Source organism: Chionomys nivalis, chromosome 8 (genome assembly GCF_950005125.1).
Source record: "Chionomys nivalis chromosome 8, mChiNiv1.1, whole genome shotgun sequence".
Classification (NCBI taxonomy): domain Eukaryota; kingdom Metazoa; phylum Chordata; class Mammalia; order Rodentia; family Cricetidae; genus Chionomys; species Chionomys nivalis.
The window spans coordinates 45,432,614-45,504,374 of NC_080093.1; the positions used below are offsets into that span (position 1 = coordinate 45,432,614).

General features: G+C 43.7%; 3 protein-coding genes and 1 long non-coding RNA gene across 4 annotated transcripts in view; all 4 read left to right on the forward strand.

Annotated features, from left to right (window-relative positions):
- Nucleotides 1-545: 545 nt before the first annotated feature.
- Nucleotides 546-12,341, forward strand: Ms4a8 (membrane spanning 4-domains A8). Its single transcript, XM_057780071.1, is given in 9 exon segments — nucleotides 546-642; nucleotides 645-657; nucleotides 2,205-2,406; nucleotides 4,579-4,701; nucleotides 9,281-9,340; nucleotides 10,123-10,255; nucleotides 10,867-10,869; nucleotides 11,555-11,661; nucleotides 12,237-12,341. Coding segments are annotated over 9 exon segments (843 nt in total).
- Nucleotides 12,342-20,312: 7,971 nt separating this feature from the next.
- On the forward strand, nucleotides 20,313-20,754 carry LOC130879852 (centromere protein W-like). The gene has a single exon (XM_057778689.1). It carries the CDS (start codon nucleotides 20,313-20,315, stop codon nucleotides 20,745-20,747), a length of 435 nt encoding a protein of 144 aa, XP_057634672.1. The 3' UTR covers nucleotides 20,748-20,754.
- A 7,676-nt stretch (nucleotides 20,755-28,430) lies between these two features.
- On the forward strand, nucleotides 28,431-33,598 carry LOC130880680 (uncharacterized). The gene is made up of 4 exons (XR_009057619.1): nucleotides 28,431-28,650; nucleotides 31,641-31,756; nucleotides 33,118-33,212; nucleotides 33,349-33,598. It is a non-coding gene; the product is annotated as an uncharacterized LOC130880680 (long non-coding RNA).
- A 26,038-nt stretch (nucleotides 33,599-59,636) lies between these two features.
- Nucleotides 59,637-71,761, forward strand: part of Ms4a18 (membrane spanning 4-domains A18) — a 12,912-nt gene continuing 787 nt past the window's right edge. Inside the window, exons 1-5 of the mRNA XM_057778690.1 lie at nucleotides 59,637-60,095; nucleotides 61,822-61,935; nucleotides 64,976-65,032; nucleotides 67,623-67,733; nucleotides 68,930-69,043. Of these exons, the coding sequence (XP_057634673.1) occupies nucleotides 59,637-60,095; nucleotides 61,822-61,935; nucleotides 64,976-65,032; nucleotides 67,623-67,733; nucleotides 68,930-69,043 (855 nt within the window). The remainder of the gene's footprint in view (nucleotides 60,096-61,821; nucleotides 61,936-64,975; nucleotides 65,033-67,622; nucleotides 67,734-68,929; nucleotides 69,044-71,761) is intronic.

Genomic DNA, 71,761 nt, shown 5'->3' on the forward strand with positions numbered 1-71,761 from the left:
ATGGTGGCTCACAACCATCTGTACCAACTCCAGGGGATCCAGTGTCCCTCTTCTTGCCTCTATAGTCACTTCACACATAGTAGACAGCATACATAAATGCAAAAAAAAAAAACCATACACATAAAATAAATAAATCTTTGATAACAAATATGGGAGTTGAGTATAGGTCTCATTTTACCTATTGGTTCCAACTTTTCTCATTGCAGTTCAATGATTTCAAATATAGAAGCACTCCAATGTCAATCAGTCATTCCTCTCTGTGCTCTCCTGGGATCACTTTATCTCTTTAATGTGAAATCGATGTCATCCTGTCTTGTATTTCAGCTCAGTACATCAAGCCCTGAGTGCCCAGGTCATTCTTTTGTCTCCCAGAGCACCCAGCACAGTCTATCCATTCAGGCATCATGAAACCCTTGACAAATGGAACTGTATTTAATTGGTTCCATGACTAAAGCAGGAAGCAAATATGGGTGTGGACGCTCTGAACAGCTGCTGACCCAGCCCTTGCCCGGGAAAGAAGTGGAGAGGACTTTGGATCATTCTAAATGAATCCTCCAACCTGGCAGGGTGCAGTCACTCTCTAGAGGAGTAAGTTTTCCACAGCAGAGAGTTGGGAACAGGAGCAAGAGAGGCTTACTTGGCAACAGGCACAGTAAGGTGAGTGTACATAATCAAGTATTTGTACGGATCGCTGAGGGATGGGGAAAGGGGGTTATGTCAAATGAGATACGGGGAATGGATGAAAGATGTTGAAAGGGTGTATTGCACTCAGTTTGCTGTGTCTGCTCCAAAAGTGGAATGGGAAAAGGAAAGAAAATTTTAAAGGCACGCAAACTCAGTGGGTAAGGGTTACTGTTGCCAAGACTGATGACCTGAGCTTGAGATCTAGGACCCACATGGTGGCAGGAGAAACTCAACTTCCACCAGTTACTCTCTGACCTCCAAATGTGTGACATGGAACACACCCACACATTACACTGATAATGGACTTTTCTTGAGCACAATGACCTCCAATTTTTTAATATGTCCCTGATACTGGAGAAGTGCCACTCTCTGTTTCCTTTTCCGAAATCTAAGAGAACTGAACTCAGTGTTCCCAAGAGTCTTTCCACTGTGGCACTCCAGAGCCAGATAATGTCAATGTATGCAAACTAAGATGGAAACGCTAGGAGCCATGCAAATGGGGAAAAGGCTCAGCCTGTCTTCCGGGATCACCTAACCTCTCTGGGCCATACTTTATTAATCTGTGGGACTAAGGTTAAGATTGAAAGAGATGCCTTTGTAAAGCATTGGCTACCTGGTATTCTCAATAAGTCCTGTAAAGAAGGCTTAATACTGTCTCTAAAATGGGATTAGTTAAGGATATGGGGTTGAATGGCTCAAGAAAAAACCATTCTCAGTTGGGATTTTTATTCGCTTGGTTGGTTGTTTGGCTGCTTGGTGTTTGTTTGTTTGTTTGTTTGTTTGTTTGTTTTGCTTTGTTTTTTCAAGAGAGGGTTTCTGTGTAACCCTAGCAGTCTTAGAACTCACTCTATAGACCAAGTTGGCCTCGAACTCACAGAGATCTGCCTGCCTCTGCCTCCTGAGGGCTGAGAGTAAAGGTGAAGCCATGACACCTGGCTTCATTCTCAGTTATTTTAAAGTGTTTAAAGCATGTGTGTGTGTGTGTGTGTGCGTGTGCAAACATATGTGTGCACATATGTATGGAGGTCACAGGTCTATGTTGCGTGTCTTCTTCATTCACTCTTCATCTTGTCTTTTCGACTGGTAACCAGCTAGCTCTAGAGATTCCCTGTCTCTCCTGCCCGGCAGGTATGCTTGGCAATAAGGACAATAACAATAAAGCTGTTTTATTATTATTGTTATTACATTTTATTTGCTTACTGTGGATGACCACAGATGTGCCAGTAAATGTTCTCAGAGATCAATGCACAACTTTGGGGAGTCAGTTCCATGATATGAGTTCAAGGGTCCGAACTCAGGTCATCAGGCAGTAAGTGCCTTCACCTGCTAAGACATCTCAAGGTCAAGATCCTAGGCTTGACTTTTTACTAAGGTGCTGGAGATCCAAATTCATATCCACATGCTTGTGTGGCAAGTAGATACTATTTGAGCTATCTCCCCAGCCTCTTGAAGTCTTTTGAAAACTGTCAACACAAGTATACAAATGACGAGTGACTCTATTGACTTATTTCTTTCATCAGCATGAACCCAACAACTCCACCAGGCCCCACGGCCAATTCTGTATATATGGTGCCACCCTACAACGGTTACCCTGTAATCACAGGAACGGTGGCTCAGGTGCCTCTGTATCCAGGCAACCAGACTCAAATCCACGTAATTCATGGGAATCCACCTGGTTTGGTGCCAGTCCAGAAAGTCTTGAAAGATGGCAAAGTCCTAGGGGTAAGTGGAAGTTCACTTTGTAACCCTGAGGCCACACTACAGAGAGAGGAAAGCAGAGGCTTAAGATAAATGACTAGAAATTCCAAAGAGGGAACAGCACACTGGGATAGCTCAGTTGGTAAAGTGCTTAATGAAGCACTTGCAAGCTGAAAGCCATCTCCAGTGGTCTATTTGTGAGACTTTAGACTCCAAATATGCCACTATGCACAAGAAATGTGGTACCTATAAGTTTATTTGTTGCAGTGTGGCTTGTAGGGACAGAAAGATGGACACAACCAAACTATTCTGGTTCTGTTTCTGTTGTTGTGATAAAAATACTCTGATGAAAAGCAACAGATGGGAGGAAGACATTTGTTTGGCTTACAGTTCCAGGTTACCAGGGAAGTCAAAGAGGAATTTGAAGCAGGTTACATCACATTCACAGCTAGAGCAGAGGGGAAGTAACACATCTGTGCTCCTTCTAGCTCTCGTATATCTTTCTCTATCCTCTACAATTCAGGAGCTCTGTCTAGGGAATAGTGCTGCCCACAATGGCTGGATCTTCCCACATGAATGAATGAGCAATGGAGACAATCCCCCACAGAAATTCCCACAGTCTAACCTACCTAGACAGTTCCTCATTAATACTGTCTTCCTAAGTGACTGCATATTGTATCAAATTGACAGTTAAAAATAACCAGTATACTATCCATCAATTTAACAGTAGTAAGCCACTGTGTTGTACTTATAACAAAAAGAATGTTATAATACCATGAAGAGAACAAGGAAGCTCTTTGTGCAATGATTGGGTCTTATTCCAAGATACGTTATTAATGTACCATTAGTATGAACCTAAGGAAACAATATATATGCTTTATACAGCATATCTGCAGGAAACACACACGCACAGCAGTATCTATATTAGCTTCTTATGGATGCTATAATATAGCCCATGGGCTGATAGCCAAGAACAACAGAAATGCATTGCTTCACATTTCTGGAAAACATTTATCTAAAATCAAAGTCTGTCAGGATCGAAGAACTGCCATAGGTTGGGTAGCTCCCTCTGCAGGCATAAAGGAAAGATCTCTTACAGATCTTTCTCCCAGATTCTAGTAGCTCCTTGGCTGCTGCAGTATCACTCAGTTTCCCATGTGGCCGTTTCACTTTATTTTGGTTTTTGAAGTAGGCTTTGGATTCAGAATCCTAGATTTTCACAACTAATTTTTTTAAGCAATGACACTGGTGATACTGAATTGGAACTTACCCTGTTCCAGCATGATCTCATCTTGATTCGTGGCGTTAGCAACATTCCTATATTCATATCAGGCCATATTCAGAGAAACTAGGACCTCAACACATAAATTCAGTAAAGAGTAAGGAAGGACAAAGAATCTACAAGACAAGAAAAAAAATTAAAGGCAAAAAATTACACTCAAGGATGCTGAACATAAGACTGTGTGTAACATAAAAAATTAAAGTTCATCTTACCTGTCCAACATCAGTCTTACGGCTGCCCTCAGAGACTCTAGGAAGCCCTTAGAGAATATTTTGAAAAACAGCTAGTGAATAGGGAAGTGATTCAGAGAGCAAAGTGCTTGCTAGTGTAGAGACCGGAATACAGATCCAAAGTAATCACGTAAAAGCTAGGAACAGTAGCGTGAGCCTATAATACCAGCACTGGGGAGAAGGAGACAAGAGGATCCCTGGAGATTGCTGGCCAGCCATGTTAACCAATTGGTGAGCTCCAGGTTTGGTGAGAGACTCTGTCTCAGAAAAATAAGATGGAGAGTGACTGATAAAGGCACCAGATGCCAATCTCCAGCTTCCACACTCACATACATCCATGCGCATATACGTATGAACATGTACGACCCACTCATACATACCAAGAAAATTTAACAACCCAAGGATATTCCCAGGATGAAGCATTAAGTTAATAAAGTACAGAGACACTGTTTCTATGTTACCAAGATATGTGTTTGAAAAAGAACAATAGAAGATTATAATGAAATGTAAATGTTTGCTTTCTCCAGGGAGGGTTTGATTATAGATAGTTTTGATTTTATTAATATGTTTCTCACATTATCTTCTAGACCAGGGACACTAAATGGGTATTGCATAAAGGAAGTAAAAGGAAAGGCAAGATCAGGGCTTAGAGGCAAAGGCTTCAGCTTGTGGCTCTCCTGACAGGCCATCCAGATCCTGATTGGCTTGGTGCACATTGGCCTGGGCTCCATCATGCTCACCAACCTCTTCGGGTACTATGTACCCGTGTCCCTCTACGGAGGCTTCCCCTTCTGGGGAGGCATCTGGGTGAGTAGCTCCAGTCTGGTGCTCAGGGCAGCCTCATCAAGCTGCTGGGGAATACGGAGGTTCTTATTCAAAAGTCTTAGTTGGAGAAGGGGTTGGGATGGACTATAACAAAGTGCCATCAGTTGGGTAGCTCCAGACCATAGAAATGTGTGATCTCCCTGTTCTGAAGGCCAGAAATCCAAGACAGAATATCAGCTGGTAATCGCTACTGCAGCCTCTCCTAACCTTATAGCTAGCCATCTTCCCCTGGTACCTGTCTTGTGTCCCAACTTCTTTGTTGTTGTTGCTGCTGCTGCTGCTGCTGCTGCTGCTGCTGCTGCTGCTGCTGCTGCTGCTGCTGCTGCTGCTGCTGCTGCTGCTGATGATGATGATGATGATGATGATGATGATGATGATGATGGTAGTGATGGTGCTGGTGGTGCTATTGCTGCTGGTGGTGCTGCTGGCGGTGCTGGTGGGAGTGGTGGTACTGGTCGTGGTGCTGTTGCTGGTGGTTCTGATGATGGTGTTGATGGTGGTGATGCTGATGGTGGTGCTACTGCTGCTGGTTCTGATGATGGTGTTGATGGTGGTGATGCTGATGGTGGTGCTGTTGCTGGTGGTTCTGATGATGGTGTTGATGGTGGTGATGCTAATGGTGGTGCTGCTGCTGGTGGTTCTGATGATGGTGTTGATGGTGGTTGTGGTGCTGATGGTGGTAACAGTAGTGGTGATACTGCTGGTCGTGGTACTGCTGGTGATGTTGGGAGTGGTGACACTGATGGTAGTAGTGGTGCTGGTGGTGGTGGTGATGGTACTGGTGGTGGTAGTGGTGGTACAGGTGGTGGTGAGGGTGGTGGAACTGGTGGTGGTGGTACTGGTGGTGGTGTTTTAAATTAGCATGCAAAGTAATGGGTTTATTATGGCACTTTCACTCCTACTTTGTTCTTGTCTTCTCCCTGGCACTCCCCTCCCTTACTCCCCTGCTCCCCTCCCACATGACCCCTCCTTCCCCTAATACCTCCCTGTTTTAGTTTCCTTTTTATTGCTGTGATAAAATACCCTGATGAAACAACACAGGGGGAGAAAGGATTTGCTTCAGCTTATGATTCCAGACTACAGGCTACATTTCTTTACTGAAAAGAAGTCAAGGTGTTGAGAACTTGAAACAGCTAGTCATATCAGATACAATCAAGACCAAAGAGAAATGAATGCATGCACGCTCACTTTACATGCTTGCTGGGATCAACTCAAGCTCTCAACTCCAACATAATCAGGAACCCCCATCTGAGGAATGGTGCTTCCCACAGTGACTTTTGTCTCCCCATGTCAATTAAATTAATTAAGATAATCCTTCCCAGACATGATCACAAGCCAAACGAATATAGGCAATCCCTCATTGAGATGATATTACCTAGATGATCTATGTAATATTAGGTTGACAATTCATCACACTCCCCTTCTGCTTTCATATCCAGTTTCTGTTGCCACTCTCATTTGCCATCAATCTTATGATCTCTTTGCCCAATTTCATGACTTATAACACCATGCATGCACATACACACACACACACACACACACACACACAAAACATATGTTCTATGAGAGAAATTATGTGGTATTCACCTTTTAGATTCTGACTTCTTTCCCTTAACACGACAATTTATAGTCCATCCATGTTAACCTCCACTTATAAGAATGCTAATGGATATGAATGATAGAATACGCCTTTAATCCCCACACTCTGGAGGTAGAAGCAGAAGGATCTCTGTGAGTTCAGGGGCAGTCCAGTCTACAGAGTGAGTTCCAGGCCAGCTGGGGATACATAATAAAACCCTATTTAAAATCACATGAGGTTCTAGGGTTAGGTCTTTGAAAATATGAAACTGGGGGGTCAGAAATCAAGCTATAGCCCCCTACAAAGCTGTACTCACCAAAACCAAGGTGTTTCTTCTAGATCATCAACCCAGAAATAGCATCATTTAACTCACAAAGAAAACAATACTGGAGCTAGGCTTTCAGCGTTGTTCAACAGACATCCAGAAGACTAAGCTCAAAAAACACTACTTTGTTGTTGTTGTTGTCCAATAGTAAATGGCCCAGCAGAGGAGATGTCTAACTTATTGTCCATTGATGGGCTCAGAGGCCATTTCAGGGAAATATCCAGCACAATAGCTATGCATTCTTCTTCTAAAAAGGTCCATGGCTTTTATTAGATCATCAAGGTTATCTGTGACTCCACAAAAAAAAAAAAAAAAAAAAAAATACAAGCCTTTCTCAATGCCAGTTTATTGCCTTTGGACTCTCATTCTTTTCCTGGTTCCTCCCCAACATACACGCATGCACACACACATGCACACACACGCTGCTCTTCTCCAACTCCTTTTCCTTGTTGCTTTCCCCTCATCTACCTGTGACTCAAATATGAGTTTTCCCATAAATACCCAAACTCCAGAATGACCTTAGAAGGCAACCAATGTCATCCTTTCCTGTACAATGTTAATAAAATAGGTTGGCACTCTGCCATCCCCACAGCCTCACAAACCTGCAAAACCATAAGGATGTATCCTTCAGAGATACATCCTCTTCCCTCTGACTCATATCAATGACTCCTCCTGTTCATGACTCTTCTTCCCAGGCTGCAAGTTCCTTGGACTCTGAACTGACCAGGACTTAGAGCTCAGCCCCCTCCCTTGCCCCAACCCTCTACAGATGCCTGTACTTGTAGATAGACCTGTACTGAAATATCTCATAATGTCACAGCTACTCACTGACTTGCTGTAACATGTTAGAGCCCCTGGATGTCTGCGAACACCAGGACATGCCCTGCTGGCCCTTCAGGGCACAACTTTCTTCCCCCTTTCCTAGTGTTTTGTTGTTGTTCTTGTTGTTCTTTGTCACTTCCTTAAGTCCAGATCTATTTCTGTCCCCATCTATTACTAATGCCCTCCTTCCTCCCGAGCAGAGGAGCATCTCCTCTGGCACCTCCAGAGGACTAACAAGAAATGAAATTCCAACTTCCTTCCCTTATTTCCTAACACATTTCTATAAGGGAAACATTGTAAAATTGGATTTGTTTTCCCAATGAGAGAAAGAAAAACAGGACATTTTCCTTGGAAAGGAAGCATCTCAGACACATTTTCGCTGTAGGTGACTACAAATCTGCCCTGAGCGGGTATACGGGATGAAGACTGAGACATTGAGTCTGATGTCGGGCTATCTGGGTTTGAGCTCAAGCTTCGCTACTTGCTCGGTGATCTTGGGTGAATTGTTTAAAACCCATAAGTCTCTTCTGCCCATTTTTCAAATTTACTTTATTCATTTTTAAAATTTTATGCATATGTTTATATATTGTGATCACGTTCATACCCTCTCCTCACTCCTTCTGACTCCTGTCTTTCCCCAGCTCGTCCACCTCCTACTTTCATGGTGCCTTTTTCTTTTGACCCACTGAGTTTAGTTAGGGTTGCTTGTATTAGCATGGGTGAGTGGGTATTTACTGGAGCATGGCAACTTCTTAGGGGCTACACTGCTGAAGAAAATGATTTCTCTCCTAGACCCAGCTTTTGCCCATCTTTAAAAAGGAAATAACAGTAGTGTTAGGTAGACTGTTACTCAAGGTTTAAGTATGGGATGATGAGAATGTTCTCGACTCAGACTGTACAACTCTGTAAATATATTTTAAATGCTGGGATTGTGTGCTTTAAATCGATGAATGGTAAGGTATGTGAGCTTCCCCTCAGCAGAGCCATTTCTTAGAACACACCTCAAGTAGAACCCAGCAGATAGTAGCTTTTATGCAATCTTAGCTACTCCCTCCCAGACTACCACTGTTATCACTCTGGGCAAGCAATGGCAAGCGATCCCTGAGCCACATTGCCTATGGAGCACCAGTCCTGGGGGGAAAAAAATCTCCCCTTGTGTGATGTTCAGCATCAGAGACTTGCATTCATTATCTAAGTGATTGACAGAACCCATTCAGGCATGCAACTGGAAGGACTGGTGCTGAACTCCTGTCTGGACACCCAGAGGAGTCAGTACCCTTCCCCTCTACCCTCCAGGGGTCCACATCTCATGAACCCTGATCTAAACCCTGGAAAGTAACAGATGGTGGACATATGTAAACCAACATCAGGAAATGGGGTACTTCAGTTGTAAACTATGAACAAGACATAGTAAATATGAGTCATAAGTTATAACAATGATGCCTAAATAGATATGAATGGCCACATTTTTTTCAGATGAGGAAATAAAGACTTGGAGTGGCTAGTAACCCGCCAAAGATGATTTAAATTTCAAACTAGACTTTAAAACCTGCTCTGGTTCTTTGACTATGTGCATGGTTTATGATTTATGTGTTTCCAGGGTGTACTCTGCTCTTTTAAATAAATAGCAGCCATGGGCGGGGGAGGGGAAACCTAAAATCCTGATTATCCCATCGCTGTCCTTTAGCAAGGCAGCAAATACATTTTCTACCACTGTAGAGCTGGGATTGTCATAAGTAACTCCGTTTGTGAGAGACATCCCTCTCGGAATCAGCTTCCTAAGAAAGGGTGCACTGCTGCCTAACACCTGGTAAATTCCCAACCTCGCGCACAAGTTTATCATTTCAGGATCTCTCTCGGTGGCGGCAGAAAAACAACCCAATTCACCATGCCTGGTAAGTCACATTCTGAGGCAGTGCATCCAGCGGGGACCTGTAGTGTCGCAATAAGGAATAAGACTGACAAGCAATCCTTCCCTGACTCTTGCTCCACCAAGACCAAACCTAAGGCACTTGCTTTCACGCTAACCCTTATATACAGGCCACAGACCTCACACACACAACTCAGAGAGGGAAGAGCAATGCTGTCACCACTGTCAAGGTGTCAGGATGGAAAGACAGAGGAAGAAAGCACTGGCTTGCATAGGAGACCTTCATAGGAGGAGACACAAAGCTGGGAGGTACTCGGGACACACTACATAGAGTATGTTCATAGCACATAGAACAGGCTTCCAGTCACTTCTGCAGGGGCCAGTAAAGATCCCAGCACCTGCTTCACTAAGAAATCCAGAAACTGAACTCTGAAGAACCATGTGGAAAGAGCTTTTTCTGCTTCCCTAGTAATGGACCAGTATAATAATAGCTCTGATTCCTTGATGAGCAGGTTGCCCAGGGTAACTGTCTCCTAGTGATCAGGACCCTACACTCAGACAAGCACTAATGGAAAACATGCAGAAAGGGAAGTTTAACATATCTAGACATACCTTTCTGTACATGATCCAGATGCATATAGTGTTTCCTACCATTGAACCCTGACTTTTACAAATGGTTTTGATGGTAAAGATTACGCACAGTCTAACTGAGCACAGTGAAATGGAGGACGGGAGCTTGCTGAATCTGTGCGTCTCAGCTTTTTACACAGCTTCCTCTCCCACCTCGACCCTGTGTGTCCTCTCCAGATGAATGCCAGTGTGGGCTTGAACATCTTCAGCGCCATCTCTTCTGCAGTGGGCGTCATGCTCCTCATCACGGATATGTGCGTCGCAGGAATCAGTAACTACTATTACTACGGCAGCAGGGTGAGGGTCCGCAGTCAAATATCTCTGCCACCACTCAGCTATGTTCAGACCATGCGAGAAAGAGCCCAGCAGCTAAGCCTTCCCTCTGATCCTTGTTAATGTGGGACTTGAATGTGGGAGAAATGGGAGGGCAGGGTCACATTTAGTTAAGGTGCAGTAAGGGTCGGGAACATTTTCGTTTTGAGGAGTGACACTTTGAAATCCAGGTTGTGTTTTACACTGACAACACATCTCCGTTATGGCCTCAGCATTCCAACCTAGTACTCAGCGGCCACAGGGGATTGCGATACGGAACCTAATGGCCGGCTTTGGGCGTGTTCTCTCAGCCTTTCAGTAGACCACAGCCTCACCCAGCAGACAAGTTCTCCCCTCCCCCACCCCTTCTCTCTTCTACACTATCTAGGCCCTCCATTTTCTTAGAGGTTTTCTAACGGCACACAGGCTTGCTTTCAGCTTTTCCTTCTCACAAGGCAGCTCCACCCTTCAGTTGCTAGAGACAAAACCATTAACCCCTCTCTCTCACTCCTCAGCTGGGTCCTTAAGGAATCCAGCTGGGTTTTTTGGGGGGAGTGGGGGATGCATACAGAATTCAGACATGTTTCCCACTTTGTTCCCATTGTAGAGCGGGTCCTAACTACTGTGTCTCTCATCTCAGTCACCAAAATAGCCTCCCCTGACCCTGCTTCTGACCCTGTTCCTTACCCTCTCCCTACCCCTACCCCTCCCCTGCTCCTACCCCTGCTCCTGACCCTCTCCCTACCCCTACCCCTCCCCTGCTCCTGACCCTCTCCCTACCCCTACCCCTGATCCTGACCCTCTACCTACTCCTACCCCTCCCCTGATCCTACCCCTGATCTTGACCCTCTCCCAATCCCTACCCCTCCCCTGCTTCTACCCCTGATCCTGACCCTCTCCCAACCCCTACCCTTCCCCTGGCCCAATCCTGCCCCCACCCCCTGCCACCTTGTTCTCCTCAAATCTCTTCAGCATGGCATCCAGCTGATCCCTCTGACACACAAGACCATGTGTATTCCCTATTCGACCCATTTTATTAATAAATTACCACTGATGCAACCTTTTATAGCATTTCCTTAACCAACGACTCTCTTCCCATAAAGGCCACTGCAGTGGATGATAAAATAATCATTTTTCACCCACGCTTTAGCCTCACAAAGACCTGGGAGACAATTGACCCCATAAGGAGGGAGACTTTGCCAAGGCCACACAGAGGGCCCATTGCAGAGTCTTGTCAAACTCCTGGCCCAGTACTGATGCCCTCAAATTTTTTTTTTTTTCTGATTCCAGAACATAGGCATGGCTATTTCTGGTGTGCTTCTCATCTTCTGCCTCCTGGAGCTCTGCATTGCGAGTGTGTCTTCCCACTTTGGCTGCCAAGTGACCTGCTGTCAGCACAACAATGTGAGTCCTGGGGTGCCTTGGTGGGTAGAAATACACCCCAAGAGGATGGAAGACTAACAGGGTCTCTGTGGATTTTGTTCCTGCGAAAGAGGAGGAAGTGGGAAAATATCGACAGGTCTCAGTGTTTACATTTAACTTGTCTTCATTGCTGGGGCGCCTTAGTCTACTCTCTGTTGTTATCACTCAGCTGGGTAATTTATAAAACAAAGAGGTGTTCTTGCCTCTCAGTTCTAGTGGCTGGAGTAGCTACACAGCTTTGTCCTTGAGTACTTCTGAGCAGAAGCCTTCTCTGCCTGGGTTAAAACACAGCAGAGAAGGAAAACGAAGAGTGGCCTCGTTGAGAAAGGTTGAAGCATGTGGGGTGGCCTTGCTTTATTACAGCAGCCTCTTGAGAAAAGTAGCCCTCGCCCTGAGTCAAGAATAAACCCATTCATAAAAGTGGTACCCACAGCCTAATCACCGTCCCCCAGACCTCAGCCACACCATGCTAGAGTGTAGGCTTCCAGCAATGAACCTCCGGAGGACTACTCTAGGGCTCTTGAAGTGTGCACCTGCTGTGAGCCTTTGTTTTTCAGGTGGATGTGGTCATTCCAAATGTCTACACAACAAATCCAGTGGTCATCCCAGAACCACCAAACCCAATACCAAGTTACTCCAGTGTAGTTCAAGACTCCAGATAAGTGAAGTTGAAGATTCTAGAAGACTTTTTCACTGAGACCAAGTGATGTCCTCCCCTGCATAGGCTCCTGTAAGCTAGGTTCTTCTTTTCCTGACAAACTGGGGGAAATGTCTCTCTTACTGCTTATTCTGTGGACTTGTGCTTCAGTTCACCCTGGCAAGTGCTGCTGGCTCTCTGCTAGAACAAGGCGGGAGACTGAAATGAATTTACATGAAGATGTCCTCCCGAGACACATGCATCTGTATGGTGGTAGGCATCTGTCTCTCTGCCAGCCTTGGTGTATGTACAACCAGGTACTCACTGCCTACGGGAGCTTTCAAGAATAGAGAAATAGTTATCTCATCACCCACATTCCCTTTGTCTGTCATTCAGTCTTCTAATAAATACGTATCAAGCATCAGAAATGCCCAAGGTTTTATTCGTGGCAGACATGAACATGATATACTTCTTGACCTTGTGGATAAGCAAACTACTGGCCTCAAAAGGAAAAAAAAATCTTTTTTGCTAATCCAGAGCAGTATGGCAGGGGGGAGGGAGGACACAGAAGAAGCTCAGGTGGATATGGTTTTTTCCAACAGTGATACAACAAGGAGCGAGGAATCATAGAGCTGGAAGACCTCCAGAGAAGGCCAGCCTCTGAAATGGCCGGTACCTTTGTATGCTGGCACCACTGGGTTCCATGTGTTGAGTTTTAATATATGATTTGGGGGGTATACAAATACCCAGCCTATAAGACAGACTATGTGAAGTCTGCTGATATGATTTAAGATAACATGAATAAGAAACCAACACGTGAGTTGGGGGTTCTGTTTCCAACCACGAGAGATGGAATCAGCCATACTTAGAGATGAGTTGTCATTATTGCTAGTGGAGCAGGGGTACTAGAGCATCTGCTAGGTAGGAACCAGAGGTGATGTTAAATACCCAACATCCACAAGACATCCCCAGAGCAAAGAAGGGGCTGGCCCAAAATGGCAACAATGCTAAGGTTGAGAAATAAACCTTATTTTTTGAGAAAAATATAATTATCTCAAAGGGCCATGAAAGAGTAATTCTTCCAAACACACAAATATATAAAGTCAGGTTTTCCTTCATATACCCACACCAAAAACAAACTATTAAAACAGAACAGATGGTAACGTCTACACTTCTTCAGACATGAAAGATATACATAAATCTGATGAGGTTTAGGATGCTCCGAACCAAAATGTGTCGTCAGGCACTTGAGAAACCCTGTAAGCGGGAGGTCACTCCCACGTCCCCTTGCCTGTCCCCCTGAATATGGAGCTCACTCACTGTCCCCACCTAGAGAAAAGGTATTCTGCTGCCTGGAGACACAGAGAAGACATCAGGCAAACAGGCCATGTGAAGCTCAACCGTTCATCACCTTAGAGCACCCTTTTAAAATTGTTTTCAGATGTTATTCATTTTTATTTTATGTGTATGGGGTGTTTTGCCTTCATTTATGTGTGTTCTGGGAGAGCCACCTAGTGCCCAAAGAGTGAGTTTCCATTCTGGAACCTAGAAACCCTTGCTCCTCCTCCCCAATGTGCAATCTGGGTCCTCCAGCCAGACTCAGCAGCTCCTGGGAAAAGCCCACCAGACTTGACCATTGACTCACTCGTTTTACAGTCATAAAATACCTGCCCGTGCAGGTGACAACCGGGTCTCCAACACTCTAGCTGAGCAACCTGCCACGGTGCTTGCCTCAGATAGAGATGCCCCCACACACACTTCTTTACAAAGGCACTGGCTGTAAGGGAGCAAAGTAACCACTCTTTCTCATCTACCCTGGAGACTCTCAAAGCCCCTAAGGGAGTAAAGTAACTATTCTTTCTCATCTACTGTGGAGGCTCTCAAAGACCCAGAAAGACCTTTACCTGTGGACCTGAGAGAGAATGTGGGAGTTCCCAAAGCCATAGGGGTGTGAAGTCAAATTACAGCTCAGACATTCCAACATCCAGATCAGCATTCATGTCCTCTCCATTCATTCCACTTCCAGACCCCCGGGATGATGATTCTCGGTGGGATCATTATCACCTACATTATGCAGCAATGCCATGCCCGGGAGTCCGGGAGTCTTCCAAGAATGCCTTTATAGTCTCCTGCTATCATGATGTGGGGCTTTCTGGGGGCATATAAAGATGCTCCTTCATAGGATGGTCTCTAGAGGGACCTCCTGTTTCTGGCTCCCTACCCAGAGGCAAGCAGAGTGACATAGTGCCAGAGTCCTTCAAGTTTGCACATCCTTCTTGCATCTTTATTACTAAGCCTTTGCTGTGCCATAAGTATGTATATTCCAGTTCCAACCATCACGACAAACACATTGGGCAAATCAAGTCAAGAAAGCCACCCATTGGGTCATTCCAGAAAGCTCCAGTATTTCAAGAAGCAAACCTAGAGGCCAAAATAAGTCATCTCCCTTCTAGGTATACATCATCCAGCCTCTTCCTTTCTTAAAAGACTGAGTGTAGGATTCAGGCATTATGCTGACCTGCCGTCATCTGGCAGGAAGTACCCAGGCTGTACCCTGGCCAGCCCAGGGGCCAATGGCTGCTACGTCACTATGTAGTCTGTACGCAGATACAAAGGTCCCTTTTTGTGAAATTTTTTAATTGCTTTTATTGAGCTATATGCTTTTCTCTGCTCCCCTCCTTTCCTCTCCCTTCCCCTTCTACCCTCTTCCATGGTCCCCATGCTCCCAATTTACTCAAGAGATCTTGTCTTTTTCTATTTCCCATGTATGTCTCTCTTAGGGACTTCTTTGTTGTCTAGGTTCTCTGGGATTGTGAATTGTAGGCAGGTTTTTCTTTGCTTTATCTCTAAAAGTCACTTATGAGTGAGTACATATGATATCTGTCTTTCTGGGACTGAGTTAACTCACTCAACATGATGTTTTCTAGATCCATTTGCCTGCAAATTTCAAGATGTCGTTATTTTTTTTTCTGTTATGTAGTACTCTATTGTGTAAATGTACCGAAATTTCCTTATCCATTCTTTGGTTGAAGGACATTTAGGTTGTTTCCAGGTTCTGGCTATGGCAAATAATGCTGCTATGAACATAGTTGAGCACATGTCCTTGTGGTATGATTGAGCATCCTTTGGGTATATACCCAAAACTGGTATTGCTGGGTCTTGAGGAAGGTTGTTTCCTAATTCTCTGAGAAATTGCCATACTGATATCCAAAAGGGTTGTGCCATTTTTCGCTCCCACCAGCAACGGAGGAGTGTTTCCTTTTTATTTTTTTTTTTTTTTACTATTAAACATGTTTTAATTGAAATAGTATTTTATAATTTTCCCTTCCATTTTCTCTCCTCTCCCAGTAACCCTCCCTTGAACTCTGCTAATACTTTAAGTTCTTAGCCTCTTTTTATTTTTTTTTTTTGGTCTGTTATTATTTTTTTTTATTATTGAAAAAAAATTTTCTGCCTCCTCCCCGCCTCCCATTTCCCTCCCCCTCCTCCCGCCCCTCTCCCCCTCCCCCCACTCCTCTTCTCCTCCCTCTCCAGTCCCAGGAGCAGTCAGGGTTCCCTGCCCTGTGGAAAGTCCAAGGTCCTCCCCCCTCCATCCAGATCTAGGAAGGTGAACATCCAAACTGTCTAGGCTCCCACAAAGCCAGAACCTGAAGTAGGATCAAAACCCCGTGCCATTGTCCTTGGCCTCTCGTCAGCTCTCATTGTCCGCCATGTTCAGAGAGTCCGGTTTTATCCCATGCTTTTTCAGTCACAGTCCAGCTGGCCTTGGTGAGCTCCCAATAGATCGGCCCCACTGTCTCAGTGGGTGGGTGCACCCTTCGTGGTCCTGACTTCGTTGTACATGTTCTCCCTCCTTCTGCTCCTCATAGGAGTGTTTCCTTTAACCCACATCCTCTCTAACAAAAGTTGTCATTGGTATTTTTGATCTTAGCTATTCTTACAGGTGTAAGATGAATTCTCAGAGTTGTTTTGATTTGCATTTCTCTGATAACTAAGGATGTTGAGCATTTCCTTAAGTGTCTTTCAGCCATTTTAGATTCTTCTGTTAAGAGTTCTATGCTTAGATCAAAACCCCATTTTTTATTGGATTATTTGTTCTTTTGATTACCACTTTATTGAGTTCTTTGTATATTTTGGAGATCAGCCCTCAATCTGATGTGGGGTTGGTGAAGATCTTTTCCCATTCTGCAGGCTGTTATTTTATCTTGTTGACCATGTTATTTGCTTTACAGAAGATTCTCAGTTTCAGGAGGTCCCATTTATTAGTTGTTTCTCTCAGTGTCTGTGCTGCTGGGGTAATATTTAGGAAGTGGTCTCCTGTGCCAATGTGTTCAAGTGTACTTCCCACTTTCTCTTCTGTGAGGTTCAGTGTGGCTGGCTTTATGTTGAGGTCTTTGATCCATTTAGACCTGAGTTTTGTGCATGGTGATAGATATGGATCTATTTTCATTCTTCTACATGTTAATATCCAGTTATGCCAGCACCACTTGTTAACTCTGCTTTCTTTTTATATTTTATATTTTTTTACTTCTTGTCAAAAGTCAGGTGTTTGTAGTTGTGTGGATTGATATCCAGGTCTTCGATTTGGTTCCATTGGTCCTCCTATCTGTTCTTATGCCAGTACTGTTTTCAGTACTGTAGCTCTGCAGTAGAGTTTGAAATCAGGGATTGTGATGCCTCCAGAAGTTCCTTTATTGTACAGGATTGTTTTGGCTATCCTGGGTTTTTTGCTTTTCTATATGAACTTGAGAATTTTTCTTTCCAGGTCTGTGAAAAATTTTTCTGGGTTTTTGATGGGCATTGTATTGAATTTGTAGATTGCTTTCAGTCAGACTGCCATTTCTTTCTTTCTTTTTTTTCTTTCTTCTTTTTTTTTTTTTTTTTTTTTTTTTTTGGTTTTTTTGAGTCAGGGTTTCTCTGTAGCTTTGGAACCTGTCCTGTAACTCGCTCTTGTAGACCAAGTTGGCCTCGAACTCACAGAGATCCTCCTGCCTCTGCCTCTCAAGTGCTGGGTTTAAAGGTGTGCACCACCACTGTTTTGAATGGATAAAAAAATATGTGATACATTTATACAATGGAGTACTACATAGCAGAAAAAATAACAACATCTTGAATTTTGTAGGAAAATGGATGGAGCTCAAAACATCATTTTGAGTGAGGTAACCAAGACACAGAAAGACAATTATCACATTTACTCACTATAAGTGGTTTTTAAACATAAAGCAAAGAAAACCAGCCTACAAATCACAATCCCAGAGAACTTAGACAACAATGAGGACACTAAGAATGATTTACATAGATCTAATCTACATGGGAAGTAGAAAAATACAAGATCTCTTGAGTAAATTGGGAGCATGGGAACCTTAGGAAAGGGTTGAAGGGGAGGGGAGAGAAGGGAGGGGAGCAGAGAAAAATGTAGAGCTCAATAAAAATCAATAAAAAATTATGAAAAAAGTGTAGTATAACTGGATCTTAAGGTAGATCGATTCCCATCTTGCCAAGGAACCACTACACTGATTTCAGTAGTGAGTGTACAAGTTTGCACTCCCACCAGCAATGCATGAATGTTCTCCTTACTTCATATCCACAGCCTGAACTGTCACTTGATTGATTGATTGATTGATTGATTGATTGATTGATTTTTAAAACAATCTTATTTTACATACTAATCCCAGTTTCTGGTTTTATCTTTCATCTTGTGATAATCAAGGATTTTTGTCACCAGGCAACAGAGTAGCAGGATTGATGGGGTAGGTTTCTCAAACTAGATGTAAGGATGATCTAGGATTAGGGCCTGGTACTGGTTCTCACAGGCATTAGACAGCCAGAGCTGTGGTTTTTCTTGGGGGAAGACTCAACTATGTGGGGTATTATGAGTGTATAAGATCCTGACCTAGTCTCTCTTCCTATCCCACCCAGCTTGCATCCAGAACCCTCCTCCCCTCTGCCCGCCTTCCCTCTTTGGGCACATAATGCCACCCAGCTCAGCCTGCCTGGGCACTGGGGTCGAATCCTCAGGGCAAGCGGGCGGGCGGGAGTTCCTGTGTGTCAATAACCTGCCTGCACCAAGATCCTGACCTAGAGCCAGGAAATTGTGATGCAGGCCTTTAATCCCAGCACTCAGGAGGCAGAGGCAGGGGGTTCTCTGTGAGTTTGAAGCCAGCCTGGTCTATAAAGTGAGTATTAGGGCAGCCAGGGCTACACAGAGAAACCCTGTCTTCAGCAGCAACAACAATAGCAACAGCAACAACAAGGTCCTGAACCAGAGTTAATACTTTATTTTATTTTATTTTAAATTAGACTAACAGTGGTCACCATAGCTCTTAGGCAGATGGTTCATCCTAGGTCTACCAAGTTCAATTGTTTGGACATCTATATCACAGGACATTTTCATGGCCCCAAAGATTGGGTTAAAACCCCTTTTGTAATGTCTTTTGTCTCGGGGACAAACAGATGAAAAGGTTTTGATTCACCTGGAAGCACCAGGCTGGAGCCAAAGCCAGAGCTGCTTTTAAAGCCTCAAACGCCTGTTGTTTAGTCTCAGTCTAGCTTGGGGATCAGTGCCCCTCCTTGTGCTGATGTACAGAGGCCTTGCTCTTTCTGTAAACTCTGGTATCCAGAGGCAATACCTAAGAACCTATTCTAGCCATACCCAGGAACGCTTAAACCTGTCTCAGTCTTTGAAGTTGGGATCTGAAGGATGGCAGCAATCCTCTGAGTCGGGTTCCGCTCCGTTTGCCTTAGCTGACAGCCAAGAGAGGGAGCCCGTGATGTACAAAGTGGGTCTTTCTATAGCCCAAGATCTGTAACTCTTGGGCTTTATAATTTAGTTTAGGTTAGGAAAAGCTCCCCCCGAACCCGCCGACCTTTGGGTCCTCATGGAGACCACCTACCCCTGCCCAGGCCCTGATCAAATCTCCGCTTCAAAGTACTTAACATACTGGGGGCCAGAGCCCCACCTCCTGCTTCCAGGAAGTCGAGGAATCCCCATTCCTATTTCCCGCTCTCGACAAGATCCAGAGCTTAGCTGATCATTTCCAGCCTGAAATCTGCTGAGACTGCTGGTTATGCTCAGACCCTCGGCCCCTGTACTACACGGGAATAGAAATCAACCAGACTGTCAGCTGAGTGCCTGCCACAACCCATTGTAACTGGGGGCGCCCAAGTGAACATTAGAGGGCTTACCACGGGGCTAGAAATGGTCTAGTATCCAAAACCTTTAACCGGGGCACTTTCCCTTATTCTAATATTATCTGTGTTCTGCCTTTTGGGTTAATTCACCTGGACAACAGCAATATCACTGGGTCCCCAAGACTACTCGGGGGACATATACTAATGATTTGACTACGTGTGCCTCTTCTGATGTACATTCTCAAACTAAGAAACCGCTTTTATGCATCTTATTTTACTTTCTGCCCCAGGTATACTGATATAATGGGGGAAAAGAGAGAATACATTTTAATATGGACCCTGAACTACCAAAAAAAAAAAAAAAAAAAAAAAAAAACCTGTGCCTGTTCTCATCTCACTCCCAGTTGGAGCAGATATAGCTGGCTCAACATCTGTAGACACATCAGCCTTTATCAGATGAGAACTTAAGGAACTAAGTGATCAACTAAGGATGATCAGGACCTAGAGGTATTAAAAGTTTCCATTTTTGAATCAGAACAACAGCAGTTAGACTCCCTTGTGGAAGTGGTCCTACAAAACCAGAGAGGCTCAGATTAACTTCTCATGAAACAGGGGAACTATGTATGGTTTGGGGGGAGAAACCCATTGTTTCTATGCTAATTGATCAAGTGTAATTAGAAAAACATCTTGCCATGGTAGGGAAAGCCTAAGAGAAAGGGGAGGTGGGAGAGATAATAAGTAAGTACTAGTCTCTGTTCTCTTGGTTCCCCTGGCTAACTACTCTGCTATCAGCATTGGCTGGGCCTTTAATTCTCACTCTGATTGGATTAATAGTGGGGTCCTACACTTTAAATTGCATGGTTGAATGGCTAAAAGAAAGGTTCAGGCGGCAGATTCAAACCGAGTGCCGGTCCTGGGGTCTGGGAGGAAAGTCGTTGTGTTCTCCTGGGTGAGGTCGTCCCGCAGTCCCTCGGCCGCTGAGCCGTCCGTCCGCCGCGGGAGGCCGGACTGCGGCAAGCGAGCGCGACCAGCCGCGGAGGTGGCGCTCTCTACCACCATCTCGCAGCGAATCAAGCGCAAGGCGCCCCGTGCCTTCCTCAGGCGCACCTTCAAGCAGAAGAAGCTGTACCTTCGTCTGGAGACCGGCTGCGACCTCCTGATTCATTTGAACTTCTTACTCTTTGTGCATCTATTGGCAGAAGAGTCCAGGACAAATGCCTGTGAAAGTAAATCTAAAGTTATCAAAAAGGATCATGTACTGGCTGCAGCAAAGCTAATTCTGAAGAAGAGCAGAGGTTAGAAGTCAACGCATGTTCAAGAATTATATGATGTGTTAATTTAAGTGGTGGTTAATTTAAGACATTTTTGTATGTGTCAATTTATATGGTGGATTATTAAAACACTGACTCTATGAGCAATGCGTGAATTTTACTTTTAGGAATTATGGTTTTTTTTTCATTTTAAGTGACTTCTCGATTTTTTTCTTTGTCTGCTATTGTGCTTAGTATATCAAAAATGAAATCATACTGTACTGATAACTTCAAGAGATATACTCCTTAGACTTAAGCTTATGTCTTTGGATTTAGCCAGAATTACGCAGTCAATTTAATTTCTGAGAGAAAACAGTATACATTAAAATATAGATACATTTTTAAATATGTTTATTTTTGATATATTCACAAAGCATTTCTGTCTAATTTTGTTTTTCACTAATAGTAACAGTAAAATTTCTCAGCTAGAAGATTGTAAGCATTAGCCAAGGTTTTTACAAACATGTTTCCCTGTATAAACCACAAACAAGAAGTTCTGGAACAGCTGACCTACTTTCTTCAAATCATGGGCTTTAGTAGATAAGATATTCCCACAGCAGTTATTTGGAAGCTTATTGTATATTATTCAATATTTACTTCTAAATTTTGTTCTGAGATAATTACAGATTGTGTATAAAGTTGCAAATCTAATATAAACATATAGTCTATACTAGACACCCAGTTTCTGCAGTGGTTACATCTAACATATAGTGTAATATATCAAAAGCAGGATTTGGTAATTGGTATCTATGTAGCTCTCTGCTGTTTTATCATGCGTGCAGATTCGTGGAATTGCTACAGGCAGTACCACAGAGGTCTTTGTGGTCCAGTTACCGTGTTCTCTACAGGACCACCACCCTTAACCAACTGTTCTCAGCTCTATAGTTTTGTCACTGAGAATATTATGTAAATAGAAGCAAGAATAAGCTTGGGATATTTTTTTTCACTCAGTGTAATATCCTTACGATCTGTTCAAGTTGTTATGTTTATTGCTGAATGGTCTGTATATACCATACTTTGTATAACTGTTTGCTTATTGAAGAACATTTTAATTTGTCTGATTTGGGGATTATTATAAATAAAATTTTTGTGAATAGTTGTAAAAAAAAAAAAAAAAAAAGAAAGGTTCAATGTTTCCCCATCTTGTTTCAGCTGGAGCCATTTTTGGTTTAACAGAAGCTGACCTCCCTGTGATTTCTACCTGCTCTGTGAAAAGTCCCATGGGAAAGCCTGTTTCAGAAACTCAGGGTCAGCTAACTGTCCCATTTATTAATTGTTTCTCTCAGTGTCTGTGCTGCTGGGGTTATATTTAGGAAGTAATCTCCTGTGCCAATGCATTCAAATGTACTTCCCATTTTCTCTTCTATAAGGTTCAGTGTGGCTGGCTTTATGTTGAGGTCTTTGATCCATTTGGACCTGAGTTTTGTGCATGATGATAGATATGGGTCTATTTTCATTCTACTACATGTTGATATACAGTTATGCCAGCACCATTTGTTAAATATGCTTTCCTTTTTTCATTTGATTTTTTTTTGCTTCTTTGTCAAAAATCAGGTGTATGAAGGTGTGTAGATTAATATCCAGGTCTTCGATTCCATTCCATTGGTCCTTCTGTCTGTTCTTATGCCAATACCAAGCTGTTTTCAGTACTGTAGCTCTGCAGTAGAGTTAGAAGTCAGGGATTGTAATGCCTCCAGAAGTTCTTTTATTGTACAGGATTAAGTTACACCACTCTTGGGTATATTCCCAAAGGACACTTCATCCCACCACAGAGACACTTGCTAACCCATGTTTATTGTTGCTCTATTCATAACCGTCAGAACCTAGAAACAACCGAGATGTTCCTCAACAGAAGAATGGAAAAGAAAATATGGTGTATTTACACATTGGAGTATTATTCAGCCATTTTTTAAAAGGAAATAATAAAATTTGAAGTTAAATTGCTGTAACTAGAAAAAAATTATCCTGAGTGAGATATCCCAGCTCCAGAAAGACAAATATGATGAGTGCTCTGCTGAGCCATCATCAGAAGCTTCTTCTTGCCGCAAATGGGAACAAATACAGAAACCCAAAGTCAGTCACTAAGCAGAATGTGGGAGACCTTGGAACACTCAGCCCTAAACAGGACGTCTCCATCAAGTTCCTCCCCTCAGAGTTCAGGGAACACTGTGGAAAAGGAGGCAGAAAGTGGGTAAGAGTCAGAGGGGTTGGGGACATGAAGGCAACAAGCCCCACTAAATCAACATGAGCAAAGCTCACATGAACTCTCAGAGACCAAGGCAGCACACAGAGAGCCTGTACGGGTCCACACCAGGTCTCTGAGTGTATAATATGGCTTCCAGTTTAGTGTTTTATGGGATTCCTGAGTATGCGAATGGGTGGGTCTCTGTTTCTTGTGCCTTCTCTTGTGCTCTTTTCCTTCTATTTGTTTTGTCCAATTCCAATGTTCTTGTTTTTGTTTTATCTTGATATATTTTATTTTCTTACATTTTATTTAAAAATTTAAACAAGATAAATCATCATTGGTAGATTTGTATTAAGAAAACTACTTCAAGGAATTGGCATGCAATTGTGGTGGCTTGAGAAAGCCAATGCAAGAAAGCTGTGAACTTACTGTGAACTCTAGATGGTGGAGAGTGCATAATGTTTTGCTCAAAAGGTGACCTTCTAGAAAGAATAGCATAAACTATGATATGCACTTGAAAGCAAAAACATGAAGGGAAAGCCCTAGCTTGTTCACATTATCTCATGGTGAAAGCAAATGCCTTAGAGGACTATTCTTGGCTCTTTTCACATGAACAAAGATGGCATGATACAACACCATGTGTATCCCCCCACCACTGTTCTTGTGCTTTCTTAAGATAACTGTAAACAACACTTCATTGTTGTGGAATAATCTTTTTGTACACTGTGAAGATGTGTCACTTCACATGACTGGTTTAATAAAAAGCTGAATGGTGTGGGAGAATTGTCTGTATTCTGTCAATCATGTTTTAAATAAATGCTGATTTACTAGGCAGGAAGTATAGGAGGGAAAACCAGACAGGAAGTAGAGGAGAGAACAGGAGAATTCTGGGAAGCAGGAAGCTCCCTCAGGATTTCTGCCCAGACACCAAAGAAGCAAGATGTAACCTACCCAGCTGAGAAAGGTACTGAGTCTTAATGTAGTTAAGGATAATGGGGTAATATACATTATAAGAGCTAATACAAAGCAATCTAAAAAACACAACACCCACCAAGAGATGGAGTGGATGATTTTTGGTCATTCAGTGTTTTATGGATATTTGTAATCAGTTGGGGGAGCATTGGTTACAATTTGTTATTGCTAATGGTCAGGAAAAAATGCTGAACAAAGCAGATTAGATTTAGTAATCTCATTCTGAAAAGAAAAAGGGGGATATAGAAATGATAGGATAAAAGGGTAGATGATTAAATCTACTTTGAAATTAAAAAAAAGCAACTACTGGTCTTAAATATTTTACATTGGCATGAATTTTTATATATTGATACAAATTTAAGGTTATTTTTGTTATACTGTATATATGTTTCTCTTCTTGTTTAAGGTATTGTACCAATGCAATTTTAAAGTGTTATTAAAGTTTTAGTCTTTGCAAGCTATTAAAGATAATAAAGAAATACAGGTTAATACTTAGTCATCTATAACAATCAAATTTATGTTAGATATGTTTTCAAGGTCATACAAAGATATATTTTAGATAGATAGGTGATCTTCAAACACTTCAAAGATCTAAAGAACATGGCATTTTAAATGTTTTAATAACATAAGACTTTTGATGACAATGAGAAATGTCTGTCCTGACAATACTAATCTACTTCAAAACAAGATGATGGGAATCAAAAAACCTTCATGTGAAGCTTACTTTCTTTGTGGCAAAATCTAGTCATATGGGCAAGAAACTGCCTTTGCCTCACCTGCTGACAGAACGCTATTCAAACTGGACAAATAGGACACAAAAGAAAACAACTGTCCAACTTTGCCAAGACAAGAACAGTTCTTCAAAATTCCTGCTTCACAAATGTCACAGATATTTTAGGCCTGTAGGGTGAAGACAGATGCCCCCACATTGCAGAGGAACCTTGAGGTGACTGTCTAGGCAGCCATATATAGATGCTTTTGTCATTTCTTAGTTTTGGAAGTTGCTTGCTCTGCATTTCCTGTTTACTCAAGTAATGTTTTCTCTAAATTTGCCAAATATTAATAGATTAGACATTGTGAATGCATTTCTTGATTAATAATTATTCTTATTGTATATAGCCTTACATTATTAGAGTTGAAACCTTTCCTTTTTATTTAGACAAAAAGGGGGAAATGTTGTGGAATAATCTTTTTGTACACTGTGAAGATGTGTCACTCTGATTGGTTTAATAAAAAATTGAATGATCGATACCTGTGTAGGATTTCCAGGCACAGAGGATGCTAAGAAGAGGGTGGAGATGCTAGGAGATGCAGAGGAAGCAGTATGAGCAAGACAGAGTAAAGGTAACTGAGCCACACAAAAGAATGTAGATTAAAAGATGTGAGTTAATTTATATTATAAGAGCTAATAGAACAAGCCTAAGCTAAGGTCAAGCTTTTATAATTTCATAAAAAGAGACTCATCAAAAGTCTCTGTGTGGTTATTTGGAAGCTGGCAGGTGGGACAGAAAACAACTTTCTACACTTCATGTTTTCTTATTTTAATAACGAAAATGAGAAGACCTTTGTTTTACACTACTCTTTAGTTTGAAAAAGGGTAACTGTGTTGTGAGAGTTAAGATACCAGGGTGCTGTGGGCAAATAACAGGATGTTATGGTCAAGCTACTCTCACTGACTTAAGAATCAGATTCCTGAGACACACAGAATATGCCATCTCCATTTTCCAGAAGGAGCTGGCTCAAACACAAGTCATTCACACTGGTGACTTAAGTGGCTCCATCTTGGCAAGTGACTTGAGCCACCCTAACAGTTCTACCCATGCTGAAGATATCATGAGTGTACAGTGGCTTCAAACAAGAAATCTCCCAGAATTCTAAGGCTGCTATGTTTTTGTTTGTAAAAGTGTGAAAAATAATTTCCAAATGAAATGACTGCATCTTAACTTCTGCATCTATAGGCAAGAATTTAAGTATTGTTATCAAAGATCATTAACAACTATATGGCGGTTTGAATGGAAATGGCTCCTATAGGCTCATATGTTTGAATGCTAGGTCCCCATCAGTAGAATTGATTGAGAATGACTAAAATTACTGGTCTTGCTGGAGTAGGTGTGGCCTTGTTGGAGGAAGTGTGTCACTGGAGCTAAACTTTCAGGTTTGGAAAACCCATAACAAGTTCAGTCTCTATCTCTGTCTCTCTCTTCTCTCTCTCTTTTACCCTCTCTCCCTCTCTCTCCCTCCCTTTCTCACTCTCTCTCTCTCTACTGCCTGCTGCCTTCTGATCAGGATATAAAGTTCTCAGCTACAGATACAGGGCAGGAAGCCTGTCTGCTTCCCACCATGAAGATCATGGACTGATCCTCCAAAACTGTACAAGCCCCCAGGTAAATGATTGCTTTTATATGATCTACCTTGATTGTGGTGTCTCTTCACAGCAACAGAACAGTAACTAGGACTTCATCTAGGATGGTTAATCTTTGTTTTAGTTTGACAGGAATTAGAATTAGCTATGAGATGGTTAGGTATTCCTCCAGGAGAATCTGCAAGAGTGTTCCAGAGAATAGAGCATAAATCTAGGTAGAGTCATCCCATGGGTTTGGGGGCCTAGATGGAATAAAAGAAGAAAAAGACAGCTAGCAAAGTGCCAGCACATGCCCTCGGCATCCTGAACCACCAAGATGTGAGCACTAAACTGACCTTTGGTTAGGCAAACTTAAAATATTTAACTGTACATACTCTCAGGAATCAATAATAGAGTTCAAATACTCATTTTTCTGTTTCAATGAGTAAAGGTGAAAAGCAAATGATGCAGGACAAAGTGGGAAGACAAGAAAAAGGCCCTGGAATAATCTATATTTTGCATGATTTCTTGTCCTTGATTCATATAATATAAACATGTATCTTGTCATTATTGAAATGGGCTCACTTTTCTATTAGTATAATTGCTGATACATAATACATTTTCTTGTAAAACACAACTATACATTTTGGTATTATAACATCTTATTATGCTACAGGAAATGGAAAGTCATGAGGACACTGGGAAAGGCAATCATTCAGTCACTTGACTCTTAGAATGTCTAGTGAATGCATATGGTGGCTATTTAAGAACTTACGTGTCACTCTACAATATTTGTCTATTGGAGCCCTGGGAAAAATACAAGACTCTCTGAACCCATGAATTGCTGCCTATCGTCTTCTGACATCTTAACTTAAATATGTGACTTAGTTGGTACCGTTCCATCTTCCTGTATTAAGTGAAGAATTTTGTCTTTACCACAGACGTATACCAAGACTGAGATGTTTGGATAAAAATGTGTATATATTTGGTTCCTGTCATTTATATTGCAGGCTTTTGCCTATTTAACCTGCTGTTTGGACGGTCTTGCCATTTGGATCACTGGTCTTATATCTATTGACCTTGACTAAACGGTTATTTTATTATTGTACATATGCTTGTTCATCAGAATAGCTGTAATATCTACCACTATTCAATAAAATTACAAGAGTTCTAAAGCTTTTATTTCTGTCAATGTTGTGGATTTATCCTTCTGAGTCAAAGATTCTAAGTTTTGCTTCAAAAGTAGAAACTGGGACTGGAGAGATGGCTGGGTGGTTAAGAGCACTTACTGTTCTTCCAGGGGACTTAGGTTTGATTCCCAGCAACCATACGGCAACTCACAACAGCCTGTAACTCCAGTCCCAGGAGGACCCAATGCCTTCTCCTAGCCTGCAAGAATACTGCATACACATGGTGCACAGACATACAGTAGGGCAAATGCTTGTACACACAATTAGTTAATCAATTGATTGAATAAATAAATAAGCTTTCCAAAAATAATGTTTATTCATGTATTTTCTCTCTGTGTGTGCACGCCTACACTTTATTTATTTACTTTGTACTCATAGGGGTGTGTAAGTGGTGGTAAGTTAGTCCACAAGAACCTGAAATAAAGGGATATCAAATATTTGTTGGGGAACACTCATGAATAACAATAAGGTAGAGAACCACCTTGGTCCTATGCCCTGGGGGCACTGGAAGCTGCATTCATATCTCCAACCACTACACAAAAGAACTAGAGAGACCTGTCCTCTCCCTTATGTGAGATCATGTCCACACACAGAAGCCACCACACCCTAAGGCTGGTACCCAGAAACTACTGACAGAAAGGAATTCCCACAACAGGGAAGTGTTTGCCATGGTGCTTGTGTGAATGTCAAAAGACCGTTTTTGAGAGTCTGTTATCTCCCTCAGTCCTGCAGATCCCAGGGAACAAATTCAAGTTGGCAGGCCTAGCTGGGAGTATTTTTATCCACTGAGATAACTCAGGGGTGGCGGAAAGCTTTACAAATAAGCAAAAGCAATGAGGCAAACAGATCTGATCTAAACTGGGAAGAGTGAAACTGGACTTCAGCCATTTCCTTTAAACGCTTCTGTTAGAGAAAAACACAACTGAACCTCAGGGCCAAAAGAAACTTGAGATTAGCCAATAAAGGGAATTCTCCACATGCAACTCTGCAAGCTGTTCTGTTTGCCTTTGGGACACTATATAAAGGCTTCCCTTGGCTGAGTAGCATCAGCACTTTCTACCTCTTTTAGTTCTGTGTTCTACAACTGAGGGGCTGATTTCTACTCAGCTCAACTTCTTTAAAAGAATCTTCCTTTATTCTAAACTTTAAAGGACGTAGAAGAACCAAGCAGGAGATCAGTGTGTGCCAACTTCAGGAGGCCTTCTGTAAGTCTTTTGATTTATAAGGGGAAGTTTTGGTGGGATGGCTGCCCTTGGGAGGGATTCAGCCCAGTTTGCTGGTCTTAGGAAGAGTAAATGCATACATCTGATTTCAAAACTTGAATGAAAATTCAGGTACTGTGCAAATATAAGATTCCCATTGGAGACAATGATTTCTTTGAAGAGTGGGTATCTCACCGGGCAGTGGTGGCGCATGCCTTTAATCCCAGCACTCGGGAGGCAGAGGCAGGTGGATCTCTGGGAGTTTGAGGCCAGCCTGGTCTACAAGAGCTAGTTCCGGGACGGGCACCAAAGCAACAGAGAAACCCTGTCTCGAAAAACCAAAAACCAAAAAAAAAAAAAAAAAAAGTGGGTATCTCTATGTGTCCACAGAGCTACATTATGGACTGGGGTATAGGAAAGGAGAGACACTGATGGCTCAAGGGGAGGTGGGTCTTGCTCTAGGAGGTTGTGCCTGTCATTGAACTCTTTATGTCCCCTATAATTGCATTCCTTCCATCTGCACAACCAACCACACAGCCTCTCCCTCATTCCCATCCCTCTTGTATGACATGGTCACTGTTGCCCACTCCTTTCCTAAAGTCTGCCCTGCCACACTGAAATATATTCACACACCACACACACCAATCCTCTACACACACACACACACACACACACACACATAATTTTAAAACAGATTCAGACAAGAGCTTTGGAGACTTGAGAGAAATGTACTGGCATTAGAAAGAAAAGAAACCAAGGCAGGAAGGTAAGCTGACGATCTTGGTAGCTGCTGAGACGAAGGGTATGGAAAGAACAAAGACATTACATGCCTAATAAAATACATAACAGACACACCTGGAAAACAGAAGCAGTTGCATAGGCCTTTGGTCTTTATATTTAAAGATGTGCAGATTTGACTGCCTCTCAGGTACATCATTAGAGTTTTAAGGTATGAGCCTGGACCCAGTTATCCCTAACAAGTTAAGCTGGACTACCGTCTTCAAGATGGCAATCAAATGGGAAAACTTTGAAATGTAGAGAAAGATTTGTTCAACATGGCTACACTGAGAAGAACAAATAAAGAGATCCAAGAGCTGCGGCCCCCACCACCAAGCTCATCTTTCAGCTTTACGTGAGATTTATAATTAAATAGAGTGTCTCTCTTTGGAATATCTTCACTCCCTCCAGGCATGAGCCTTGAACACATAAGTGACACTCCAGCTTTTCAGGCCAACCGAAGAAGAAATAAATGATGTTACTGTTTTGTTTTTAACTTGTAGTCAGCTAAACATTTCATGGTGTAGCCTAGAACTCAGAATTGTGTTAAGACAGAACAATTGTTACTCATTGTAATCGGTTTACCTTTCAGCTTTGTTAACTTTGGGCCAGGAAGGAATGACTGAACAGCATCAATTATTATCAGTTTGCCTTAGAGCTTGTTTTTGTTTTTTATTTTTTGGGGTTTTTTTTTTTTTTTTTTTTTTGGTTTTTCGAGACAGGTCTTTCTGTAGCTTTGGTGCCTGTCCCAGAACTAGCTCTTCTAGACCAGGCTGGCCTCGAACTCCCAGAGATCCTCCTGCCTCTGCCTCCCGAGTGCTGGGATTAAAGGCGTGCGCCACCACCGCCCGGCTGCCTTAGAGCTTTGTTAACCTCCGCCATTAGTTCATCTTTCCCTCGAGCTAGTAACAAAATGCCTTCAGATCTTTAGCACTTACTGAGTTCTAGCTCAGGTGCATTTCCAGTCCAGCAATGGACATCCAGTGCTTGACGTCCATGCCTCATGAACAGCTTGGAAATCTTTCATTATTGCTTTTGAAATCTGCTCTCTCTTAATTTTCTTCTAGTTTCCTATCTAGCAAGGCATTGTTGATGTCTGGTCATGCCATTTGTCTCTGAGGAATCTGACATATCTTCAGCGGTTCCTGTGGCTTTAAAGAGGACTTCCTTTGGCTTCAGACCTGCCTAGTATCAGGCTTACATCCTCCTGGTTCCCCCCTCTGCTGAGTTAGCGCAACTTAGCAATCACTTTGTTGGATCCAGGGAGGTCGCACAAAGATGAGAACACCACCAAGTCTAATAAACTAGAAGCAAACTTTATTCCAGAAACCAAATCCTAGGAAAACCAGAAGCAAACTTAAAAATAAAAAAAAATAAAAAATAAAAAAGCACCATGGGGCACAGAAATTTATCAGCTATCTGAGACCACAGCCAGAGATGATGTTTGTTAGGCTGTGGCCAAAGGCCAGTTTCTAAACCCATCTTTTATAGTTAGAGCACCAAGCATTAGGTCTGAACAAAGGAATTTTTACAATCTTGCCCTGACCCATGGGTTAGTCAACAGAAACCCTAAGGAGGAGAGTGAGTTCTGATGTCAGTGGGTAACTAGGCAGCTATCATGAAATATGTTTTAGAGTAGATTACAGCGAAAATCACTAATTGCAAAAGAACAGATGTCTTTAGCAATAGTCAGAAAAGGGACTGCTAGTAATAACAGAAGGTTAATAAATTAGAATTAATTGGTTCTTAGGCTGAGAACTTAAAACTCAGATACTGACTGCCATACTTTACAACCTCCATTATCAGAGCTCATCAATTAAACCATTGTACTTGTCCACTGTCTCCTGTACCTCCAGATGTAAACTGGAGTCCCATGCCTCCCCTTTGGTGGCGCTATTTTCCATAACGGAGACAATGTCTAACCCAGAGGTCACATATCTCTATCTCCTAAAGGTTAACTCAGTTCACATCTGTCGTTTATCAAGGATGGCCAGGACACTACTCTCAATTTGTGGGGAGGAGCTCTGGCCTTGTAAATAAAACAGCCAGTTATAAAATGAAATGACCTAGGCTGACGGAGGCTTCCCAAGCATCTGAGAAAATAGCTCCCTGTGAATGACTGAGCCTCGATCTGCTGAGAAAGCTGCTGAGAGTCTGTTCTCATTCTCCTAGACTTATAACTTTATATTTTTTTATTTCTACATCTTTATTTTTAGAATCTACATTTTTGCTTTCTTATTCTTGGACTCTTCAACTTCATTGGATCTTTTTCACCCGCCAGAGGGAAGCCTCACTTCCTCGTCCTATCCAGCTCAAAATGTCACTGTCCCAGGTAAGCAGATTGACTCAGAGCCTGGCTTCATCTGGAGGCTCAGAACAACAGTAGAGGTTTACGGGCTGGAGAGATGGCTCAGTGGTTAAGAGCATTGCCTGCTCTTCCAAAGGTCCTGAGTTCAATTCCCGGCAACCACATGGTGGCTCACAACGATCTGTAATGAGGTCTGGTGCCCTCTTCTGGCCTGCAGACATACACACAGACAGAATATTGTATACATAATAAATAAATAAATAAATATTAAAAAAAAAACAGTAGAGGTTTACATCAGAAAACTATTTGTCACTGAAGATGTGGACCTTACCAGTAGCTGGAAATCTCCCCTCCCCCAGGAGGCTTTTTCTACCCCCTCTTCTTCCCCAAGATGCTCTTGCCTCCTTTCTCCTCTGTCTCACTTTCCCTGTGTTCTTTTTCTAAAAGATTTTATTTTTTTATTCTATTTATTTATTTATTTAAAATTTCCACCTCCTCCCATCCTCCCATTTCCCTCCCACTCCCCCCACTTCCCCTCCCCCTCGCTCTCTAGTCCTAAGAGAAGTCAGGGTGCCCTACCCTGTGGGAAGTCCAAGGCCCCCCCTCCATCCAGGTCTAGGAAGGTGTGCATCCAAACAGACTAGGCTTCCAAAAAGTCAGTACATGCAGTAGAATCAAAATCCAATGTCATTATCATTGGCTTCTCAGTCCACTCTCATTGTCAGCCACATTCAGAGAGTGCGGTTTGATCACATGCTCGTTCAGCTGGCCTTGGAGAGCTCCCGTTAGATCAGTCCCACCGTCTCCATGGGTGGATACACCCCTCGCGGTCCTGACTTCTTTGTTCATGTTCTCCCTCCTTCTGCTCTTCATCTGGGCCTTACGTTTACAATGTTCTGCCTGCACGTATGCCTGCAGGCCAGAAGAGGGCACCAGATCTCATTACAGATGGCTGTGAGGCACCATGTAGTTGGTAGGAATTGGACTCAGGATCTCTGGAAGAGCAGCCAGTGCTCTTAACCTCTGAGTCATCTCTCCAACCTTTCTCTGTGTTCTTGTACACAGCACAAACACTATTCACTCTCTACACAGAGCACTTTCTCTGTCACATTGACTCCAGACCACACCTCTCTACCCGAGCAAACTACCAAAGTATTTGCCTGAGCAATACTGTTCCTCTTCCTTAGAAGACCACTGATATCCAGAGGGAAAATGATTACTTCTTTTCCCCCCACACTGGATCCTCTTAAAGACTCAGACTGACATTTTCCCCAATAGGACTGAGAGATCATGGAGGACTTCCCAAAGCAATAGAAACAGGTTCAAAATCAAATTTGTTCTGTCCAAACTTGTTTTCATGTCCTCTCTGTTTATTCTGCTTCCAGATCACAGGACTGCTTGGAGGTGGGATACTATATATCGTCATTTCTGCTATTGTCCTTCTGTCCAGGTCTGCATTCGGGACTGGTAACACCCATCGGTGAGTGTCATTTAAAGTGGGTCTTTATGTTTCTCTTCCCTGTACAGAAGCAGGTAGAGTCACACAATGTCTGATCCCTCTGAGCATGACCATCTTTCTGTCACTCAATGTTCCTTCTTGTGTCTGTGTTTTCCAGGGAAACAGGTCCTAACAATTACTCATATGGAGACCCGAAAACATATGGAAACCATTCGAAGAAAAATTAAGAAAAATCCACCATGTAATTAAGCAAATCTAAAGATTCCAAAGAGCATCTATCACTGGAACCCAATGAAGGCCACCTCCTTCTGTGCTTTCATAACCCAGGATCTCCCTTTCCTTAGAAATGAGGAAATAACCCATTGTTTGCACCTTGAATCTTGTGATTTGATTCAATTTGATAAATCATAGTCAATTAAATAAATAAAAATTTAATATGGCTTTTAACTAAAAGGTCTTCCCAAACATTTATAAACTTGTGGTATGGGTATCTATAAGCTAACCTTAGTATACATATACGATGTGTATGTGAGAGTTTGTGGGTTGGAAGAACAAATTCTAGAAATGTGATCTGCAATAGCTTATTTATTTAGTAACTGTGTATTGAACATTTATTTTATGTGTTAAATGCTTTTGTCATGGCAGAAGTTGGGTAAATATTATAAAGATGACATTGCCCTTGATTTCAAGAAATATGGGCCTTTGCAAAGCAGACACTGCATATATTAGTCACTTGCTCATCACTGTAACAAAATACATGACACAGCCTAGTTATGAGGAAGAAAAATCTATTTAGTTCATATTTTGGAGATTCTAAAGCATGTATACCTACCCAGTTCTAGAAAGGACATCTCAGCAAATGGAAGACAGCAATAATGGAAGCTGTCACTGAGGTGTGCCACAACTAGTCAATCCAGAAGCAGAAGAGGGGGGTGGTACCAGACTAGCTCTTTTCAAAGCTACCTATAAGTGTTGGAGCTTCTGAGGGGAAAGGTTTACCCAATAGAAGTGTTACAGCTCTGAGATGGAAGGTTGCCCCAGTAGAGGGCATGACTAAAAGGTGAGTGTGGTGTCCTCTATCAATGCTACCTGAAGAAAGAGGGAACTCAGAAAGGGGGTAGTGTTTGGAGACCCTTGCATGTGAGAACATGGAACATCTGGTGAGGAGAGAAGACAGTAATAGGTGACCCAAAGGTTAACTTCTTTTATTCACATAGAAGAATTTCAGCTGTGTCCAGAGCATGCAGACAAGGTGTCCATCCTTTAATAGGATGGTCTAATTATTTTTGGTAAGTATGCAACAGGTGCAAAGAAAGATCCTAGTTGGTGACCAAGAACCCTGAGGACATTTCCCTACTAATCTGTAACACAGAGAGAGATGGAGTAAGTTTAAGACCAGAAGATGTAGGACAGGGCCTAGAGGAGGGCCTGTTGAAGTTTATGAAAGGGCTTAGTAATGGGCACAAGGAGGAGCTCATGAGCCAAGGGCCACCTCATACAAGGGGCAGGCAAGAAGAGAGAAAGAAGGAATCTAAGAGCATAAAAAGCAATCATCCCTAGAAAGGATAGGATTTTGTCCCTGGTTATAGGGACCGAAAACAACTAGATTAGATGTTTCCTATGTAGGGTAACGTTATGAGTTGGAACAATAGTTAGTCCCAGATAAGTAACCTGAGAAGTGGTCAGTGGGACCTTAGAAGGAGAAACCCTAAATCCTCAGCTAGACAGAAAGTTCAAGAAAGTAGAGGTGTCTGCCTAGTTAATTTGTACAGATGGACTACAAAGAAGGAGATCATCTACATATTGTATAAGTTTGGATTTAGGAAGAGACAACAAGAATAACCCAGAGGCCAAAACCTGGTCAAATAAGCTTTCTCAGAACCCCTGGAGTAGCAGACCAAATGAGCTGGGTAGAAAAGTGAGTGTCTGGGTCAGCTTGAGTAAAAGAAGAGCTATTTTGTGACTGGGGTCCAGAGGAATAGAAATGAAGGCAATCTTGAGGTCCAGGAGAGAGAAGTGGGAGGTCTCTGAGAGGGTGGTAGAGAGAAGAAAGCAAAGGTTGGGTACTACCGGGTGAAGGGGAACCACGGCCAAGTTGATAAGTTGGAGATCCTCACCCAAGCAGTAGCTCCCACTGAGTTTCTTAACTGTGAGTATTGGGGCACTAAAGGGGGAAGAAGTGGAGCACAAGAGATTCTTTCTTAAGAGGTCAGAGATGAGATGCTTAAGTCCCAAGAGGCTTTGGGGGGAAAGTAGGCATTGATCATGGGCGATATAAGTCGTAGAGTTTTGTAGTTGAATAATGAGAGGGTGTGGTAGTTTGAATGCAGTTAATCCCCCCCCCATAATCTCATAAGGAGTGGCACTATTAGGAGATGTGACTTTGTTGGAGTGAGTGTGGCCTTGTTGGAGGAAGTATGTCACTGTGGACATAGGCTTTGGAGTTTCCTATGCTCAAGATAACCACCCAGAGTCTCAATCAGCTTCCTGTGGCCTGCATATCAAGATGTGGCCAGCACCAAGTCTGCCTGCATACCACCATGCTCCACACAATGACGATAATGAACTAAACCTCTGAATCTGTAAGCAAGCCATCCAATTAATTTTCTTTATAAGAGTTGCCACATGGTCATGGTGTCTTTTCACAGCAATCAAAACCTTAAGATAGAGGGTACTGATGTTTGACTATGGAAGGATTTCATGTCCCACACCTGGGGATTCACCTGGGAAACTGATAAGTGAAAAATGTGAATCAGATTGTGTGATTTTCAGAATGTGAAGAGGGGAATGACTGGTATGCCTGAGATCAAGCAGATGGGGGGGAGCAAAAAAAATAGAGGCTCCTACTTTAGCTAAGAGGTCTCTTCCAAGCAAGGAGGCAAGACAGGTTGGTACTGATAAGAAGGAATGAGTAAGGGGAATAGCTCTAAAAAAATATCAGCTAAGCGGTGGGGTTTGGTGAGGTTAGTAAGGCTGTCCCTCACTCTGACTTTAGAAGAACAAAGAGGAGATGTAGGTCCCCAAAACTTCATCAGAACAAAAGCAGTGACCCTGATATCCAGAAGGAAACGGATCGCCCTGATACTCTCACGACTACCTAAGGCTCCCTGTTGGAGATGGCAGTAGTTGAGCCCAGGGAACCCAGGTCCCCTCAGTTGTCCATGGCCCTACCTAAGGTTGCTAGAGGGTGACATGGGTTTGACGTCCTCCTCCACAAAGGACATGAGGGCAGTCAGCAGCCTAATGTCCCTCTTAATGGGACCATGAGCATGGTCAGAATGATTTGTGATGCTTTGGATAGACCAGGGCCCAGTGACCCACCTGACCACATTTGAAACATGACCTGGAGGTTCTCAGACTCTGGGAGCCTGGGCAGCTGCTTTGGCCAGCTGAAGGGCCTTATCCAGCATCAGGTATTTTTGTTTTCAGGCTTTTTCATCTTTCCCATGGTACACCTTGAAGGCCATGGTGAAGACTTCTGCCTGTGGACTCAGGGGTCCTTTCTCTAGATGTTTAAGTTTGGCCTTAGGGAAACTCTGGGAGGTCATGGGGAGTTGTTTTCTGTCTGGGGTCTCAGGATCCATATTGGTATACTGTAAGAACTTTTGTGAGGCGGTCTAGGAATTGAGATGGATTTTTATGCTTGTCCTAAAGGACCTCTTGGATTTTTTCATAATTTGCCACTTGAAGGACAGCCTTGTGGAAACTGGCCAGGAGGCAAGTTATAAATTTATTCCTCACAAGGATGCCTCTGGGGTATTGTAATTTCATTCAGAGTCCTAGTTAGGGACCACCTCAGCCCCAGCTGGTGGGTGGCATTAGTTTGGTGGGTTTCGTCTGCATGTGCCCTGGCCTGGTCCCAGACTCACCTTCACTCTTTGAGGAGATTACTGGTGAGAATCGTATAAACATCATGGAACGTAAGGTTTTAAGATTGGTAATATACTGGAATTCTTTAATAAAGGTGTAAGAATTAGCAATGTAGGACCCCAATCTCTTTTCTATTTGAGAGAGTTAATCTAATAAGAAGGGATGTCTACCCTGACCAAGCTGTCCATCCTGGCAACCTCTAGCAGGTGGAGAACAATGGCCGGTTTAGGCTGGGTAGGGGGAGGTAGAGAGGGTTCCATAGCAGAGCAGGAATGAGTATCAAGAAGACTATGGGCTACCAGTGAGCTGAAAGTAGGTGCCAAGGAGGGGTGAATTGGGATGTCACTGAGGAGGGAGAAAGAACCTAGAAAGGCCAGGGAAGGAGAGGGGGCTGTGGGTTGAGATCTATAGCAGAGAGCTTCATTAATTGAATCAAAAATAGTGGAAGAATCATCTTGTTCAGGCTTCATAGCTAGAAAGGCTGAGTGGGGGAACAGGAAGAACAGAGAGAAGACTTGGAGTAGAGGGAGGAAAAAAGCTTTGACATAGGGAATCTCTTTTCCTAATCCGTTTTCCTAATTGCTGGCACTAGTTGTAAAGATCCCAAATAATATTGGGATCTAGGGTGCTGGTAAGCAGCCATTTGGATTAATTATCTAGGATTGAAGCCAAATTTGATTTCAAAGGCAACAAGTTTAGTGTCCCCCATGTTGGGTGCCAGGTAGAGGAATTAAAGGTTTTCTAAAAGGCATCCCAAGGTGTTGGGGACTGCGGACCCTCAGACCCTGAATTTTCTATGACCCCTTGCCTGTCGGAGTAAACAGCTTGTTTCCCTGTGCCTGCAGCTGCTCTGGGCACAAGACCCTTATGAGTTCCTGATGGCAGGGGAGTGGTTTCTGGTGGACTTGCAGCTAAAAAATCCCGAGAGCTAGGGTGTGGCCATTAATCAAGGAGAACCCTATATAAGCTACACTGGAATGCAATAAAGGGGGCATTCTTGTTTCAAGAGTAGATTTTTTTAATCCCCAGACCCTTGCCTAATCTCAGTTCCATGAGGTGCAGGTGCTACACCAAGGGGGAACAAGAAGGTATGGAAAACACCATTTCCATGGAATGAGAGGAAGGAAAAATATCACTGTACCCTATATTCACAGGCATCCCTAGGACTCGGGGAGAACCAGGAGAAAATATAAACCATTCAATGGATCACCACCATACTCAACAGCAGTCAGGGGATTAGACTGGCTAAGCCTGGGGAGAAACTTGGCACCTGGTACCAGGGCCTTCATGGAGGCCAGAGGAGAAGACAGAAACTGAGCCCTAGAAGGGGCGGTCTCATCCACAAGAAAGGGTTGGGTAATGGAGTCACAAAAGTTACAAAGATCTAGAGGAGCTGTAGGGCTAAGAACAGCTCTAAAAGGAAGGTGGGAGAAGAGGGCAGGAAGGGGTGCAGCAGTACATTTTGGGCCTAGAGACACTGCAGGATTGCAGCTCTGAGGGCAGGGGAGCAGAGTCAGGTGAAGAGGACCAGTCATAGTCTCGAAGACCATGGCTGAGGTTACCTCTACCTCCAAGAGTACCGGAGGGGTGTCAGACATTCAACAGTCACTTCCTCAGACTTGGGAAGTGTTATACCAACCAAAGGATAAGTTCACTGAATTGTCACTAGTGGGTGAGTCAGAGGTGAGTCTATTGTGAGTGGACCAGAGATGAGGGATAGGGTCCCAGCACAGCTCAGACCTCGAGGGCAAGCACAGGCACCGAAAGAGTCTATCTGAGTCAGAGCATCAATGTAAGCATTGATGAAGCAATGAAGAAAATGCTTCTTCAATCAAAGTGTTGTATACAGATCTTGTGGGACTCCTAACAGTGGGAGTGGGAATGTCTCTCACTGTTTTACCTGTTCTTGGGACCCTTTTCTTCCTACTGGATTGCCTTGTCCAGCCTAGGATTTGTACCTAGTCTTACTGTAATTTGTTATGCCATGTTTGGTTGATATCCCTAGGAGGTCTGCTCTTTTTTTTTCTGGGAAAGGAAGGATGAGTGAATCTGGGGGAGAGGGAATGTGGAGGTGGGGAATGGGAGGAATGTGGAGGGAGGGGAAACTGTAATTGGTATATAAAGCATGTAAAAAAAATTAAAATAAAAAATCACTGCTAAACCATTTTGTTTCATTTTGAGCACTTGTATTGCTTGGATACCTCAACAGCACATCATCAAAGACTTAGTCCTTGGGTTATCTAGAGAGTCTGGACCTTTGGGATCTGGGACCTTGTAAAAGATCCTTAGATCATTGGTGGTATGGCCTCAAAGAGGATTTGGGGGGCCCAGACCCCTTCTTCCCCCTTTGCTTTATAGAACCACTGCATGTTCTCTGCCATTGCAGTGTGGCATGCCTACCACATGCCTAAGTCAACGTTCTCACCCAGTCTTGAACTGGAATCTCCAAAACTGTAAGTGACAATCTTTATCTTTCTAGAATTAGTTACCTCAGGAACTTCATTGACTACCACAAGCAGCTTCCAATACAATGGCATATGCTGTGCTGAGTGTCAGCCACACTATCCTGGGGTGACTCTGCTGAGAAGCTCTTCCTAAGAATGAACTAAGTCAAAAAGGACATCCAGATAAGCCATTTCTCAAGGTGTCAAATGGGAGTGTATTAGTCTGGTATTGTTGTTACTATCACCAAATACTTAGAGTACCCTTTGTACTCTGCAGGTACTCCTGACACCTCTGAACTCTGACATCAATTCAGGAGGACTAATATCTAAACCTTAGTAGGGAGATTTAGAAATGGCCCTTCACCTTTAGACTTGAAGAATTGGAATGTTAGATAAGAGCCAGACACAGGCCATCAGCCCATTCATTCCCTATCAGTCTCTGACTTTAGACTCAGTCTCTCAGCTTTCCTTTGATTGGTCTTTCTCTCACATACTGGTGTCAAGTACGTTTCTGTGCCTCATAAAGTTAAATCGACAACCAGGAGTCAATAGAGGCCATATAACTGCAGAGGGCAATAAAAGCCAGAGAAGTAAGGCTAAACTTTACTTGGATAAGAGGGAAATAAAATGCCATAAAGTGCATCCTCTGTCACTCAGAACAGTTAGATGCCTCCCATGGGATCTAGTAATGAGCTCCTCCTTCTGGTATGTTTAGTGAAGACATTGAGTGTTCGTTTTAATGTCTGTGTTGTTTTTAAGAAAATGCCTACAAGCCAGGTGTGGCAGAACATGCCTTTAATCCTAGAACTCGGGAGGCAGAGCCAGGTGGATCTCTGAGTTCAAGGCCAGCCTGGTCTACAAAACGAGTTCTAGAACAGCCAGGACTGTATTTGAGACCCTGTCTCAAAAAAATAAATAAACTTTTTAAATGCCTGCAAATAAGTTCTTTATTTATTTAAAAGAAGAAAAAAAAGAGGTTTATTTGGCTCCTGACTCTGACACTGGAAGGTTTAGGCAGGAGCATCTGGTGAGAGTCCCCTGTGTTCATCATAAGAAAAGAGGAAGTAAGGTGCTAGGGAGTGATGAGGAATTCCCCTCTGTATGCTGTGATACCATTGGTTAATGAATAGAGCTCCATGTAGCCACTGCAGGAGACAGACGCCAGAGGGAACCTTAAGGGTAGGCCACAACCATGTGGTGATACACAGATTATTAAAAATGGGTTAATTTAAGATATAAGAGCTAGCCAATAAGAAGAGTGAGCTAATAGACCAGGCAGTGTTATAATAATACAGTTTCTGTGTGATTATTTCGGGTCTGGGCGGCCGGGAAACAAACAAGCAGCCTCGGCCTACAAGGGAGATGCAATCTCACTCCTTTCTATCAAGCCACTTTCTCAGGAGCTTGTCCAGTCCTGAGATATCTAGCCCACTCCAAAGGACCAGCACTAAACCCTTCACCAAGTGGGCCATGACCCAGCTGCCTCCTACAAGCCATACCTCTCAAAGTCTCACCACCTCTCAATAACACAACAGTAGCTTACAAATCATATCTACACCATAGCGGTTTCCAATAAGTACCCAATCAATTAACTCAATGTTTTAGAAAACCAAGTAATTAACATTTATTGAGTCACTATCAACCATGTTATTTCTGTTTAGTGCACTTTTGCCTATGTTATATCATTTCATATTAAACAATGCAGAGGAGAATTACTAATTCTGTAAGGAAAACAAATACAAAAAAAATCAGGACTCATCAAGGTTTAATATTGTCATAGTACACCTGCCAGTAACTCATGTTTTCTAGTTTGCTTTTTTGTTTGTTTGTTTGTTTTTGGTTTTTGTTACTGGGATAAAATGCTGGTCGAAAGCAACTTGGAGAGAAAATGATTTCTTCGGCTTACAGGTTATAGGCCATCATCAAGGGAAACCACAGTAGGAACTTAAGGCAGGAGCCACAAAGGAACACTGCTTGCTGGGTTGTTTCCTCTGCTTTTCTGAACTACTAGGGAAGGGATTGCCCACAGTGGGTAGGGCCCTCCTACATCAGTTAGCAGTTAGGAACCTCCCCTCTACAGACATGTCCACACCTAGTCTTAGGAAAGCCATTCTTCAGTTGAGATTCCCTCTTTCCCAGGGGGCTTGCCTGTGTCAAGTTGAACTGGTTTTGGATTCATGTCTTCTCCCTCGACAGCCCATGCTGTGTGGCTCCTGTGTCCTGTCACTTCTATAGTGCTGATCAAGGGCAATGATAACAATGAGGTCATTTTTGTGTCCTAGCATCGCCTCTTCTACTCAAACTAACAGCACAGTTGTCATGTCTAATTCTTCTCTCTCAGCCAGCCTGTGAAGAAACTTTCCCAGCTATCCATTCAGAACATTTTCAGGACAGTCACTCCACTTCTACCCCTGCCCCCATGCCCAGGCTACCTACTTTCCCAAATTAGGTTACTGCAGTAGCCTCAAACAGTCTCCCAGACGTTTTGCCCTTCCCTTCATAAACACAGAAGCCAGCTACATTTATTCTTTGCCTCCCCTAAGATTCAATCTTAGACAAATCCATCGATAAAAGGACTGGAGAGATGATTCAGTGGTTAAGAGCACTTGTTGCTCTTGCAGAGGACCTGAGTTCAATTCCCAGCATCCATGTGTAACTCCAGTTCCAGAGTATCTGATGCTCTCTTCTGACCTCTGCAGGTACCAGACATACATGTAATATATAAATATATCTTCAGGCAAAATATTCATACACACAAAATAAAAAAAAAATCTTTTAAACATGTAAAAATCATTGATATTCATCTAATCATGTCACTCCTTAGATAAGTGACCTTCTGCTTTCTAATTCATAGCCATAAATCCAAAGTCCTTTTGATGAGAGCCAGGCCCCTGTAAAGTCAGACTTCCCTGGGCTTCTCCATTTAGGACCCCCCTTTCCTCCCCCCACCAAGGCCCCACAATGTTCCTCTGCTGATTCTGATTTGCATCTTGCTAGCTGCTCCCACCTCAGGGAAGCCTTTCCATGCCCATTTCCTTATGCCAAGAATGTCCCTCCTGACTTAACCCACAGAGCTCCCTCCACACATTATACACACAAGTTCTCATTGTACAAAGGCATGAGTTTCATAATGACATTTTTATTCAAGTATATCATGTACTCTGACTATATTCACCCCTATGACCCTTTCCTGTCCTATGTCCCTCTAACTACTTCCCTTTCCCACATAGTCCACATTCTACTTTTATGTCATATATATGACTATAGATAAATATAGATTTGAATATGCAAGACTATATATTTAATGTAAATTCCAACTATAAGAGAAATGTGGCATTTACCTTTCTGAGTTTGGCTTATTCCACTTAGCGCAACAATCTCCAATTTCATCTATTTTCCTGCATATGACATCATTTCTTTCCCCTTATGGCTGAATTATGTACCATATTTTCTTTATTTATTCATCTGTTTGATGAGAACTATCCTGGTTAGCTTAAATTGTCAGTTTGGCACAGCCTAGAGTCATCTGAGAGGAGTGACTCAATTGAGAAATTGCCATATTAACCTGTGGATATACCTGTCTTAGTCAGTGTCCTGTTGCTGGGGAGAGTCACCATGACCATGGCAACTCGTAGAACTGAAAGCATGGGTCTTGCTTACAGTGTCAGAGGTTTAGTCCGCTATTAGCATGACAGGAAACATGACGGCATGCTGGCAGACATGGTGCTGGAGAAGGAGCAAAGAGTTCTACATATGGATCCGCAGGCAGCAGGAAGAGAGAGACACTGGGCCTGACTTGAGCATTTGAAACCCAAAGCCCACCCCTAGTGACACACTTCCTCCAAAAACAGTCACACCTTTAATCCCTGTCAAATAATATCACTCTTTAATGACCAAGCATCCAAATATATGAGCCTGGGGGCCATTCTTATTCAATCCACCACAATGGGGAGATTGTCTTTATTGTTAATTGATAAGAGTGCCCGTTCCCTGGGCAGATAGTCCTGGGCTATATAAGTAATCTATCAGAGCCTAAGGTCACACACAGTCATGCCTTTGTGGTCTCTCCTGTCTTCCTTGGCTGAGAATGAGTTCCTTTGTCAGAGTTAGTGCTTCAAAAATTAGCAAGCATGCCTGCCTTCAAGTTCTGGTTTAAGCGCCTGCTCTGACTTCCCTCAGTGATAAATTGTGACCTGAAAGTATAAGTCAAATAAACACTTTTCTTCCCTAAATTGACTTTGGTCAGAGTATTTTATGGCAGCCACAAAAGTGAAATTGGAACCGAAATCTAGGCCGATACAATGACAGTATTGTGGGCAGTGCCGCAATAAACATGGTTGAAATGTAGCTTGTTTGGTTTAAGAAGGCAGCAGATCCCCCAGGTGACAACTTCTTTGGATTTTTAAAGCATGGCAAATGAATCCTCCTCCCACCCCAGTGACTGGCCAGGGTGAGGTGGGCGAAAGAAAGAACTAACTGTTCTCCCCAATAATGTGGGAAGAATTTCGAGATTCTGAGGGCAGCTCTGCAGACATGGCAGGGGGCTGGGATCAGAAGGAAAAGAGAGGGGAAAGGGGGGAGGAAGAAGAAACACTTCGAAGCACGAAGGAAAACCAGGGGCCTAAGAATAAAGGGCCTGCCCCAGTTCTTTGGCAAGAACAGGCAAGAGATTAGAGGCACTCACTCTCACTGAAGAGGGAATCTTTCTGCTGCCCTACCCTGCCAACCCCCAGGTCCCACACACAACCACATGAACAGATTTGATGAGTAAAGTTTTGGGGGAAACTCAGACAGGGAGTCCTTGTCTCCTAGGGCTGACACAACAAAATACCACAAACCGAATGGCTTGTAAACAAAGTGCCCATGCAAAACCCAGCTCTCACCTCAAAGGAAGTCAGAGTTTGTTCTGGAGTCAAATATGAGTGACTGTTGTTATGCCCAAGTTTCTGGTGCCCAAATGAATTCACGGAGCCAGATTTCTGATGCAAATTACATGAGAGTTTTTAATTCAAACTCAAGTTTGAACCAACATCTTTCTAGCACCCCAGCATGGTGGATACAGAAAGTGTGGCAGGGAGCCCTGGGAGGGTAGAACTTTTAAAGGGGAAATGCTGTAATCAGGGGTGTTCATGTCCTGTGTCGTCTTGGGGTTGGGTGATGAGGGCACAGGATAAGGTAGTTTCTGAAACCATTGATCAGTTTTTGGGTGTGAAATCCTAAGAAAGAACCATTAATAACTAACAAGGTGTTGTCAAGGATAGGATGCCTCCTAGGAACATCTGGACCTCCTTAAATGTTATAGCCCTGCTCCCTGTCTTCTTAATTGGCCATTATCAAAGTATCTGTTCAAATTCTGCTACCTCAGCACATTCTGGAGCTGAGATTGCCCCCCACCCCACTCATTATATGGCTAAAGATGAAGCCTCTTCTTTAAAATGGAGTTTGCAAAATCAGATCCTCACACTATGACCCAGTAATATGGATTCAGGTTACTCTGAATAGTGTGTTCCAACATGGCAATGGTTTTGTGAAGTTTTTTAAATGACGGAATAAAAGAAAGTCATAAATCAAGGCACTTGAACGATGTACCAACAGAAACACCAGGAATGTCGGTGACGGCAAAAAGAGGGGATTTCCACCTAAGTCTGCCATGCTATCTGATGATATTTTTAACTCTGGACTTGGGAAGCTAATGGTTCATTAATATATGTAGTCCAAAAGGATTTATCTGATAGTCACAAGGATGGTTAAGTCAGACAAGGAGGTGGGAAGTGAATCGCCATTAAAGAGTAAAGATGGCTCAGGAGAATTTGGCTCCAGGTCTGCAATAGTTCAACTCTCCACCACCATCACAGAGGTTTTAATCCTTTAATCAGAATTCTTCCCTTAAACGCCGGTTTACATAAGTTTGCTGTCCCACTAAAGTATGAGAAGAGGGTGTTTGCATATTTAGGGTTTTCTGAAAGCAGGAATAGAACCTGCTGAGTGCCTCTCTCTTACTTTCTCTAGTTTGTGGCAATACTGTGAGACCCTCACTCCTCATTCTCAAAGGGACAAGAAGAAATTTCCTAGCAGAATATTTTTTTTTTTTTTTTTTTTTTTTTTTTTTTTTTTTTGGTTTTTCGAGACAGGGTTTCTCTGTGGTTTTGGAGCCTGTCCTGGAACTAGCTCTTGTAGACCAGGCTGGTCTCGAACTCACAGCGATCCACCTGCCTCTGCCTCCCGAGTGCTAGGATTAAAGGCGTGCGCCACCACCGCCCGGCTCCTAGCAGAATATTTTAAAATTAGAAACCCCAGACTAGCTTCATGCTCCCAGGAAGGATAGTGCCCCCCCACACCAACCCGGGAGAATACACAGCATAGAGTCAGTCAGAGCACCTGCCAGACCATCTGGTGATAAGGATGTCCTGACTCAGGGACAGTGTGACCTTGCTTGCTAACAAAGCCAGATAGGAAAAAGCAAAGATCTTTTTGCGCTGGTGCCAGACAACCACCCCCCCCTCCCACTGACAGCCCAGAAGGGCTGTGATTCTTGACTTTAAAATAAGCTAACTCCACAAAGGAACTCTTAACTCCTCTCTACCTCACTGCAACGAGGTGTTGGAGATGAGTTCCGAACTAGTTTGTATTGTGCTGGCGATAAAACCTTGCTAATTTGCAGTCCGGTCTCTCTGGTTTTTGGTGGTCTCCCTGGGGGTCGTAATCTGGGCACAACAAATACCTGGTGTTTCTTGACTGATATAAGCATTGTCCACCCCCTGTGTTTACATTCCTACGCAAAATATTCTCTCTCTGTTCATGTCTGCTTCTCTGTCTAGACTGTAGAGACATAAAGGCCAAAAGTAAAAAAAAAAAAAAAAAAAAAAAAAAAAAAAAAAATCAAGATCTACACAGGTGAATGAAATGAGAACACAGCTGCTCCAAGGTATGGTTGAGGGGACGGTTTTTGTTGTAGATACAAGGGAGGGTCCAGCCAGAGGCATCTGGGAGAGTCCAGAGCAAGGAGAGAAAGGAACAGAATGAGCATGAATGAGTAGAAAGGAGTGGACTGAACCAGGCCAAGGGGGTCGGGGGCTGGAGAAGAAAAGAAGAGGTAGGGGACAAGAGAGAGAGAACCAAGAGAGCACATGGCTGGAATGGCAGGTTTTTGAAGGAATCAGAAACTAGGGGAAGGGATGAGAAGCCCCTGGACTGGACAGGTTTAGGGTACAGGGGAGGGGAGGCTGGATGAGAAGAGCTGAGAGGAGCCAGCACTCTGTAAGAGGGGCTTTCTGTGCAAAGAGACCCTAGAAGCCAGCAGGAGCTATAGTGAGCTAATAGTACCACCTGACAGTAGGCTTAACCTAGGTGGGGTCTTAGCTCTGAGGGAGTAAGTGGACAGAGGCTCCCACTCCCAACCAATAATCTATCTGCAATTGATACCCACTGGCAAAGGAAAATCACTTCTCTCCAGTGGCATCTCACTGGGCATATTAACTCACTTCAGAGTAGGCCCTATGCCCAGGAGTAGCTGACCAACACAAAACACACTCATTTGTACTTTTGTAATCTTTTTGTCTCATTTTCTTTGTTGGAGCATTTATTGTCTTATTGGCCTTGGCTTGTATATATTGTTTTTTTTTTTCTTTTTGTGAGTGTGTTTGTTTTTGTCTAGGGTCTTTTTGTTGTTATTATTGTTTTGTCTTGTTTTGTTGGTTTTTTCTAGACAGGGTTTCTCTGTGTAGCTTTGGCTGTCTTAGACCTTGTTCTATAGACCAGTCTAGTCTCAAACTCACAGAGATCTGCCTGCCTCTGTCTCCCAAGTGCTGGGATTAATATGTGTGCCTCCACTGTATGGCCTTGTTTGTTTTCTTTTAAGAGGGAAATAGAAAAAGAATATAAAGTTGGTTGGGTAGGGAGGTGGGAAGGACTTGGGAGAAATTATAAGACAAAAAATATGATTAAAGCCGGGCGGTGGTGGCACACGCCTTTAATCCCAGCACTCGGGAGGCAGAGGCAGGCGGATCTCTGGGAGTTTGAGGCCAGCCTGGTCTACAAGAGCTAGTTCCGGGACAGGCACCAAAGCTACAGAGAAACCCTGTCTCAAAAAACCAATATATATATAATGATTAAACTATATTCTCTGGGGGGAAATCTATAATGAAAAGGAATAAAAAAGAAAAACTAAAAGGTCAAAAATCAGGCCAGCCTGGTCTACAAGAGCTAGTACCAGGACAACTAGAGCTGTTACACAGAGAAACCCAGTCTCAAAAAAAAAAAGAAATCAAAATCCCCTACTCCAACAATCAGACACTAACTTATACATATAGTCAGATTAATTAGATTCTTTTTAAAAATTTTCCACCTCCTCCCCTCCTCCCATTTCTCTCCCACTCCCCCCACTCCCCCTCCCCCTCTCCCTCCCTCTCTAGTCCTAAGAGCAGTCAGGGTTCCCTGCCCTGTGGGAAGTCCAAGGTCCTCCCTCCTCCATCCAGGTCCTCCCCCCTCCATCCAGGTCTAGGAAGGTGAGCATCCAAACAGACTAGGCTCCCACAAGGCCAGTCCATGCAGTAGAATCAAACCTCAGTGCCATTGTCTTTGACTTCTCAGTCAGCCCTCACTGTTAGCCACATTCAGAGAGTCCAGTTTGATCACATGCTCCATCAGTCCCAGTCCAGCTGGCCTTGGTGAGCTCCCATTAGATCAATCCCACCATCTCAGTGGGTGGACGCACCCCTCACGGTCCTGACTTCTTTGCTCATGTTCTCCCTCCTTTTGCTTCTCATTTGGACCTTGGGAGCTCAGTCCAGTGCTCCAATGTGGGTCTCTGTCTCTATCCCCATCCTTCACCAGATGAAGGTTCTATCGTGATATGCAAGATATTCATCAGTGTGGCTATAGGATAAGGCCAATTCAGGCACCCTCTCCTCTGCTGCCCACAGAACTAGTTGGGGAAATCCCCTTGGACACCTGGGAACCCCTCTCAAGCCAAGACTCTGGCCAATCCTAAAATGGCTCCCTTGGTTAGGATAACTTCTTCCCTGCTTCCATATCCACCCTTCCTCCATCTCAATTATTCCATTCCCCCAAGCTCTCCTCAATCCTCCCCTTCTCCCTTCTCCTCATCTCCCCTTCCTTCCAATTCACCCACACACCCCTGCTCCCAACTTTTGCCCAGCGATCTTGTCAACTTCCAATATCCAGGAGGATAACTATGTTTTTCTTTGGGTTCACTTTCTTATTTAGCTTCTCTAGGATCATGAACTATAGGCTCAATGTCCTTTGTTTATGGCTAGAATCCACTAATGAGTGAGTACATACCATATTCATCTTTTTGGGTCTGTAAAGTGTTTTCTATTTCCATCATTTGTATGCAAAGTTCAAGATGTCATTGTTTTTTACCACTGAGTAGAACTCTAATGTGTATATGTGCCACACCTTCTTTATCCATTCTTCCATTGAGGGGCACCTAGGTTGTTTCCAGGTTCTGGCTATTACAAATAGTGCTGCTATGAACATAGTTGAACAAATGCTTTTGTAGTATGATTGGGCATCTCTTGGGTATATTCCCAAGAGTGGAATTGCTGGATCCTGAGGTAGGTTGACTCCCAGTTTCTTGAGAAACTGCCACACTGATTTCCAAAGTGGTTGCACAAGTTTGCATTCTCACCAACAATGGATGAGTGTTCCCCTTACTCCACAACCTCTCCAGCATAGGCTATCATTAGTGTTTTTTATTTTAGCCATTCTGACAGGTGTAAGATGGTATCTCAAAGTTGTTTTGATTTGCATTTCCTGATCACTAAGAAGGTTGAACATGACCTGTTATACCTGTGCTACTGGGGTTATACATAGGAATTGGTCTCCTGTGCCCACATGTTGCAGACTACTTCCCACTTTCTCTTCTATCAGGTTCAGTGTGGTCAGATTTATATTGAAGTCTTTAATCCATTTGGACTTGAGTTTTGTGCATGATGATATATATGGATCTATTTTCATTCTTCTATATGTTGAAATCGTTATGCTAGCACCATTTGTTAAAGATGCTTTCTTTCTTCCATTGTATAATTTTAGCTCCTTTGTCGAAAATCAGGTGTTTATAGGTTTGTGGGTTAATATCCGGGTCTTCAATTCTATTCCATTGGTCAACATCTCTGTTTTTATGCCAATACCAAGCTGTTTTCATTACTGTAGCTCTGTAATAGAGTTTGAAGTCAGGGATGGTAATGCCTCCAGAAGTACTTTTATTGTATAGGATTGTTTTGGCTATCCTGGGTTCTTTGTTTTTCCATATAAAGTTGATTATTGTTCTCTCAAGGTCTGTGAAGAATTGTGTTGGGATTTTTATGGGGATTGCATTAAATCTATAGATTGCTTTTGATAGAATTGCTATTTTTACTATGTTGATCCTCCCAATCCAAGAGCAAGGGAGATCCTTCCATTTTCTGGTATCCTCTTCAATTTCTTTCTTCAAAGACTTAAAGTTCTCGTCAAATAGATCTTTCACTTCCTTGGCTAGAGTTACCCCAAGATACTTTATGCTATTTGTGACTATCATGAAAGGTGATGCTTCTCTGATTTCCCTCTCTGCTTCTTTATCCTTTGTGTATAGGAAAGCAACTGATTATTTGGAGTTGATCTTCTATCCTGCCACATTACTAAAGGTGTTTATCAGCTGTAGGAGTTTTTTGGTAGAGTTTTTGGGGTCACTTATGTACACTATCATATCATCTGCAAATAATGAAAGTTTAACTTCTTCCTTTCCAATTCGAATCCCCTTGATCGCCTTATGTTGTCTTATTGTTCTTGCTAGAACTTCAAGCACTATATTGAAGAGGTATGGAGAGAGTGGACAGCCTTGTCTTGATTTTAGTGGAATGGCTTTGAGTTTCTCTCCATTTAATTTGATGTTAGCTGTTGGCTTGCTATATATAGCTTTTATTATATTTATGTATGAACCTTGTATCCCTAATCTCTCCAAGACCTTTATCATATAGGGGTGTTGGATTTTGTCAAATGCTTTTTCAGCATCTAATGAAATGATCATATGGTTTTTTTTCTTTCAGTTTATTTATATGTGATGGAGAAAGGTCATTGGCTAATAAAGAAACTGCTTTGGCCCATTTGATAAGCCAGCCTTTAGGTGGGTGGAGTAAACAGAATGGAATGCTGAGAGGAAGAGGAAGTGAGCTCAGACGCCATGCTCCCCTCTCCCAGGCAGATGCAGGGCAGCTCCTCTGAGAGACAGACGCCATGCTCTCCTCTCCAGAGCTAGAAGCGATGAAGCAAGCCGCCAGGTCAGACATGCTGAATCTTTCCCCATAAGACTGGTGCTACACAGATCATTCGAGATGGGTTGATCGGGATATGAGAATTAGCCAGTAAGGGCTAGAGCTAATGGGCCAAGCAGTGTTTAAAAGAATACAGTTTGTGTGTCGTTATTTGGGGGCATAAGCTAGCCAGGCGACCATGAGCTGGGGCGGCAGAAACACAGCCCACAGCTCCTTCAACATATATGATGGATTACATTGATAGATTTGCATATGTTGAACCAGCCCTGCATCTCTGGGATGAAGCCTACTTGATCATAATGGATAATTTTTTTGATGTGTTCTTGGATTCGGTTTGCCAGTATTTTATTGAGAATTTTGGCATTGATGTTCATGTGTGAGATTGGCCTGTAATTCTCTTTTTTGATTGAGACTTTGTGTGGTTTTTGGTATCAGGATAACTGTAGCTTCATAAAAGGAGTTTGGCAATGACTCTTCTGTTTCTATTTTGTGAAATACATTAAGGAGTATAGGTATTAGATCTTCTTGGAAGTTCTGGTAGAATTCTGCATTGAAACCATCTGGTCCTGGACTTTTTTTTTTTTTTTTTTTTTTTTTTTTTTTTTGGTAGGGAGGTTTTTGATAACAGCTTCTAATTCTTCGTGACTTACAGGTCTATTTAAATTGTTCATTTGGTCTTGATTTAGCTTTGGTATATGGTACTTATCTTTTTAAAAAAAAAAGTCCATTTCTTTTACATCTTCCAATTTTGTGGCATACAGGCTTTTGTAGTAAGATCTAATGATTCTCTGAATTTCCTGTGTCTGTAGTTATGTCCCCCTTTTCATTTCTGATCTTATTGATTTGCATGTTCTCTCTCTGCCATTTGATTAGTTTGGATAGGGGTTTGTCAATCTTGTTGATTTTCTCCAAGAACTAGCTTTTCGTTTCATTGATTCTTTGGATTGTTTTCTGTGTTTCTATTTTGTTGATTTCAGCCCTCAGTTTGATTATTTCCAGTCTTCTACTCCTCCTGGGTGACTCTGCTTCTTTTTTCTAAAGCTTTCAGGTGTGCTGTTAAGTCTCTAATGTGTGCTTTCTCCATTTTCTTTATGTGGGCACTTAGTGCTATGAACTTTCCTCTTAGCACTGCTTTCATAGTGTTCCATAGGTTTGAATATGTTGTTTCTTTATTTTCATTAAATTCAAGGAAGACTTTAATTTCTTTCTTTATTTCTTCCTTGACCCAGGAGTGGTTCAGTAGTTGACTATTCAGTTTCCATGAGTTTGTAGGCTTTCTGAGGGGAGAATTGTTGTTGAATTCTAACTTTATTCCATGGTGATCCGATAGTACACAGGTGGTTGCTACAATTTCTTTGTATCTATGGATGTTTGCTTTGTTACCAATTATGTGATCAATTTTCTCACCGTGAGATGCTGAGAAGGTATATTCTTTCCTATTTGGGTGAAATGTTCTATATATGCCTGCTAAGTCCATTTGGTTCATTACATCTGTTAGTTCTCTTATTTCTCTGTTAAGTTTCTGTCTGGTTGACCTGTCCATTGGTGACAGTGGAGTGTTGAAATCTCCTACTATTAGAGTGTGGGGTTTGATGCATGCTTTGAGTTCTAGTAATGTTACTTTTACATATGTGGGTGCTTTTATATTAGGGGCATAGATATCCAGGATTGAGACTTCCTCCTGATGAATTGTTCCTGTTCTGAGAATGAAGTGTCCTTCTCCGACTCTTCTGATTGATTTTAGTTTGAAGTCAATTTTGTTAGATATTAGTATAGCCACACCTGCTTGTTTCTTTGAACCATTTGATTGGAAAGCCTTTTCCCAACCCTTTACTCTGAGGTAGTGTCTGTCTTTGAGTTTGAGGTGTGTTTTTTGTAAACAGCAGAATGTTGGGTCCTATTTTTGTATCCATTCTCTTAACCTGTGCCTTTTTATAGGTGAATTGAGTCCATTAATATTAAGTGATATTAATAACCAGTGGTTGCTAACTCCAGTTATTTTTCCTGGTGGTAGTGTTTGTGTGTTTCCCTTCTTTGAGTTGTGCTGGTGGAGGGTTGTTAGATGCTTGTGTTATTATGGGTGTTGTTGGTTTCCTTGGTTTGTGGTTTTCCTTCTAGTATTTTCTGTAAGGCTGGGTTTGTGGCTAAGTATTGTTTAAATCTGTTTTTGTCCTGGAATATCTTGTTTTCTCCATCTATGGTGATTGCGAGCTTTGCTGGATATAGTAGTCTGGGTTTGTATCCGTGTTCTCTTAGTGTCTGCAGCACATCTATCCAAGACCTTCTGGCTTTCATGGTTTCCATTGAGAAGTCAGGTGTAATTCTGATAGGTTTCCCTTTACATGTTACTTGACCTTTTTCCCTTGCGGCTCTTAATATTCGCTCTTTATTCTGTATGTTTTGTGTTTTGATTATTATATGGCGAGGGGATGCTTTTTTTGATCTAGTCTATATTTAGTGTTCTGTGTGCTTCTTGTACTTTCATAGGAATATCCTTCTTTAGGTTAGGAAAGTTTTCTTCCATAATTTTGTTGAATATATTTTCTGGGCCTTTGAGCTGTAATTCTTCTCCTTCTTCTATCCCTATTATTCTTAGGTTTGGTCTTTTCATGGTGTCCCAGATTTCCTGGATGTTTTGTGTTAAGAATTTGTTGGATTTGTTATTTTCTTTAATCAATGAGTTTATTTCCTCGATAGTATCTTCTGTGTCTGAGATTCTTTCTTCTATCTCTTGTATTCTGTTGGTTATGCTTGTCTCTGTAGTTCCTGATCGATTACCCAGATTTTCCATATCCAGCCTTCCCTCGGTTTGTGTTTTCTTCATTACCTCCATTTCATTTTTCAAGTCTTGAACTGTTTCCATTACCTGTTTGATTGCTTTTATCATGGTTTTCTTGGGTATCTTTGAGAGCTTTATTCGTTTCTTCTACTTTTTTTGTTTGTCTTCTCCACTTCTTTACAGCAGTTTTTCATATCCTGTTTAAGGTTCTCTATCATTTTCATAATGTTACGTTTAAAGTCAATTTCTTCTACTTCTTCTAGAATAGGGTGTTCAAGTCTTTTTTTTGCGTGATCCCTGGAATCTGGTGTTGTCATGTTGCCTTTCAGGTTGTTGGAGGAATTCTTGCATTGACGCATGCCCATCTCTTCCTTCAAATGCAGCCAGGAGAGTCTTGGTGTCTTGGTCCAATTTATGCTGTGACTGACTCTGGGTGGATCTCCTCAGTGCAGGAGCAGGAACTGACTGCTCCCTTTTGGGAACAGTGCAGGAGTAGGCACTGTTCTTGGGCCAAGGACCTCGCAGCCAATAGGGCAGGCTTGGGGGGAAGGTGGGTAGGGATGTGTGGAACAAAGAAGCCCCTGCAGCAGGAGTTGAAGGGGCCCAGTGCTCCTTTCCTGGACGTTCCGCTCCACCCTGGGATGGCACCTACTCACCGGTCTGAAAGGTTGTCCTCAGCCATTAATTAGATTCTTTAGATACATAGAGATTTTATTCTACATAGATAGGTAATCGTCAGGCACTTCAAGAATCTGTAGAACATGGCATTTAAATAACTTAGGGTTCTATTGATGTGAGACATGAGTGCTCCTGACAGCACCAATCTATTCCCGAGAGAATGGTAAGCACCAAAGACACTCCACTTGGAGTTTGTTTCCTTCTTGGCTCAATTGGCCTTTGGGCAAAGAACTGCCCATGCCTTGACCACTGACAAAGTACATGATGTCCAGATTGGATAAGCAGGGCACAGGAAAAAAGACTGCCAAACCTTGCCAAGACAAGGTAATATGGTTCTCAATTTTTTTCCTGCCTCTAAAAATGGTCTGTCAGTTACTCTAGGCCTTAGCCAAAGTTGGTGCTTCAACATTGCAAATGAGACTTTGGGTGATTGCTCAGGTAGCCAATTATCTCTGTCATATACTGCACATTTTGGAAGCTGCTTGATTGCACTTCCTGCCTACTCAAGTAATATTATCTCCCTTTTCAGGCCTTCAATGGGGTTGAAGATTAGATAGTTGTAGTTAGCTTCCTCTTATGATTTAGCCAAGCCATTTCTGATGCAAGATTTAGACTCCTTAGGATAGAACGTTTATTAAAACATTTAGCCGGTTCTGGTGGCGCAGACCGGTAGGATTTGCTGAAGGAGGCAGAGGCAGGTGGATCTGGAGTTCGAGGCCAACCTGGACTACACGCCGGGCGGTGGTGGCGCACGCCTTTAATCCCAGCACTCGGGAGGCAGAGGCAGGTGGATCTCTGTGAGTTCGAGGCCAGCCTGGTCTAGAAGAGCTAGTTCCAGGGCAGGAACCAAAAAGCCATGGAGAAACCCTGTCTCAAAAAAATCCAAAAAAAAAATACTTTAAAACATTTAGCATATGTTCCTTGCTTAATATTGTTTATGCTGGTTGTAATCCTAATTTTATACTTGATATCTGTTCCTAGTGTATATAGTTTTGTATTGGGTCTGGAACTCTCTTATTTAGACAAAAGGGGGAGGTGATGGGGAACCTCCGTCAGCCAATGACCTTTAAGAGGTTAGACCAGGTTAGGGTGTGAACATTTGGGTACACAAAGAAAACTGCAGGCCTGTCCAAGGCTCATGTGCGCTCTCTCTCTCTCTCTCTCTCTCTCTCTCTCTCTCTCTCTCGTTCCTGTGTTACACACCTGGGGTTGGACTTCTCGTTCCTGTTCCGTGCGTTTGCCCCTTATAATAAAGAAATATAATTGGAATCTTTTGAAATTAGCTTGGGAGTCTTTGGCCCGTATCCTCACCCTACTTTTCCCTAACATGCCTGGAGCCTGCTTGGGCTTGGGATGTCTTAAATAAGTTCAGCCCGACTCCTGACGAGCCCTGGTGTCTCAGCCCAAACAGGTGATCTTGGGAAGGATGAGTGGTGTTCTCCAGCTACCCGACAAGACAGTGCTGTCAGCCCACAGCCTCTTCCCGTGTCACCACACACAGCCCAAGGCCAGACAACTTCTCTAAACTGTCATAAAAAGGGGCCATTCCCCACTAAGGGTACAATTTGTTCTTTCTCCTCCTCCTTCCTATCTCCTTCCCCCTCACCTTTCCCACCTTCTCTTTCCCCCTCCCCTTTCCCACCTTCTCTTTCCCTCTTTCCCCTCCTTCCTTACCTCTCCCTCCATGTTTTTATCTGCTGTGTATATTCTTTATTAAAACATTTATATCAGCTCTGGTGTAGTGAATACTTCACACACACACACACACCCCACACACACCACACACATACACACACACACACACACACACACCATGCCTTGGACCCCTGGTTGCTGGCATGGCATAGATCTGCTTTTTATAAGGACACCATTCGTGCTGGTTTAGGTCCCACCCTGATCACTTCATTTTAACCTAATTCCTTTTTATAAGGTCCCTAACTCCAAGTGCAATTACATTCTGACATTCTGCTCGTGACATTTGTCTCAAAGGCAGACTTTGGCAGGAACGCTCCCACAGAATCCTATTCTAGAGAGGCCATAAATACTCTGAGGGGTAGATAAACTCAAGGTGGGAGCCTGACATTATAGCTTTCGGTGAAACTTCCAGGAGGACTTTGGAGCCTGAAAGAGAAACCTGCTATTTCTTCCCTTGCACTTTTGAATTTCCAAAGCAGCTGCAGAAAGTGTCAGAGTCTAAAGAAGACAGACTTGCCAGGACTTAAGGTAAGACTTTTGGGCATTCCTTCACAGGGTCTTGTCGGAACTTGGACCCTACCAAGAGGGACCAAAGACCTGGGTAAGCTCTGGAAAAGTCCTTTAGGAGCTTCAGGTGTCCGGAGTCCCCTGGAGACAGTGCACTGAAGCATGGTGAGACCTTGCAACAACCCAACCTTGGAGACTATGGCTTCGGCACCTGGCAGGCTGCTGAAGAGTCAGGACAGGTCCCTGGAGCTGTTTCCAGCTCTCTCTGAGCAAAGCAGTGCCAGGAAAGAAGGCTGAATGTGTTGGGAGAGGGCTGGGACAGGGGGCGTTCTGACTGACCTCTTCCTGAGCCCATCTGTTCAATGCAACGTGGTCAGGTTTGTTTAGGACCTCAGCCAAGAACTGGTAGGAAAAAAAAAAAAACTCGTTTGTTTCCATGTTTTCCTATCGGGTCCCCTGGAGCACAGCCCAGTACTTAGCTGTCTATGTCAATTGCCATGTCTGTGACCATATGACGATATTGTTCTTCAAACAATGAACAACAAGGAACCTTCTCTGAAAAAATAAAGTGTGGGGAAGTGGGGGGAGATAGAGCTAACCTGTCTTCCCATGGCATGAGACAGAGAGCAGCATTCAGCATAGCATTTATTTTGAAGGAGAGACAGACAGATGTTCCATCTAAACCAGGTTGGGGCTACAGCTCCATTAGCAGAATGTTTGCCTAGGGATGCACAAAGCCCTGGGTTTGACACATGCACTCTCAGCTCCACATAAACTGGGCATGGTAGTGCATGACCCAGCACTTGGGAGGTGGAGGCAGGAGCATCCTTAGCTACGTACCAAGTTTCAGGAAAGTCTGGGCACATGAGACCCTGTCTCAAAAACTAACCTCAGCCTCAGCATTTTCTGCATGACTGTTCAGGTTAGCTAACCTCTCTGACCCCAGTTCTTCTACAAAATATCCATAGGAACAGCACATGGCTGGAGGAACGGCTTCCTGTCTCTAGGGCTGTGAGATGTAACCATTTGCAGTTGCTATAGTTGCTGCTATCTGCCACCTCCTTGGAAAACTTGGGGTTCCTGAAAGAAAGTTCAGAGTTTAAAGAGACGTGGATGTGGTGCTTGACACCATATGTTCCCACAGCTGAACAATGATGGTTCATGTCACCCGACGGGCACAGCGCACCTCTATAAAAGTTAAAACAGTGTTACAGAAATAAGCCTAGATTCTAAGCCCCCCCCCCCCCCGTGGAGATGGTATTAGTCATCTCCACTCAATACCTTGGTCCCCGTGGGACTTAGTGGAGAGATGGGGGATGTGGAGGTGAGGGAGACATCACGGGGACTTCCTTGGCTGTCAGGTCTTTCTCCTGTTCACTTTTTTATTGGGTGCTAAGAGTTGAATCCAGGGCCTCTATGCACTGGGCAGTTCTGTCACCAAGTTTCATTTCCAGACCTTTTTACTGTTATGTAATTTAATCTTGAGACAGAGTTTCATTAAGTGGACCAAATTGTTTTGCAATTACTCTATAAATAAATAAGCCTTGGATTTGCAATCCTCCTGCCTCCGACTCCTGAGGAGCTAGTATCATGAGCCTGCACAGACCCTACTTGGCAGGCGTTTTGTTGCTGCTGCTGTTGTCTTCTTGGGTTAGCCTCGAGACAGGGTCTCGTATATCCCAGACTGGCCTCAATATCACCATATGGCAGAGGATGACCCTGAACTTCTAAATCTCCTGTTTTCCCCTCCCAAGTGTTGGGACCCTAAGCATGTGCTACCACACCCAGTTTCTTTGGTGCTGGGGGTAGAACCCAGGATTTTGTGCATGTTTCATAAGCACTCTGCCAAAAAGGGAGTCTTTCTGTGCTACTGGGGGTCACAAACTTTTCCAGCATCAGCGACACCCAGGAGGCACAGTAGAAGACAGAGAGCGTCTGGACGGTGGACTGAGATTTTACCAAGTGATACCCGCACTGCTGACCTAGAGACTGCACTTGAAGATCCATTTGGCTTAGTATTGGAGATGAAATAGCTTGGAGTCTAGGGGCTTCAGGGTTCAGAGGAGAGCCTTTCTGTTATGGATGGCTGCTGCCCTTCAACAATGGGCGAGCTGAGAGTGCTCTCCTGTGCTGGAAGTGAAATCGCCAAGGAAAGTGCTCTCGATATCCACCTTTCTCAGACAGGCCACGGAGCTAACGCCCTTGCACCTCCAGGTCATGAAAGCAGAAACTGAGAAACAGATTCAGAGCTGTCTGACCTCTGGACCCTGGTGCTGCCTTGTCTGGGGGTTTACATCTGTAGTGAAGAGGGCCGGTCCATCAGCCAGCTAGAGTCGAGCTGATGTCAGCCACTTAGGGGCATTTTCCTCGCTCTGGTCCTGCTAGCACTGTGGAGCACCTTGTGTTTGCCATCTAGAGAGGCCAGGAAGCTTCCCGCTTGCATATGGCTAGAACAAGATGTCGTGCTGCAGCATGGGGCATCCTGCCAGCAAGGAGTGTATGGTTTATGTGCAATAAGATTAAACAGAAGTGAATGTTGACGGGTGAGTTGTTCCTCATCTGAATGGGAACTATTCTACCTCAGTCTTCATTGTGCTAAGGAGGTTGTCTGCTTTCTGCCACACATCCTTTCTCACCAGCGCAGGAAAATCAAGACATCCACCAGGTCCCTGTTATCAGAGGTCAAGTCAGGACCACGGTCACATTGTTCTCCTCCAGCAGCCTCAAATGCTGGAGATGGAAACCGTGAGCTGTAAGGGGCAGGCAGCCCTAACCGGTACCCTAGAAACAGCAGCTGGGAGACAGATGAAAGGAGGGTAACAAAGTGCCCACGTCGTTCCGTTCTCAGCACCTGCATGGCAGCCCACAATCATCTGTAACCCTGTTGCAGTGACTCTGGCGCCCTCTTCCAGCTTCTTTAGGCTCCAGGGACATGCATGGTGCACAGACATACATGAAGGCAAAACCTCATATACATAAAAAATAAACTAAATAATTTTTAAGAGACCTAGATTTTCAAGTAGGGCTAGATCACGTGAATATTATATCCCCAGAAAATGAACTTCCAGAAACCAAAGACATGTATCTTGTGCAGTAGGCTTGCATTTTAGTGAAGACAATGATAGCCACAGGGAGGGATAAGATGGATTGTTGATTTGTCAGTGAAAATTGAATCTTGTGTGTTTTGTAGCATCTCTACATCATGAACAAACAGCAGAGTGTGTCTGCTGTCACTGTCCCAGGTAATGTCCATGCCGTCCAGCCTACCTATGCTGTGGCCTCTGGAAGCCAGGAGAAGCCTTTGGAAATGACCACTTATCCGGCACCAGCAACCATGCTCCAGCACAATACAGGGAGTGCAAATTTACAGAACCCGCTCATTGTGATCCAGAGCCCAGAAAGAATGACAGGCCTGCAGGCCCAGCCCGCTGTGCCCCAGTATCCAGTGGGAATGGCTGGTGTACAGGCTCCACCAGGAGTGATCCAGTACTCACCAGAAATAACAAGTGCCCAGGTCCTGCCTGGAGACCCTCAGAATCCCCTGAACACTGTCCCGGGGCCAACACAGACCTCAAGCTATCCCCAGTGGAACATGTCCTTTATGTCCTTTCCTGAATTTAATCCCAAGAAATTCATTAACGAAGAAGTCAGAACATTAGGGGTGAGTATGACATCATCCCTCCAGCTTTGTAAGCCTATTTCTGGTGCCTCTGGGTTCAGAGGGCAAAGGAGGGTAGCAGGTTCTAAAGGCTAGGTCTGGGACAACCCCACAAATGGCAGTCCCACCCTGTATCCCTCTGCTCCCATTTCACTCCATAGGCTCTTAGAGAGCTATAAAGGGAGCGGTCCGTTTCCTAGTTATCAGGGGCCAGGCTCAATAGCAGTTTCACTAAAAAGACCATTGACCCAGGCAAGTGGCACCGGCTTCTGAGAGCCTCAGCTGCTGTTTTACTATCAGAAGATCTAGTAAGCTCCTCTATATCTTACAAGGTCTGAGGTGGCCGATTTCCCCATCCACTAAGGGTATTCCTGACTCTTTCCTGCATCCTCTAGTTTCATTTAACACTTTGAAAAGTTCAGCTTCGTTCTACTATTTGAGGCAGAAACAAGATCAGTCCCATGCTCCACTAGAAGCCAGCCAACTCCTAGTAAGGTGACTGACTCACAGGGTGACTGGCTTCTAGTGAGTTCTCTCTCTCAATGCACTTGCTTGCTCAGCATGGAGACAGATGCAGAGATGAGCAAGGCATGGATCTCAAACACCAAGGGGGGATTTATTTCATGGTAGTTATTGTAACTGTACCTTCTGGCAATCTCCATGAAGACAAATGCACAGTCTTGGGGCTCAAAGAGTACAGATGACCCAGATTCTTTTGAGAGGTCACAACCTTCCTAGAGGCAAGAAGACAAGGGCAGGGTCAGAAGGAGATGGACTCAACAAAACCCTGCTCTAATGGGGATCTGGCTAGTCTGTGCCCTACTAGGCTTCAAACATGTCAGAAGCTTTGTATGGTGATGTTGAGAGCCAGAGAGCCCCTGAGGGGTAGGGCCTAGTGGGAGGTATAGGTAACTGGACTAGTCTTTGTAGAATCTTAATAGTTCTCATGGGAGCAAGACTGGCCCCCAACCCCTCGGCTTTCTGTCTCACTATATAATCTCTCCCTCTTACAAGTGCTCACCATGGTACTATTTACCACGCAGTGACACAGCCAGGGGAGCCCTCACCAGAGCCTGCCTTATGCAACTTAAACTGACAGTCCCAAAACCGTGAGCTAAATAGACTTTTTTTTCCCAAATTACCCAGCGTTTGGTATTTCATTTCACCAACAGTAAATGGGCTAATACTTACCCAAACCCTCTTTCCTTGTCTGTCTGTAGAAATAAATAAGTAGATTGGGTCAAGAACAGAGAGCGTTGTTTGTATCCCCAATTTATCAGAGACACCTTTTAGACCAAAGTCTGCAAAACTGTCTCAGGAATCCAAATGTTGATCCAAGGGCCAGTGGAGACTTTGATTGATGTGGTGGTGTTACGTGGGCATTGTGATTCTGCTTTGTGATTTTTATCCGATTAATACTGGTGAAATGTGTGTTAGTTCTGGTGGCCAACTATCTGAAGATATTTGGAAATCCAAGTTCCAAAGAAAACTGCTTTGAACCATCTTACCCTTTTTATTGCCCAGGATACCCACTGGTACCACCTGGGGAGCTTTAAAACACACCTGGAACAGGCCCCCCAACCAGAGACAGTGGTCTAGTCTAGATGTTGGTCTAGGTGAACACCAATACCTTGAGTGGCTCTGGGGCACAGCCAAGGTGCTAAAGCCCAGGCCAGCAGCCCACAGTTGGGTTCCACTCTCACCGGTCTGCTCTCTGTTCTCCTCACAGGCCATCCAGATCCTCATTGGCCTGTTTCATATTGCCTCTGCAGCCAACCCTCAACTATACGGGACCGCTACTCTGCTGGGGCTCTCAGGGTACCTGGTCTGGGGAGGACTGTCTGTGAGTACAAGGCCGTGTGGCCTCCTTTCTAGGTCATCAGAGGGGACCCTTGGACCCTACACCCAGTCATATAACCCTTACAGCTTCGAAGTCTGCAGGCGCTGCTGAGGCTGAAGAGCCCACCTACACCCTGACAATACCACCTCCAGCCTCTAAGGAGGTTTGGGCTGCAAACATTTAGTACCATATTATTATCAGAGTTTTTAGGATCGGAGCCTGGGCTATGTAGCACTAACAAGCCAGGCTCCACTCCCCACATGTAACAGGCCAACTGAAGAGACAGGTCAAAGCAAAAAAGAAAAGAAAGGTGGTGTATTCGCTGTAACCACAGTGAAAAGAGAAAGAAAGAAAGAAAGAAAGAAAGAAAGAAAGAAAGAAAGAGACCCAGTGACACCTCCCCCAGTTTCACTCGTGAGGTTTAAGTAGAGGATAAGGGGTACACATGACTAAGCAGTTATGGTCAAGGTGTGGTCCTGTTCATCACTGACCTATCATTGCCTCAGTTCCAGACTGCCCTGCAAAGTCACCTGACAAGCTGGCAGAGGCAGGCTCTTCTTCTGGCTGCCACCAAGCTTCAGCCTTCTCTTCCTCCAGCACTGAACACTTAGAGCAATTTTAACCCCTAGTATACTTGTCTTATTCCCTAATATATGTAAGTCGGAGTCCAGAGAGGTTCATGGTTCACACAGCATCTGCCTCCCATTCATAAAAGCAACTGCAAATTTTTCAAGAATTAATTAAGCCAGGACAGGCACTAAAGCTATAGAGAAACCCTGTCTCGAAAAACCCAAAAAAAAAAAAAAAAAAAAGAATTAAGCAAGTTGTCCAACCATTCAGTCAGTGATAGGAAACTGACTATCGCAGATAAGGCAGCCAGGGTCAAGACCTTCCCCTGCTGTGGAAAGATCTCACCAGCAGGGGGCAGGCACTTGCAAGCACAGCCCTGTGTATGTGAAAGTCAGGGGAAGAGGAGAACCCTTCAGAAGGACAGGTCAACTTGGGATTTAGGATGCAGGTCAGTCAGGGTCACACAAAACTTCCACTGAATCAGTGACTCCTTACCTAGAAAACTTACATAAACCTTACAGGCAATAAAAGCTGAGTTTAAGAGGAGTTTTAGTATAGAAAGATTTTAAAAAACAGAAAGAGGCAGAGCCTTCAAGCCTGGGTTGCCAGGAAAAGTGAGAGGGACTTCCAACACCAGGAAAATCCCGGGGAGCTGCTAGTCTAGGGGCTCTCATGCGACAGAAACTGGGTGAAGACTGAGATCGTGCCTGCTGAGATGGGTTAAGCTTCTGGGCTTATCGAGGGACCAGCTAATGGGGATCTTGGGTCATTTTTCTGACTTATCCAGGCAGCTGTGCCACTGAAAAGCTCATGCCCACATGAACAATGACTCCCAAAAACTACATTCCCTGATCTGCTTGCAAAACTTGTAGACATTCCACTAAAGAGTTTCTTCCTCCCCAGCAAGTGACTTTTAAAAACATTTTTTATACGATGTATTTGATCATGGTTTTCTCCTCCCCCAACCCTCCAAGGACTCCCCACCTCCCTACCAACTCAACTTTATAACGCTCAGTACGCGCACACATTCTCCCTCCCTTTCCCTCTCTTTCTAGCCCTCTCTCTCTCTCTTTCCCTCTCTCTCTCAAAAAATTTTTAAAAATGAAAATCAAGACAAACAAGCAAAAAAGCCAATAAGACAAACAATTTCCAAAAGGAAACAAAAAGACTCCTACCCCACCCTCCAAAAAAAGAGTTTGCTGAGCTTTTCAGACCTTGTATTTTTCTGAGCTTCCTGAGCCGTGACACCCACACATACACACACATAAATAAATGTGATATTTTTATTTGTATGTCTATTTTAAATTATTCCCTAATGCTTGCATGAGTATGTTTTGAAGCACATTCTCAAATGGCTCACTGATGGTTTATGACTATGCAGTTGACTTTTCTTTTCTTTTTTCTTAGTGATAGGGTCTCACTAGGTAGCCCCTGGCTAGCACAGAATTCACTATAAACCAGGCGGCCCATGAACTAACAGAGATTGCCCTGCTTCAGTGCCACCACCCCCTCTAAACAGTTGACATCTGCACATTGATCTTCTATCTGGTGAAATAACTATACTTTCTTATTAATCCTAGTGACTTTCAGATGTGCTGGAATTTCTATAGAGGCTCCCGTATCATCCACTATTGAAGACACCATGAAAGCACACACAGTTTTAGTTCATTCTCTCGTCACAGCACACTGGTTTTGTGCTCCCCCCACCGAGTTCTTGGGTTTCAGTTTAGTTTTCGGTTCCAGTCCCCCAAACTCAATGATCTAGGGGGAGCCTACTTTTTTTTTAAGATTTCCAACCATGCAGTTCAGTGCTCCCTTCTGAATGTACAAGGGTAGCACACTTGGCCGTTTAGAAGTGTTTCACTCAGTGATCCCTAAAGAAAGATACCTAGTGCTGGGGAGGTGGCTTAGTGGTAAAGTATTTGCCCAGCACATCCGAGACCCTAGGTTCTGTCCTTGGTAGTACAGAATGAAGCGATGTGAGTAGGAGCTATGGTTCCTGCAATGGTCACTTTCACAGGTGAGAAGGAAAAGACTTCAACAGTAACTCAGAGAGATCAACTGTGTGAAAACAGGGGCCTTGTTAGGTCTCTCAAGCTGGTCTAGGGGCACAGCAAAATGAATTAGTAGCAGATACAAAGCAGGACCCCAGTATCCTCTCTCTCAGCATCAGTACAATGACCACCATGCTACCCTGCCCCTAATTTCCCAGGATGCGATCGTATTCAAAGACAGGACAGTGTAAGCAGTGAGTGAGTTTGGACATGGTATGGCCCACCGTACTCTTGAGGAGACCTAGTCAGAAGGTGGTGATAAGGAATGACTTAGGGCACCCTACATGACCTGTAGGGATCCGAGCGCCACAATATTTGCTAGGTGGGAGACGGTGATATTGTCAAGAGGAAGCTCACAGATTTACATGCGTGGGAAACACGTTTGGAATTTAAAAACACATTTTTTTATGTTTATATAGTTTATCATCTCTGGATCCCTCTCAGTCTGCGCTGAAAAGTCTGCCAACAGTTGCATGGTAAGTCACAATGCCATTTTTTTAATGACCCATGAGTCTTAAAGAGGTATAGTTGGCCCTAAGGACCATTTACTTGACTGAATTAATCCTTTATTTTACATAACTGGCCATGAAATTTAAAGTGCAGGGCCCAACTGCTAATCTAATCTGTTTTCCAAGCTCAGTTTTTACAATGGAAATTCCCTTGTTCTTGGCAGCTAGGGAGCCTGGCCTCAGAGCATGCATAGAACTGTAAACTCTGTACTCCTGTCTCAAAAGATAAACTCCCACATATTTCTCCAACACAGTCAGACCTCTGAAGCAGGCATCAGTGAGCAATGGACAAGATGGAACATGGGGTGCAGGTCTGTAGTCACTCTAGCTATCACCTCACCTGCACCCGTCTTCCTCTGTGGCTTCCAGGTCAGGGCCTGAGGGTTATGGGGTTTGGGCCATGACCCTGTGCTCATACCAAGACTCAGGAAATACTTCTTTTCCTACCAGGCACAATCCTGGGGAATTTTCTCCCATCCCCAAGGCTCCTTAGAGCAGGTAGGGGAGGGAGAGGAGGGCGTTCACAGCTTGGGGAACTATTTCTCCCTCCGTGTGTGCATTCTGCTTAAATGGCAGGGGTCCCTAGATGAGAGACCTCCACCCCACCACCACACGTGTTCTAGGAGTCAAACAACAAAACAAGAGAAGGCTCTAGGAGTGGAACAGGCAGGGGCTTTGAGGTTTTACTGGGCAACTGGCAGAGCCAAAAGGATTCAGATCCCCAACAAAAGGGTACAGGTCTTAAGTGTGTAGGGAGGGGCCAGAGAAAGCCACTGGCCAAAACAGGGAAACAGAACTGACAGAAACACATAGACACACAGAGAGCCACATAGTAAAGACAGCCAAGATGACCACCACACATGCATACCCCTGAACAAACTAAGGGAGTCTGGTGATGTCTCACATGGATCCCAGACACTGGCTCAGCAGTCATGTCCAACCTTTCTTTTGTGCCATAAACAGAAAGTCCCTTAACCAGGGTTACCTTCAGAGGCGACAGATCATATAACTCTTTTTGAGGGGGTATCAGAGGAGCTTGGACTTCTGCAAGCACCAAAACCCTGGGTTTCTAGAACAAGGCTGGGAGCTTTCCACAGGACTTTTCATGGTAGGGGTAGGAAGGAGGGTAGTTTCAAGTTAAATTAAAGATGGCTCCATGAGACAAGATGGAGGAACCTTTGCCCCATCAAGAGAAAGGTCAGGTTTTGCCTAAAATCACACAATGAATATGTGACGGAACCGAGATTTGAGATCAGAATTCTCTGGTTCCAAAGCTGTGCTGGAACCTATTGCATTTGCTACTGCTACATAATGCATCATATTCCAAAACAAAACAACAAATAAAAAGCATTTAGCAATTTAGAAAAGTCATGAAAATTTTCTGTACAATGCCCTGGGGGTGTTCTGCATTAAACAGAAAGTCAGACCTGGGCCAGCTGGAGACAGGTGTGTATCTCAGTCATCTCCCTAAGGTACCTTTTTCATTAACTGGACCTAAACAAGTATGTCTGCAATAGTTGTAGCCCCAACCATAAAGCATAGATCCCTCAGTCCCCTTGAACCTTTGAAGTGCTGTTCTTCATCTCAACGACCAGAGGAGAGCCTGGTCGTCTGTTGACCTATGCTGCAACCGTAAGAAGCCTCAGCATAAATGTAAAGCTTGTTCCAAGACCTCCTTCCCCTTTCTTCCTCTACATGGCTTCTGTCTCTTAAGGAACGCGGGAAATGAAGGGTAGGGTTGTTCCCTAAAGCGTTTCCCGATTCCTAATCCCTGATCTACAAAGCGAATTTCTACTACCTGGGTTTGCTTTCAAAAGAAGCAACCCCTCAATTCCCCAACATCAAGTAATCTCACATTGTCCTTCAATGTCCCAACAAGGCTGACCAAACACCGCCCATATCCTCTGGGAAACAATGCCCTTGCAAAGCAAGGGGCGTGGCATTCCCGGGCCTCTCCGGGCTCCATCAAATGGCTAACTCCTAACTGAAATCTCTGCTTCACTTTCTACAAGTGGCAGCTGCCCCGGACTCAGCCCAGATGTGACATGTTGAGAACCCCACTCAGGGAAGCCGCCTGAGTAGAGACAGACAGCAAACAGTTGAAGTTTGTTGACATCTCAACACGGTTGCCAGAGCCCTCACATCTGAAAATCTTCCCTAGCCAAGCATTCCAAGCCCGGCTCAGCCCCAGGCTCACCCTCAGCCTCCTTAGCTTCCTACTGTCTCTTCTCAGGGCAGGTTTGGTGTCCTTGCTTCTTTCTTCTGCAGAGCAGGCCAGCAACCTCCCCTTGCCTCCAAACAGCTTTACAAATCTCATTGCCTGCCTCAGCTGCTTAGCCAGGTGGTGAGATGCCCTCAATGGGTAGTTCCTGCCCTAAAGAGCCACAGCATAAACAATCATTATCTCAGTATCCTGGGGTAAATTAACAGACTTCTGCCCCAACCAACCTGGTCCTCCTTTCTGCCCTGCTCCCATTTTGTCCTGGGTCCTAAGTCTTCCCAAATGCTGAGCCTTGAAAACCTTTGCTCACCGTTCCCCTCCCTTTATGTCCTTCAGGTGAACGCCAGCATCGGCATGAATGTTGTCAGCTCCATCTTCTCCCTTCTTGGTATCATCATTATCATTATGGATCTGTGTTTTTCCCACTCGCTAAATGGTTTGCTGATGGTGAGCATTTCAGCTGACTGAACCCAATGTTTCTTCGGGATCAGGAGAGCTTACATGGTTGCTCCTTGAACAGGAAGGAATTGCAACAGAATTCCATCCTAATATGATCCATAAGTTGCAGAACTTCCTCCAAAATCCTGCAACTGCTATGGCAACCATAATGTTCTTCACACCACAGTGAGGACTCTGAGATTAAGAGACAAAATGTGTTGGGGGTGGAGATATGGTTGCTTGTCTCAAGCTGAAACCTGGTCCTCCTTCAGGACTAATCAAGCGGACCACAGAAACGTGGCTGAGCAAGAGACCCATCTACAGGTGTGAGGGCAGTCCTCAAAAGGAGAGCTTCCCTGTAGGCTCCAGAAGAAGCCTAGTCCAATGACAGGACATGACAGGAAACCATGCAAGGTTGTTAGCATCTGGAGTCCAGCCCTAGGCCACAGGATGGACTGACAAAGAGGTAGACTGTGGTCATGTAGAACAGAAATTTAGGATTCTAAGAGGCCTGAAACCAAACCCTGGGGTCCCATCTTCTGCTGAAGGGGAAGAGTAAAGAGGAGAAGTACTCCTAGAACCCTGCCTCCACAATGCACTATGGGTAGGGAAATAACAGAAAGCACCCTGAGCTCAGTCCTGCTCTCAAAGCTCTGATTCAGACCACAGAGATGGAGCTAAGACAGCCAGAAGCCAAAAGGTCCCGACCTCACTGGTACATCACCAATTCACAGTTAGGACCCCAGCCCCTCATACAGGTTCGCAGTCAGGGCATTTGTTAGGGTTCATCATCTCAGAAACAAACTTTAAAGCAAGTAGTTTGTGTAGAGAGAGGAAGTAAACATGACCTCAAGGCAAGGAATTTGGGGTGCTTACATACCAACCCTACCAGCCACCAATGGAAGACTGCTCTCCAGGGGGTTGTTTGAGCTTCAGGTTTCAGGTATAAACAGCAGAGTGGGCTCCTAAGGCCACAAAAGTCCACAATAAAGAAATGCAGTGGCTGACAGGAGGAAACTGGGGTGTACGGGATGGATATGGCAAAGGCACGTAAAGGTCACGTCTATACCAGGCCACCACACACAGAGGGGTCTCCAGTTTTGCAGACGAGGCAAGGGACATTCGCTTTAGGAGAGCTACAAATACAGACTATCATCCAGTCAACCCTGACGACTGAAAAGTCCCCATTTCCTCTCTGCCCCTAGAGTTGTTTGAATGCGATCTCTGGGGCTCTCCTCCCCTTCGTCCTCCTGGAATTCATCATCACCTGTGTGGTCTCACATTTTGGGTGCCAGGCTGTCTGCTGGGCCCATTTTGAGGTGAGTGTTGGGCTTTATTCCATGAATCAGAGTCACTCTGGGGAGGTTTAGCAAGAGGAGGCTAAGTTTGAGAAAAGCAAGGACTGAAAGGGTTTATCAGGCAAGTTTTGCTGCGTAACAAACTACACCGAAACCAAGTACCTTAAAACAGCAAGCATTTACTTCGGCAGTTCTCAACCTGTAGGTCACAGCCCCTTTGGGGGTCACATATCAGATATTTACATTACAATTCATAATGGTAGCAAAATTACAGTTATGAAGTAGCAACAAAATAATTTCATGGTTGGGGGTCCCCACAACACGAGGAACTGTATTAAAGGGTCAAGCATTAGCTTGAGAACCAGTGATTGACTTGGCTCTGGATTCTGCCTGTCATCCATGTGTAGGTAATACACGACTTGCTCCTCGATTCATCTCACATAGCCTCACTCTTTAATCTGCAGCCAGCTGCTAACGGGCTCCAGGAAGGCTGGTGTCCAGGGCTCTTAGTGGGTTAGTCAATCTCTGCTGACTTATCTCACCCTCCAGTATGTCAGCTTGAGTTTCTTCACTAGGTGGCTGGATTCCCAGCACAGCAAGACACGTAATTCCTCACAGGCAAGCACTCTAGTCCTGGCTTGTGCCCTGCTTGCTGATTTCCTATGGCCAAAGCCACTCCGGTGGCCAAACTCAGAGCCTGGGAGCAGAAGCTCTGGCTCTGGGAAGAAAAACTACGAAGTCGGCATGAATAGGCGAACTAACACTTCTAAAAAAAAAAAAAAAGAAAGAAAGAAAAAGAAAAAAAAGGCAGGGCTGGAGAGCACTGACTGTTCTTCCAGAGGTCCTGAGTTCAATTTCCAGCAACCACATGGCGCCCTCTTCTGGTGTGCAGGCAGAACATTGTATACATAGTAAATAAATCTAAAAAAAAAAAAAAAAAAAAAAAAAAAAAGCAAACCATATTTATCCCCAGCCCAGGAGTCCCAAGCATCCCATCCAATTCCATTGCCATGCTTGAAGTTCAGGGTCCAGTTTTGGAATATGACTCTTCTTGGCACAGTAACCTAGAAACTAAAAGTAACCTTGAGACTGAGAATGCAGGCTGAGAGTTTGGTTGGCATGCTGGAAGCCCTGGATTTGTTCTCCAGCACTGCATGAACCAGGGATGTTGGTGCAAGGCCTATAACCCCAGAAGTTGGGAGGTAGAGGCAGGAGAATCAGAAGTTCAATGCCATCCTTGGCTACTTAGCAAGTTTGAGGGCAACCTGAACCATATGAGACTCTGTCTTTAAAAAAAATGACAATAATAATAAAAAACAATTTCTATTAACATACCCAACAGAGTCTAGTGAGACGAGAACCAGATAACTCAAGTGTACTTTCCCATTCAATAGAGAAGGACCTTATAGGAGGCTCAGAACAGTCACTGCGCCGTCAAATTCTAAGATCCTATGGAGAAGTCTAGAGAGATGGATTGGTGGTTGAAAGCACTGACTGGTCTTCTGGGGTACCCAGACTCATTTCCCAGCACCCACGGGGCAGCTCACAACTGTCTGTAACTCTAATCCCAGGGCATCTCATGGCTTCTTCTGCACTCTGCAGGCACCAGACACACACGGTGCACACTCATATGTACAGGCAAAACACCCATACACACAAAATAATTTTTAAAATTTAATCCTGAGAAGCAATATGGCCCACATGGGGACAGAGAACATTCCCTGGTTAGGAATCAGTTCAGCTTGAGGAAGGACCTGCCATTGTTTTGTACTGCTTCCTGGTGTGTCTTCCTAACCCACCATTCCCTGGGGTCTCCACCTCTAGTCTCTCGGCTCTACTGCCAGCAGCACTTCCCTTTCTCATAAGAGTTCACCTTTTCGTCTTTGGAAAGACGGGCAACTATCAATCATATTTGTACTTGGAATAACATCAGTTCATATTTAATGGTCGTTTTGTTAATACAAGTCCCTCAAAATCCCTGGGGATGCCATATGTGCCAGACTATGGCCTTTGCAACTTGAAAAAAGCCTCGTCTTTAGTTGTGTTTTAGACAGACCTCTCTATAAATCTACCTATTTAAACACCTATTTGGAGATCAGGCTTCCCCAGGACTAAGCCCATAAGATTTTTAGAAGCTTTTCAGTGTAACCTCACTAAAGGCTGGAGACATGATTCAGTCAGTAAAGTGCTGACTGTACGAGCTTGAGGACCTGAGTTTGGATCCCCCAGCACTCACATCAAAGGGCAGTTTCTGGAGTGTACGCCTGTAATCCCAACACTGGGGGTCAGGGAAGACGGCACAAAGACAGGTAGATGGAGCTCATGGGCTCACCAATCTAGTTCAGTGATCCAATGAGAGACCTTGTCTCAAAAATAAAGTGGAGAGCCAGGCAGTGGTGGCACACGCCTTTAATCCCAGCACTTGGTAGGCAGAGGCAGGTGGATCTCTGTGAGTTCAAGGCCAGCCTGGTCTACAAGAGTTCCAGAACAGGCTCCAAAGCTACACAGAAACCCTAAATAAATAAATAAATAAATAAATAAATAAATAAATAAATAAATAAATAAAGTGGAGAGCAATGGAGGAAGACACACAGTGTCAATCTTTGGTCACTATACACATGTGTTCACACAGTCACACATAAGCCTATGCTCTTGTGCACACACACATAAACACATGCACAGTCTTACCTAGCACAGGGTTGTATAGGCACAATCCTTTCTGTGTGGGTCTAACCCTAA

Coding starts and splice junctions, on each gene's coding strand:
- LOC130879852 (XM_057778689.1), top strand. CDS start 20,313: ATGGCTAAAAGAAAGGTTCAGGCGGCAGATTCAAACCGAGTGCCGGTC.